Source organism: Benincasa hispida, chromosome 5, assembly GCF_027475165.1.
Source record: "Benincasa hispida cultivar pf3 chromosome 5, pf3_genome.v1.1, whole genome shotgun sequence".
NCBI lineage: Eukaryota > Viridiplantae > Streptophyta > Magnoliopsida > Cucurbitales > Cucurbitaceae > Benincasa > Benincasa hispida.
Genome location: NC_143482.1, coordinates 39,378,629 through 39,450,717, shown reverse-complemented (window position 1 = coordinate 39,450,717; position 72,089 = coordinate 39,378,629). Strand labels below are relative to the sequence as shown.

The window sequence follows — 72,089 nt, the reverse complement described above, 5'->3', positions numbered from 1 at the left end:
TTTTATTATATAATACATTGGGAAGTCTTTATAGTAGGTGGCACAAGATTTGATGTACTCATAAGTTATAATAATTCATTATATTTTATGTTTTTTTTTTCTGTCAAGTTGAAAGTATGAAGTTTCTTCAACCTTATGGCACTCATTTTTTTTTTTCTTTTGTCATTGAAATGATTTTATGGAGTAACTTGAGATTATTGTATAAATCATTTTTAATATATAGTTTTAGGTACAAACCAAAAAGCTTGTGGTGGATATATTTTCCCTTGGATGGAGTTCTCCTTTGAATGGAAAAAAAAGATCGTAATGTGTGATTTTTATTTTTTTAAAAAATAAAAAAACGTCGATGGACCTCTATCAATCTCTATTAATGATAGACTTGTATCAATTTCTATTACTGATAATATTAATGATAGACTTCTATTAGTTTTTATCACTGATAGATATTGATAGACTTCTATCAGTCTTTATCAATGATAAACTTATATCAGTTTCTATCACTAATAGATGCTGATAGACTTGTATCAGTTTCCATCTGTGATAGACATTGTTATCAATGTCTATTATAACTATAATTAAATTTTGCTATTTGTTTAATTTTTATAATAGATTTTGTATGACAGAGTTTAAACTTATAATATTGAATGTTCTACCATTAGTAATGGACATGTATAACATCGAATGTTCTGCTATTACTGATATATATATATATATATATATTGATTATTTTCAAATATAAGAAAATGAGCTAACATATTTACAAGTATAGTAAAATGTTACTATTTATTAATAATAGATATTGATACACATTGATAGACATTGATCAATCTCTATCATTGATTGATAGTGATATGTTACTATATTTGAAAATATTTTCAGTAATTTTATCATCATTATCCTACAAAATATGATCTATTAAAATATTAAGAACATCTAAAAAAATTTAATTAACTTTTGATTAACATATTGTATTCATTATCAAATATATTAATGGTTGATTTATTAGGGATGAACAAGTAATATTATTTTTAATCCAATTTCTTAAATTCTACAATCATTACAATTTGTGGCTTTGGATATGAAATTTAACAAGTTTATCTTTTAATAGTCATCTCTGATAAATAAGAGAGCCACATTTTAATTTATTTTATTACGTTAATAATATTAAATTGTTTATATTTACAATAATATAATTTACTTATAATCTAATATATATATATATATATATATATTTTGGTCAAACAATACAACTCCACAGTGCGTATATAATATTTAGTAGGTTAGACTTATTATGTTAAAATCAAGAAATAAAGAAAACTTAAAAATAAGACACACATTTTCTTTAGAAAAAAAAAAATATAGATCTCTTTATCGTGAAAAATAAGACACGCATTTTCTTTAGAAAAAAAAAATATAGATCTCTTTATCGTGTTTATAGTAGTAGAAGAAGTTTGCAAAATTATTTAACTTTCATAATTGTAAATTTTATTTTGAAGTTTTATAAATTAATTGAAAAAAACTTTCAATGTTCTAACTTTTCTATAAAATAAAAACCTTCCTTCATTATAATTAAAAGTGATCGAGATATAACCTAGTATTTATTTTTTTTAGAATAATTTGAGATATTTTTTTATTGAAATTTATAAATGTATCTAAATTGTCAATTTGAACTTCTTTAAGGATATTTTTATTTTTTTTTTTCACTTACGAAATTATGTACACATGCACAAACAATATTATTTTAAAATTATGAATGCATTTGATGGTATATTTTCAAAGAAAGTGCATTTCAAGGTATATTCAAATTAAAAAATAAATAGAATATATTAATATTGATATTCTATTAAGTTTTTTTTCCTCTCATTTTCTTAATTTAATTGTTTTCTATTATTGGATATATATATATATATATATATATATATATATATATATATATATATATATAGTAAATTTTTGTTTTTGAATTCAAATGACATTTAAAATTCTTATTATTTTTCTGATTTTTGGTTATTTTGATTTTAAGTTTTTTAGTTATTTACTCTTTTCTTTATTTTTTTTTACTATGCTATATATATATAGTTTCTTTTACCAAGAAGGAAAAATGATTTTTTTTATATTAAAATAAGTGATATTAGACCACTTAAAAACTATTTGCATACATGGTATTTTTCAATTTTATGACTTCATTTTAATATATTTTCATAACTTTATATGTATGTCTATTTTTTAAAAAATATTGTATATTGTTCTCTTTTAATTCTCTTTATTAAATTTTTCATATTCACTTTCCTCTTCAACATAAAAAAATAAACTTTAAAAACATAAAACTAAACAAAATAAAATAAAATTGAAAACTAAACTTTATAAAACAATTGTAAACAGAAAAAAAAAAATACAATCAACACTTCCTAATTCATCATTTTGATAGGACATCATTTGCTATAAATTAACAAAGCTATCATGATTTTGGGCTATTGTCCAAGCATCAACATGCATAAGGCTTTTGTATGCATTATGATAAAGAATTTATTGCTAATATGGTTGAAAAAGTACCAAAAAATTATAATACGTATTCCATTCATTTGAATAAAAAGAGAGGAAAGAATAAGAATAACAAAAAAAATTATTCAACGATATATAGATCTTGTGCTATGTTAGTAAGCACTAACACACACTAAATGTAAAACTTTTTGAGAAAATAACACAAATGAGAGAATATATTGATAAATTTTTTCTTTATGTAGAAAATAACTAAGAGAGTTTTTTATAGTATTAGAAGTAGAGATGGTTACAAAAACTCTTCGAAGTCTAAAACTTTTGACATTCCATACTAAATTATAAATTCATATATTAGAATGATAAGCAACTTTTTATATTAAAAATGTTTTAATATTATAATAAATTAATGAGAAATATTTTTTAAGACACATTTGCTTTTTTTTTTTTTTTTTTAGAGAGAAGAGTGTCTAAATTTTAAAACTAAATTCATATCACATTTAATTTCTCACTCAAAACAAAAGAGAGAGAAAGTTAAGCCCAACGTGAGAAATAGAAGGGAAGAGTAGAACTTAGGTATTTTTAAAATATGTAAGGGTAGAATTGTCTAACAAAGTTTCTTCCCACCTTCGTACTTTTATAACTTACTTTTTGTGAGGGTAACTTTAGAAATTTTATAAATAATATGATAGTAAAAAACTTGTCATTGTTTAACAAGTACAATGGGTGGTAAAAAAAGAATGTGGAAGATGGTTCAAAGATTGATGAAAATTTTGTTTCCAGGAGAAGGTAATTTATTGTTATGAACAAGGATAACTTATACATCAACTCTTTATACCTCATGCTAATTCAAGCTTTCTATTGACCCTAAATTACAAGAAAAATATATTTTGGGGGTGTTGATGCAAAAATCGAGACAGAGAAAAATACACCTGACTTTTACATGATAATAATGCTAAATTTTTTATTCGAGTATATATGCAGCAATTAGAGAGTTTTAGTATTAGAATAGACTTTTTTTTTTTTTTGAAACTATCATGATATATTTATATATGTACTTGACCTTGGTCCTTCCCAATAGGATTTCAAAGTTGCATTTGAACGTTATTCTTTAATTCACTGGAATGGGGTATCAAAGGGACATGCCCCATTTGATATTTTTGCTAGGCCAACCTTGGCTAAGGCTGGAGTCAAGAACCTTTCCTTAGCCCTATTTTGGGCCTAAGGCGATCCCTTGAGTCAGCGCATGCCCTATTAGGTATTTGTGAGGTTCAGTTGAAGTTGTCCAAGTGACCCATCATTTGTAGGCCCATTTTGATCATAAGTTGTCACTTTCGGTTCAAACCTTATTATCTTTTTTATTTTGTTGTTTTTATTTTTGCTTGATGATGTCGGTTATATCTTTTGGTCCAAAATTACCCATAACATGAATAATGAACTAAAAAGTGAAGTAAATAGATTGGTTGAATGGGGAAGAAAAAGAAACTTCAAATCTACCAACTAAAAAATCCCAGTTTGAAATATCAAGACAAATCAAAGAAAAAACAAAAGCTTTATCTACCTAAATGAAAAAGAAAGAAAAAAGAAAAAGAAAGAAAAAAAATCGTGAACATTAAGGCCCTGTTTGGTAACCATTTTGTTTTTTGTTTTTGTTTTTAAAAATTAAGCCTATGGACACTATTTCCATCTCCAAATTTCTTCTTTTGTTATCTACTTTTCACAAATGATTTAAAAAACCAAGTCAAATTTTGAGAACAAAAAAAAAAAGTAACTTTCAAAAAGTTGTTTTGTTTTTTAAACTTGACTAAGAAATCAACCATTGTACTTAAGAAAGATGCAAATCATGATAAGAAATGTGGATGATATAGGCTTAATTTAAAATAAACAAAATAGTTACAAAACGGGGCATAAATTATTCTTTTGAATTTTCCTTAGCTTTTTGTTAGTTCAGTCTTCTTTATTCTGACTATTACTCTAGCTAGCTTGCTTTTTATGTTTTTAAACATTTATATACATGCCTAAACCCCTAAGCCCTAAAATCAAACCAAAATTTTGAAATATAATTAGATTCTATTTTCTCAACATTTCTTTTGCATATCCTTTTAAATTTAAAATTTTGGAACATGGTTCCTCACACATGATGTAGTTGTCACACACAACGTCCTAGTAAAGATAGAGATAACAAGAAAGCAATAAAGAGTAAATAAAAAATAAACAAATAGGAATTGGTAACCCAGTTTGGTAATGGACCACCTACGTCTGAGGGACAGTGTGCCCCGAAAAGAAGATAATCCACTATTATATAAAAGTCAAGCAATTACAACGTTATACTTATTTGTAAATAACGAAGATTATAGTGACACATATACAACCTGACTTAGCTAACCATCTAGGTTCCCCCTAGATGTGAGACTTCTTCTCACTCGAACTTAGACTCCCCCTAGATATGAGACTCATTCTCACTCGAACTAAGACTCCCCTTAAGTATGTGTATATTAGTATTGAAACACTTAGGCTCCCCCTAAGTATGTGAGACTCCCTCTCACTTGATGATATCTTTCCTTCTATTTGTAAACTCCCTTCACGTGAGAACTTAGGCTCCCCCTAAGTCTTGAGAATTCCCTTCTCGATGATAATATCTTAGGCTCCCCCTAAGACGTTAGAAATCTTTCTTGATCAATAATGTCTTAGGCTCCCCCTAAGACCGAACAACCTTTGTTGCTATGAAATGCTCATTGTAAGAGCAAGTAAAGAACACGTCGTAAGAAACAAAGCACAAAACCTTTTTCTTGAATTCGATGCAATGCCGTAGATTTTCTGTCAAACACACTCAACGATCTCACAAAATAATATGTGTGGCAACCCTAGAATGAGGACTTCTTGAGCTTAAATAGCGTAGCAGAATAATGGAAAATATCCCCATATAAAATTGTCAGATCACTAAAAAGGAAAATATCTCATATAAAATATTCTACAAAATAAGTAAAATAAAGAAAGAAATATTTTATAGATTTGACAACTTGAAGAACAACCTCTGAGATAGACACCACCAGAGATAAAAACGGAGATAACTCCTAAAAGCCCGATGAGCAAATGCCAGGAATCTCAAATAAATATATTTAGCCAATATCACATTTCTAACCAACAATCAATTTGACTAATATACATTTTGTAAGACAGTACAAATTCACACCAACAAACCCATACAAAAAATTTAACAACATTAGTCAGAGATTCAATGAAACTATTGATCCATAGTAACAAGAAGAGTCTAAGCAGAAATAATAACAAGTCAGCTACCTCATAACAACAACATTCATCCAAACGGAACAAGATTCAATGTAATTGGGCAATCATCCTTCAAAATATGAGCAAGATTCAATGTAGTGAGGTAGAAGATCATCTCTTGTTGCCATCTTTTGAAGTTGTCTCCTTTTAACTTCTCTGGTTTTTCAGCATGGGGTTTGACAATGGGCGATCCCATTATGGCAGAAGTCGAAACATTGGTGGTGGAGTTTGAAGGGATCGAATCCCGCAGCGAAAGCGTTGTGAACACCTTGCATCTCGGTATTCGATTTTTACATAAACAAATTCAGTATACTAAAATAGTATATAAACATGTAATATAGCATGTTTTAGGGAAAAAGATTAGAACCATTCTTACCTTTGTAGATTCCCAAGCTTCACGAACAATCCTCCTAAAGTTCCAACGAAGGTGTAACATCTCGAATTTCAGAAAAATTTAAGTTAGTTATCTAAAATTATTGAGTTTTAATTTTCCTTTCATTTTTGAAAATTGGAATTAAATTGAAATAATTAAAAAACTTTTATTGGTTAAATTGAATTTAATTGATTGGATATTCGAACTAATTATCTTGAAAATATTGAATTTTACCTCCTTTGATTTTGGATTTTGGAGCCAACTTAAAACAATTAAGGAGATAATTAATTTTATGTGGTTTTAAATTGATTTAAATATTTGAAAGAGTTTAATTTGTATCATATTGATGGATTTTATATCATTTAATTTTAGTTTTGAAGTCTAAATTAAGGTAATTTGAGAAGTTAATTGATTTATTAATTTAATAGAATCTTTGGAGATTTTGGAGATATTATGATAAAATAATTTATTTATCTTTTTAAAATTTGAAAAAAAATGTAAGAATTGGGATTTTTCAAAATTAAAGGAGAATGAAAAGAGGTAGAAAATCGGGGAGAAAGAAATTCGTTTTTTTAGTGACAATTTCTACAAAATTGTCGATTGTCGAAGTTTGAACAATTGGATCATGCTCAAATTTAGTCAATCTGTTCGGGACATATAGAGTTTTATTTTGAATGGTTGGATCGTTATTTGAAACTTTGGTTTGTTCGTAATTGCTGCTGAATAAAATCTGTAAAACTGAAAATTTCCCTTCTCTCTCACTCTCGCAAACCCTCCTCATGCAAGACCCTCACTATCAGACACTAGCCTAAACAACTTATGCCATCTGATAGCAACACCTGCCGCCTGTCTATGGTTGTCACCGTTGCTGGCGCCATTGTCATTAGAATTGATATCTTGGGTAAGTTATTTGGGGTTTTATGGGTTTTCTTAGAAGATCTTGAATACCATAAAATTTTGGTTTAAGTTTTGGCTCACCCATATTGTTTGATGTTGAAATTGGATTTTACAGACACTCAAGGTACTTTTCGATAAGATTAAAATTGTTAGGCGTCCTTTTTTTTTTTTGTGGTAAGGTTTGGGGTCTTTATTGAGAATTTTTGGATGCCACTAAGTGTTGGCTTAACTTTTGTTTTAATTGTGATTTTTGGAGGTTGGATTAAAAGGTCTAAAGCTGCTATCTATTAAAGTTAAAGGTTGATTTTGGTGATATAGTTGTTGGAATATGTTGATTTTGAAGTTTCGAAGTTGTTTTGAGATCAAACCAGGTAAGTTTTTTTGGAGACATTTAGGTTAAGTTGTGATTGAAATTATGTCCTAAATGATGGAATTAATTTTGATTGTTGGTATAGGGTTTGATTCAAGAATTGAAAGATTTTAAAGTGTTGTTCACCAAATTTGAGATCAATTTCGAGACAATTTGGGTAAGTAATTGAACCTTGGGACTGTAAATATTTGGCCTTAATAGATGATGTAGATTGGTTGATTGAGAATTTTGGCCTTATTTTGGAAATCCTAATTTTTGGTTTATCACTTAGGACTTAGTTCGTGATCTTTTGGACAAATAAAAGTTAAGGTTGTTTGAGCTTGTATCAACTAAAACTTGAGTTGAGTGTCCTTCTACTGGTTCGCCTTCGAACCAGTCGTTCCTACCACTTGGATTGCTTATTTAAAATTACTTGAATTGTTTACTTAAGAATACATGGATTGGTTACTTAAGATTACATGGACTATTTCTTGAGACTGCTAAGACGAATTTGACTGATTATTCTAGATTGTTGGGACTGATACGTTATGACTAATTGAACTACATGACTTAATGGCATTGATTGACTGGATTGGATTGTTGGTCTATAATGATTGTACCATTGACTGAGGATATATATGAAATTTTACCCCTACGTTAAACGACTGTAAAATATAACACAAGAGTTATATGAAAACTAATGCATACTAAGTTATAGGGTTCCTGTTAGTTTTTCTTATCTGGGAAGTTTTACACACTATGACTAGTTCATGTTCCTTCGAGTTCATGCCTATGACTAATTTGTGGGCCTCCGAGTTACACACCACGACTGATTCATGTTCCTTTGGGTTCATGTCTACGACTAATTCATGTTCCTTTGGGTTCATGTCTATGACTGATTCATGTTCCTTCGGGTTCATGTCTATGACTGATTTGTAGACCTTCGGGTTCCACACTATGACTGATGCATGTTTCTTCGAGTTCATGTCTATGACTGATTCATGTTCCTTCGGGTTCATGTCTATGATTGATTGGTGGACCTTCGAGTTACACACTATGACTGATGCATGCTCCTTTAAGATCACTACGACTGATATGATGGGTGTATACCGATGCCTAGATCACTAGCTAACAGGTAACCTAGAGGGTCCAGTAGAGGGTCACTTACTGGGTATTGTTATACTCATCTTTTATTCCTTTATGTTTTTCAAAGAATGATAGGAACAGGTTGGCGAATGACAGACGGGATCCGTGACAAAGCCATATGGGGACAAGAGAAATCGCTTCCGCCCAATCTATGTTTTTGTCATTTGAATGTTTTGAAACTAGAAATTAATGTGAAACAACAAATTTTAATGTTCTGAATGTTTTTTGTTTTCTTAGTTTATTTTGGAAAAACTATCTTTATTGTTTTAATAAATTTTTATGGTCAAAATATCCGGGTTTTAAATGTGTATTTAGTTTGTAACGACCCTTGTTAGAGTACTCAAAAGGTTGGGTCGTTAAAGAACGACTCCTCCAATGATCTTGATCACGAACGATTTCTTGAACAATTTTGAGCACTACCACGAGAGTAACCCCGTTATTCTATAGGATTTCAATAGAGGAATATGTGGTATCCAACTATTTGGAAATGGAGAGGAGAAAAGGGTTTTTGGAGAGTATAGAGAATTCTCTTTGTGGCTTAAGAAAAATTTTGCACAATAACACTTGTGTGTTGTGTATTGTCAATGTTAGTTTCAGTGTCTCCCAAAGGGGTCATAGTGAGGTCTTTATATAGAGAATAGTCAAGCTCTTTTCCTAATCTGTTTTCTATCTCTCTTTCCACAATTAATTAATTAGTCCAATTAATTTATAAACACTTATTTAATTAATTAGCACCTAAATTTAACTAATTAATTAATTAAACTATAAATCATTAATTAGCACAATTGTGAGTTATTACTTGATCAAATTCGAATATAAATCATTCAAATTGAAGAAACCATAAATTTAACTTTCATACATGTTAAATTTATACATGAAATATCATTTTAATTTGAAGTTTCAATCCAATTTGAAAGTTTCTAAACAATAAATTTAATCTACACAATTAAATCCATTTTTACGTTTTAAATGTTTACCATACTTCCACTTTCTTTCACTACATATATCCAACATACTATTCGAGAAAGAGGCAAAATTCACATTAATTGGATTTAGCTCTTTTTATTAAAAAAAAAAAAAAAAACATCTTTAATTCACCCAAAATAACTCACAAGCATCTACTTACATATCTTGATTGATCTAATAACACCGTTTAAACCCATTTTAATGTGCAAAGGTAAAAAGTATGCAGAAAAATTACATTTATCAACTATAAAAGAGAGATTATTTCCCAACTTACATTAACACACATATGTCACATTGAAAATTAATTAGAAATATTTCAAATTAATTTGCAAATTTGAACTATCTACCTAGTTTTATAACTTTTTTCATCGGATATATAATACATATTAATAAACGGTCCATCACTAAGCATAGATCATAAGTTCGAATCTTTCCTCTTCAAATGTTGTTGAATTAAAAGTAACAATAATCTATACTATATTAAAATGGGTTAATAGAAGAGAAATTTTAACTTCCCTCTTTATCCCTAATTTTTTCTTATAAGGACACTTTTATCCTCACATTCATACCCCTCCGTACTCTTCTACGTACTTTTCATACCCTTTCTTTCTTTCTCTTTATTCATTTTATTCATTTAAATTTTTATTTCTTTTTTACTATTATATCTTTCAATAATTCCTATTTCACATTCTTTCTTATTTTTCTACCTTTACTTTCTTTTTACCTTTTATGTCTTTTCTTTTTCTTTTCTCATTAATTTTACATTTTTTCTTTCATTAGAATATTTTGAATTGTTAACTTTTTATTAAAAAAATCAAAATAAGAAAAAAAAATAGTTATCTGATCTACAAAATACCACAATATTTTAGAAGATACAAGGTTGTTTCAATTTTTTCTTAAAAAAAATCTTAAGTGTATATCATTATAGACTATTTATTTTTACTCAAGTCCATTTAAAATTAAAAACGATAACACGTTTTCCCATTTATCTCTTTATTTAATTTAAAACTTCATGTCTAATATTTACAAAAATTATTAATTATTCTACCATTTATATTTCCCTCTATGGAATTAGTTTTGAACATTTTCAATTGCATCTAATATATTTTATATTCATTATAAATTAATTAAATAAAATGTACATTTAATGATATAATCTTAATTACCTAATCTCTCTCTTAAATTTTACTTTAGATATTTATAATATTTAAATTTAACTAAAATCTTATATTATAAAGATTTGATCCACGTGTATGACACGTGTGCTCAAACTAGTACTAGTAAATGCAACATGACATAAATTTTTAAATATAATACAATTAAAATCATTGTTTAGTTATCGTTAAATATAAATAAATTCAACAAAATAAAATGTGCTACGACTGCAAAAAAGCAAACCACTAATGTAATTTAGATTTGAAGTTATTTGAGTAAATTACTATAATTAAATTTATTTTGACTATCTTAAGATGGCTAGAATTTAATTAATTTGCATGTGAAGGGTGTGGAGAGAGGATATTTGAATAATGTAATCTAATTTTCTTTAAGATTTTTATGAGAGGTCAAGTTGAACCTTGTGATGGGCCTATTATTTTATATTCTAAATTATTTTAAGCTTTATAACATTACAAAGAATATTTGCAAATATAGCAATTAGATTCAAAATATTAACGATATAATATAATGTAAGAAAAATACAAATATGGTAAAATTTAAATAGTCTATCAGTGATAGACCATATCGCTGGTAAGAGTCTATCAACGATAGAAATTTATCACTGATAGACTTTGCTATATTTACAATTTTTTGAGAATGATGTTATACACTTAGTTATTATCTCTAAAAATGCTACCAATTGCAATTAACTACATAATAATAATATTTAGACATATGTGGCAGGTTTTTCATTTCTACCTTTTGATACTATATTTTATATTTTGTAACAATTTAATATCTAAATTTTAATATACTTTTAAGTCAATATATAACCATCTAGTCCTTATTGTAAAAATTATCGTAAGCATTATTTAGTCTTTTTCATGAAAATTATTGGTGGAATTTCTCAAGCAATAATTAGATCAAATAAACTAATTATAGGGATCCAATATGTATATAAATTACTAAATCTAAATCATAGATAATTAATATCGACATTTAATTTTGATAGAATTTTTCATGATAGAGATAAAATTGTTACAAATTTGAATGTATAAGAACTAAAATTGTTATTGGCATGAAACTTCAAAGACTGTAAATGATGTTTTAATTTTTTTGTCCATATAAAGCAAAATTTTTGAAAGATTAACTACATACATTATGGCTAATTGTTTTAAATGGCAAAATTGATGGAAATATTTTCAAATATAATAAAATGTTACTGTCTATCAGTGAGAAACCACGATAGAAACTTATACACTTCTAGTATCATTGATAGACAATAATAGATGATAATGTCCATCAATGTCTATCACTGATAGACAATGACATTTTGTTATATTTCTAAATAAGTTCTCAAATTTTCATATTTGAAACAACCTTACATTATATAAAAAATTTGTATATTAGGAACATTTTCTATGTTAGACATTATTTTCATAGATTGTTAAGTATAGACCATTATTATTATTAATGAAACAAATACATTTGTTTGAATTGACAATATCTCTAGACTATAGATGGTGGCAATAACATCATTATAGTATTCAAGAGGATCTAAGATTAAAACAATTGATGATTAATCTTGCATATGTGTAATCTTGACTTTGGTTACTTTTTTGAATTATTGAATAAATATTTAGAGGATTTTATTATAATTTTAAAAAAGTGAGAAGAAAAAGACTTCTACTTTGGATGGGTATGTTATATTATTATTTGACCTGAAGCAGTTGAGATTTGTGATTAGCTACCTACTTTGATTTGAGGATATAAAATTACTTTGGCTAAATTATAAGAATATTATTAATGCTTGCCATTTGTTTTAAAATACTTATATTCTTTTCCAAGTTATAATATTATCCTTTATTTTTAATAAACATTTTAAAATTACTCTTAAAATGTTATAGGAACTATTTTGAAAGTTAGATTTAAAATGCACAGGGCTACCATTGATTTCTAGTGCAAATTTTAAATTGAAAAAAATTAAAATTTTAAACTAACATAAATTCTTGAAATTAGACGATGTTTACCGTTTACCCTACTTTGTAAGGGGTGTTTGACAATCAAGGAGAGTTAGGTTGAGTTGGTATTTTTTACCAATTCAATGTTTGATAACTAACTTTAAATGTTGATGGGGTTGAGTTTGTTATTTTACCATTCACCCCAACTCTCCTCGTTCTCTCTTCCTCCAATGTTTCTAATATTTTTACCAACTCCGTTGGCGATTACTGCTACCACACTCCAGCAACATATTCCGATGACCACTTTCGTGTAGCCAACTCCGACGACAACTCTGAGCTCTGGCAACCACCTCCGACGACACTCCAACAACCAATTCCGACAATCACCTTAGTAAAAAAAACTCTGACTTCCACATTCGCACGACCAACTTCGATGAAGAACTCCAGGCTCCACCAACCACCTCCAATGACAATTCTAGCGACTACCTTCGCACAAACAACTTCGGCGACATACTCTGCCTACCCCCTTTGTGTGCCCAACTTCGACGACTACTAATAAAAATAAAACGATGGGTTTAATTACCCACCATTTCATCACTCTCACTCTCACGTGTTTTCATTAACTCTCCTAGCTCCAACAATTATTTTGTCGTTTCTCTCTCTCATGCTCTCTTCACATTTGCTCCCATTCTCTCATCTTCTCTCTTCTTTCGCCATCTGGTTCATCTTTCTCATTTTCTCTCTTCTTTCTGTCTTACTCATATGTGTTTTATTTTCCCTTTTCTTTCTCAACTCCTCCTTTCTGTTTTTTATTTTCTTTTTATGGTTGTTCTTTTAGATCTAATTATTCTTTCTTCTATTTAATTTTTTCTCTTAGATCTAAAAAATATAACATACGACGTCCTATTATTGTTTCACTAAACAAAAGTTCAATGATGTATTTTAAACAACATATCCCTTGATGTTTTCAAATATTACATAATTCTAATGAAATAGTGGAATTTAAAATTATGGCTCAAGTTTTTTTTTAAGAGATAGTTTGTGCACTGATGCAACATAATAGTAAAAAAAATAAACATCAATATTTCTAAAAATATTTCATCGGTTTTAGAAAAAGGTAAATCTATATTCCACGAGTTGGTAAAAAAAGACTATCTAATAGTTGGTTTCATGATTTAAATGGTAAGATTATGGTTTTTTCAAGATTAACATTTAAGTGTCTTTTCTTCTATCTAAAACAATGTCAATAGTTTCATTTGATGACATTAATCCTTTCAGTTTTTTTTTTTTATTATTATTTTTATGCTAATTAATGATTAAGATGGATTTTTTTAATTGAATAATCACTTCTATTTGAGTGTTTAAAAAATTGAATTCAAACTTTTGTGTTTTGTATATGAATCTTTTGTAGAGAATTTGTTATGTTTTGAGAATGAAAAAGAATTTGAAGTTTCTTTTTGTTTTTATCTTAGAAAAGTTAGAAAAATATGTGTATAGTTGAAAATTAAAATCAACAATAGCAAAAAAAAAAAAAAATAATAAATAAATAAAATAAAATCAATTTTATTTAAAAAAAACAACACCAGATACCTCAATTCAACTCAACTCTGCATCTAAACACAGATAATAATTACCAACTCAACTCAACTCTGCACACTAAATACAGACAATATAACTCTCCAGATAATTTAACTCTCTAAATAATAATTACCAACTCAACTCAACTCAATTATCTGTTTTTATCGCACATCAAACACCCGCTAACTATTTTTAAAAAATTTCTACAACTTTATAAATTTTCAATAATATTCTTAAAACGGTTGTAAAACATTAAAAAAAAATCTTAAACTTTATTTATTTTTCTTAGTACAAATTAAAGGTGGGGATTTGAATCATGAACCTCTTGGTCCGAGCACATACAAATGCTAGTTGAGTTAAACTCTTGTTGGCTAAACTTTATTTCTTTAAACAAAAAGTAAAAAAAAAAGATTAAAAATTACTTTTAGTCCCTCAACTTTTGTACAAGTAATGATTTGGTCCCTAAAGTTTGTTTGTAACAATTTGTTCCTATATTTTAAATTTTGTATAATTTAGTCCCTGAACTTTACTGTGTAACAATTTAGTCCACGTATTTAAATTTTTTTTTAACAATTTAGTCCCTGTTATAGAAATTAGTGATAAGGTTTAATAAGATTTCATGCATAAATAAACTATTAAACTAATTAGAGACTCGATATTTTTGCAAAATATAAAACCTACATCATAAAATATTAAAATCTGACATCTAATTTTGATGAATTTTTTTACTTGAGTGACTAAATTGTTACAATTTTGAAAGTACAAGGATTAAATTATTACATATTATAGTTCAGGGACCAAATTGTTACAAAATTGAAAGTAGAAGGACTATTATAAACCAAAGTTCATGGACTAAATTGTTACTTTTGACCAAAAGTTATTTTTTTTAAAAAAAACCTTATTAATTTTTGAATGAAAATCATTAATATTTTGAAAATATTTAAACTTTTAAAAGTTTAATATTTTTGAACTAAGAAAAAGTTAAAAAAACATATCGTTACTTTTAGTAAATGGAAAAATCGTTACTATTATATTTTAAAATTACCATTATCTTAAAAAGATAATTTTAAAAACTTGAATGGTTGTTATATGGACCAAAATCATGGGAAAATTTCACAAAATGACCTAAAAACCAAAAACTTTTCTACCAATGATCTCTTCTTAAAAACTGTTCTACCACTGACCTTTTGCCCATGCGAAATTCCAAAATTACCCCCAATTTTAAACAGCTTTCAAACCATTTGGTATCCGTGCGCCTCTACGAATACTTTACAATGATAGGTCATTTCCTTCATTTCCTTCTCAAAACATTTCTCTTGAAAATTTTCTCTCGAAATTGCTTCCGTTTTTCTCTCCAAACTTTAGCCAAGCACTCCTTGTAAGTTTCTCGTCGGTCGTCTCTATGCACATCCCACCGTCGTTGTGATCTGAAAGGTATGAGACTCTTTTCCTTAAAGAATGCATGTTGATATTCGAGGTTTGACTATCTTTTAGGGTTTAATCGCGTATTCGTTTGTAATCGATCGTTGAGAAAATACTAAGCGATCAAATAGAGAATACTAAGCGAACATTTAGAGAATATTAAGCGAGCATTTAGATATTACTAAGTGATCGGATAGAGATTACTAAGCGATCGAATAGAGATTACTAAGCGACCGAATAAAGAATACTAAGTGATTTAGATATTTATTAGGTGATCGTTTAGGTTTATATCGTGCGATCGTTTAGGTTTATATTGTGTAATCGTTTAGCTATCTATTATGCAATCGTTTAGACATTTATTGTGTGATCGTTTAGGTTTATATTGTGCGATCATTTAGCTATTTGTTATGTGATCATCTAGTTAACTGTTACACGATCGTTTAGATATTTATTGTGTGATTGTTTAGTTATCTGTTATGCAATCATTTAGCTAATTGTTACACGATCATTTAGATATTTATTGTGTGATCATTTAGGTTTATATCGTGAGATCGTTTAGCTATTTGTTATATGATCGTTTAGCTAATTGTTACACGATCATTTAGATATTTATTGTGTGATCGTTTAGGTTTATATCGTGTGATCGTTTAGCTAATTGTTACGCGATCGTTTAGATATTTATTGTGTGATCGTTTAGGTTTATATCGTGTGATCTTTTAGCAATCTGTTATGCAATCGTTTAACTAACTGTTACGTGATCATTTAGATATCTATTATGCGATCGTTGAGATATCTATTATGCAATCGTTTAATTTTTGTTATGTGATTGTTTACTAACTATTGTAGTGTACACGCTTGTCAGATTAGTAAGATGGACGTCCTTGCCGAGAAATATTTCCCTACTAGAGTCTCTTGCCAAGTCCACAAAATTGCCTTTGTGATTAAGAATAAGTTGACAGAAGAACAAATGAGATTGTATAGGACCACTGCCTTTGGTCCACTGTTGGATATAGATCTTATTTTTAATGGACAAATTTTGTACCACTTTCTGTTAAGGGAGGTAGCAAATGCGAACCCAAACATTATATCATTCAACATTCTAAGGAAGAAGGTAATATTCTCCTAAGATGATTTTAACCTGATAACTAGATTATGGCCTACCAGGGAAACAGTAGAAAGAGAAACAAGCGGTGAAAGGCTACTAGACTCATTCTTGGACCGAAGAACCCATGAAAAGGATAGTTGTTGCAACGATGTGGAGACCGCATTCGAGAAGTTCAATTTTACAATGATGAAGATGTTGTCAAGGTTGCATTGGCACTATCCATCAAAACGGTGATGACTGGAAAAGATAAGAAAACCCAATTCGACATGAATATATTTGGGATTATCGATGACTTGAAGTCTTTATACATTACAACTGGTCTTCTCTCTTTTATAAACGTACATTGAATAGCATGAAGACTGTCATGTGCGGAAAGAAGGAGGCATATGATTCAAAGAAAGTAGAAAATGATCACCGTACCTCATATTACTGTATAGAGGAATTCACACTTACATTCCAGGTATGTACTTTTGTTTCTGATTCACTTTAATATACATTGAAACTGTGTGTTATGTACGTGTAACAAAATTCTCATATCGTATGTTTGGGCTTGCGAAATTTTATCCACATCAAGTAAGTTCATAACCACCAAAGTTAGCAAGGTTCCAATTCCTAGAATTCTTAGATGGACTTGTTCTCGTGCTCCATCTTACCAATCATTGAGAAATAATGTTTTCCAGCAAAAAAAAATAAGTAATCGATCGCTTCTGACTTGCTCATTTGTTTATAGTTTCATGCATTTTGACTTGATTAATTGTTTATGTACAGACTATTGTTGTTTCGAGACTTGTACCTAGTGAAGAGGAGATAAGGTACAAGGAGGACTGACTGGAAGGACTTAATGTGATTTATGTTGTTGGAGAAAAAAGGATCGAAGGGTTGAATACTCCATCGATTCTCACGAGTCCTCTAGGGGGCACGAAGAGCATGAACCCATGCAGATCAACTTGTAAATATGCAAGTATAGAGCCGGAACCACGTATGTCGGTTCAGACAAATCCCTTAAAGGGCAAGAGGTAGTAGAAGTCCTCAAGACATCATCCTTCTAAATCCTACAAGGTCCTTAGGGAGGAAATAAAAAAATTTCGCAAAGATTTAGTGATCTTGACTACCATAGTCCGTCAGATGGGAGATACAATTATTGTTCAATATCATCTGATGGGCCAGCAACTAAACAAAATAAAGATGATAGTCCATCGTTTGGATGAGATTTATATTTCTGTACAGTCGTTTAGATATTCTCATATGGTAACGGTCGCTTGCATCGTCTTAAATGATCATTTAGATAGTCTTAAATGATCGTTTAGAAAATATAGACGATCGTTTAGGATTATTAAATGATTGTTTAGATAATCTAAATGACCACTTATATTTTCTAAGGGATTGTTTACATATTCTTAAATGATCGTTTAGAAAATATAGACGATCATTTAGGATTATTAAACGATCGTTTAGATAATCTACGATCACTTATATTTTCTAAATGATCGTTTACATGTTCTTAAATGATCGTTTGGAAAATATAGACAATCGTTTAGGATTATTAAATGATCGTTTAGATAATCTAAACGATCACTTATATTTTTTAAAAGATCATTTAAGAATATGTAAATGATAGTTTAGAAAATATAGATGATCATTTAGGATTATTAAACCATCGTTTAGATAATCGAAATGATCACTTATATTTTCTAAGCGATCATTTACATATTCTTAAATGATCGTTTACATATTCGTTTGATTTATTCAGGATAGTAATAATATAAGGACTCATCATGATGAGGAGTCCATATTCTCTAGAGCGATAAGCCCGCCCGTAACTCATGTTCACTCCATAATCTTGTTGGACGTCTTCAATTATATCCTTCAGGCGGTATGTTCGACCAACTTGTTCGTATTTGGACTTGATTAAGTGTCCAATAATCCAACTTTTTTGCTTATCGATGATTACCCATTCTCATTTCAAGAGAACACGTATGTTCGCTGGAATATTTCATCATTTTGAAGGAATCACTTTCTTTCTTTCTTTTTTTTTGCACGGACCCTCTACTTGCATTCCTCAACCAAACATCGAATAGTTAGCAAGCTCTTTTTTTACTATTTTACACGGTAGTCAAAGTTTTTTCTTATTGTAAGCATCGATAATTTAACTAACAAATCATATTTCAAAAAGAAAATTTGACTGACCTTTATATCCTCGTCATTCAGATATTCATGAAGTATTGTGATGAGGTCATCATACGAAGGGCCCTCTGATGGTTTAGATATATTTACAAATGGTTGGGTTGGAACGGTGGAATACATCTGAACCGAAGGCATCACAACTGGTGGGACAAGAGCAGGTGAGGTTGAAACATGGATGTAAGGTGTTGGAGAAGTTTGTGTTCCTGGAGATTGTCCATATCCATGTTTAGTATCAAACTGTGAAGTACATCAGGGTTCATTATTGTGACCAAACCAAGCTTCCCTTTGATCTCCCCCAAGTTACATGGCTCCATATGATCATCCAGTGAAGACATGGTGTGAATATTACGCGTTAGAATGGTTGCAAACCCAAAGTTTTGAGTGGTTGAAATGGGTTGATTGATTGGATTGCAATATTGGTACATATCGTCTATGTGCACTCCATGATTTTCGCAAGGTGTAACTGATATAAATAATGACATCCGGGATGCATGACTTCCTTCTAAAAAAAGCTAAGGTCTTTTTCATCGATTATGTCAATCGGGGGAGCTGGGACCAATAAATTGTAACAAAATTTGATGTGTATATCAAACATATCCTAATCGATATTCAGTCGTTGGTGCATAATACTCACTAATTCACTAACTATTATATCATTTCTGACTTTCAGACCTTTCATATGACCTCAATATAATTTCTTCTAGACACATTCCAATCCCCACCATATTGTACAAAGATGCAAAGTATTGTCATTGATCTACAATGGGATAAGAAAATCTTAAGCAATGTCCTATAAAAGTTTTAGAAATCGCCTAATAATTGATAAGTGATCGCCCGACTATTTATAAGTATTCGCTTAGTATTGTATATGTGATCATACAAATTTCTCAACGATCATTTATACTGAAGGAAATCAAACCGGGGATTTCCATGAGCAGTAGAAGGGATCGTTCCAAATTCCATTCGAATGAACACAAACAATTACAGTCTAACTAGAAACTAACAAGTTATGCATCAACTAGAAATTACAGCATGCTATATGAGAATCAGGGATAGAGTATGTGTACCTTTGAAGAACCATTCTTCAAGAATCCCTCAAATAGTCTACAATTCATCCACAACAACTCTCAAACGCAAAGAATAGAACAACACGACAACGAAGACAACAAACGTCTGGATGCTTCTCAAACCCAATCGAGTCCAACTCAATTCACGAACTAAGTAAAGACACCACCACAATGGTTATCTTGGTATTCTCGGTGTGAGAATCCAGAAGATGTGAGCTTTGTATGATCTTGGCTTGAGGAAGAGACTGGAGGTCTACAATCGAGTAGACAATCGAGCAAGTGGGAGATAAGAAGATGTCTATTGCATAAACAATATGCTTGATCGTTTAATAAATTGAAGTCTATCGCATAGACTTTGCTACTCGATCGTGTAGCAACAATTAGTTGAATGACTATCGTATAGTCAACTCTGCACGATCATTTAGTCTCTGTCAATACGATCGCTTAGTAAAACTCTTTTACTTGATAGCTTTTTCCATGAGTACTTTCCGAATGAAGTAACTACTAAAATTAGGGAAACAATTTTTCTTTTATCTCACGGTTACCATAAAACTTCCAATAACCTCTCACTCAATTTGTTATTAGAGAAAAAGAAATTAATTATCATATAATTAATATATTATAAATAAATATGATAACCAACTTATCATGTTATATTTATAACCTATAGTTTTAATATTTAATCATATGAAACATATAAACCATAGTTCTTTTTCTATTTTATGGTACTTGATATAAATCATATTTATATTAATTCCTCCAATTAATGTATCTCATACATCATACCAATTATATCACATATAATTGAATTTCCTCTTGCTAATTTGAACATTTCAAACTAAACCTAAAATCTAATTCTCAACCTGAACCCATTGAGCTACCAAGGGGACCTTATAGACTTGTAGCTTGAAGCTCCAACGGTACATGAATAACTGACTAGACTCTTTAGTCACGAGATTCACCATCTGTTAACTGTCAGACACTCCACTAAAGACCAACAGCTGCACTCTTCTTACTATAGATATATTTCTATGTCCATATTAACCAATCAATAACGCGATAACCCTTCACAAATCTCTCATAAGTACAACTGGGCCAATTTACCAATTTTTCCCTATAGTTACATCTAACTCCTTAAGTACCACTGATTCCTCTAATGAATAATAAGTCATAGTTCTATTATGGCTGAGTCCTTTCTTCTAAAGAGAGGATGTGATCACTATGTCCAAGACCTAGATTCAGCCTTTAAGGGAGCAATCTATCTACATACCCCTACTTCGGGGAAGGAGTGAATTCCATCTTATGTAACTGAGTTCTCAGCTCCCGAATCAGACAAATCCCCAAAAGGGTAAGCTTGTTGAGTTGGCAATTTGGCCACTTTCACCCATATTAATCAAAATACCGCCCTCAAAGGTACGAGTTCCCAAAACACTCAGTATTAAAGTCATGTCACCTATGGTCATTTTAGTGAGATATAAGTCTCAATTATCAACGGCGTTATATAAAGAGACGAATCATCTCGTGGTCCAATCTTATGCAAACTCTTTGTATACGACACCCCCGCTCGCATGTCTCCATATGAATGGTCAGGATTAGACCATCTATAGCACGTTACAACACTTGTAACTATCTATAAAACGGGTCGTATCCGTAGTGTCACAAGGATAAGGCATCCCTCATTTATCCTTATACTACAAACCATTTAAGTTATTACTTAAGGTATGGTCCACTTGTATGTCTCACATACATGCTTAAGTTTACATGAAATAACTGTTGAGGATGATGCCCTAAACTCTTGTTGGGTCCTGTAGTTTGTAAACAAAGTTTTGAACAAACGCTTGTGATGTATAATATATGATATTTTCTTCACTTTTTTCTATGAACATTGGATGTTTTATTTGCTTTACCACAAACCAATAAACTAAGATCCCCCCTGGTTGTCGTTTGTAACTTAAGCGTGTATGTGGAGACATATAGGTGGATCATGCCTTAAGTGATAACCAAAATGGTCTGTAGTATATGGATATAGGAAGAAAACCTTATCCTGGTAACGCTACGGATGCGGCCTGCTGGGTAGAATATTTACAAATGTTATAACTTGCTATAGATGGTATGATCCTGATCATTCATGTGGAGACATGCGAATGGGGGTGTCCTACATAAAGGAGTTTGTATAGACCGGACCACGAAATGTTATAGTCTCGTTATATAACGCTGTTCATGACGGAGACTTCACTTCACTAAAATGACTATAGGTAACATGAACCCAATCCTAAGTGAGTTGAGAACTCCTGTCTTTGAGGGCAATCCTTTGATTTGCATAGGTGTGAGTGGCTAGATCACCGACTCAAACTTATCACTTTGGGGATTCGTGTGATTTGGGAGCTGGGAACTCAGCTACACAAGATGGAATTTACTCCCTTTCCCGAGTGGACTTGAATGTTGCTTGCATCTATTGTTATACAAAAATTTGCATTACAAGTTTATGGCGCCGTTACCGGGGACATGGACTTAAACCTTGCTTGCATCTATTGTTATACAAAAATTTGCGTTACAAGTTTTATGGAGCCGTTGTTGGGGATTGGTTAACGGTTTATTGTTTGAGCATGTTTGTGGTATTTTACAGGACAGATCTCTTTATACTGGCTGTTTAACGTGAAGAGCAGTCTGACGGCTTAGGAGTGCTGGAGTGATCCAGAGATTCTAAGTGGACCCAGAGATCAAGTGTATTATTCGCGCATGACCACATCAGGGCTGAATCAAGTGGTGAAGAAGCATGGCTAATAATAACAAGGCTCCCGCAGGGAATCAAAGGGAAAATTGGCCAGTGCAAGATCACATATTTCTTGCTGCTGACCGCAACGTTCCTATGAGAGACTATGTGTGGCATCAGATTTTTACAACTTCTCACCAGGAATTTCAAGACTTATGGTTGAGGAGAATGTGAGCTTTTAAATCAGACCAATTATGCTGCAGATGATTCAGAATATGGGTTAATTCGGAGGATTACAAGGAGAAGGCCCACATGCGCATTTGACGAATTTTGTAGACATGTGCAGCACATTCTTCCCTCCAACCGTCAACGCAAGGAGACGGAGGGATGTGTTGAATTTTGAGCAAAAGGGTTATGAAACTTTGAGCACCGCCTGGGTGCGTTTCAAACAGTTAGTGAAGAGTTGCCCGCATATCGGGATTCCCGATAGCATTCTGATGGAGACATTTTATAATGACTTAGATCAATAGACGCAAGTAGTTGCTGATGCCTCCACAGAAGGAAGATTGATGGATAGATCATATACGGAAGTCAGGAGCATATTGGATCGCATCTCGCGACATTCTTATGAGTGGATTGATACCGGGTTCGAGGAAAGTGGTATAGAGTAAGAAAGAGTAGAGTTGATGTGTCAACTGATACAATGAGCACGCTGGTAGATCAAATGACCACGATGACCTCTCCCCTTCAGACGGTGGCTAATCAACAAAGAAATCTCTCTCAAAGTTCAGTGCAAGTTAATGCGTTGACGCACGTGGCCATAATTATTTGCGTTCGATGTGGGGAGGGACATCCAGCAGAAGTGTGCCCATGGAATCAACAATCCTGGTTGGTGGGATCACCCAACTTTAAGTTGGGATGGGAATCACAATCAGGGGAGCCATAGTTTCCATTAGAACAGTTATCAAGGGGACAAGGCAACTCTCCGGTCTTTATTAATCAGGAAGGTAGCTCGGGTAATTCTCAAAGTATACCACCCTACGTTCCTATATGACACCTCTTGCAGTACCTCGTCTCTGGAGACTTCATTGAAGCACTATATCGAAAAGAACAAGGCAATTAGACAATCGCAAGCTGACTCCCTTAGAGGTTTAGAAGAGTAGATTGAATAGCTTGCAATTGAGTTGCCTAGCAGTTTAGGAGCATCGGGTTCACGAGGTAAAGAGCAATGTCATGCAGTGACATTGAGGAGTGATAAAACAACAACCCCTATGCCATCAATACCAAATTCTACAACAGTACCAGTAGATTTGACTGTTGATGGTGACCAATCAATTAGTAGTGGAAAGATTACCAGTTCAGAAGCAAGTTCACCTACAAAAGATGAAGCTCCTCAAGACTTGAATTTTAAATTAACACAACCTCTAGATAATGAAGCGCAACAAGAAGTAAGGCGGGATCCTCCACTTTTCCCGTCCAGGCTGAAGAAGAAAGATGATAGTATGCAATTTTAGAGGTTCTTGGACGTTCTCTGACAGCTACACATCAATATTCCCCTAATAGAAGCTTTGGAACAGATGCCGAGCTATGTAAAATTTCTCAAGGATATTCTAGCTAATAAAAGAAAGATCGGGGAAAATGAAACCGTTGCATTAATGTATGAATGCAGCGCGCTATTTCAAAACAATATCCCCCCAAAAATGAAAGATCCTGGGAGTTTTACATTGCCCTGCATAATAGGAGGGAAGATGGTCGGGAACTCGCTATGCGATTTAGGGGCGAGCGTAAATTTAATGGCCTTATCGATCTTTAAGAAGCTGGATATCGGCAACACAAGACCAACGACGATCACCTTACAGTTGGTTGATAGATCGATAACGCATCTTGAGGGTAAGATAGAGGATGTACTCGTGCAAGTGGACAAGTTTATCTTCTCGGCAGACTTTATTATATTGAATTACGAAGCTGATAGGGAAGTGCCTATCATCTTGGGTTGCCTATTCCTAGCAGCAGGGCAAGCATTGACCGATGTGCAGAAAGGAGAACTGACCATCAGGGTCGACGATCAGGAAGTAAAGTTCGACGTTTTCAATGCGTTGAAATACCCAAATGATATGGTGAATTGCCAGTATATTGAGGAATTGCGGGAAGAACCTTAGTACGAGCCTCTAGAGAAGCTGGAGAAAGAAGATTGTGGAATCGGCGCAATGTTGGAGGAGGATTGCGCTGCAATTTATGTTGAATCAAACTTTGAACCACTCAAGTTGTCTGAACGAACTTCACAACGCATCAAGCCATCTTTGGAAGACCCACCCGTGCTAGAGTTGAAAGCGCTGCCTGTGCACTTCAAGTATGCTTACTTAGGAGATAACAACACATTACCGGTTATCATTTATACCTCGCTAAGTAAGGAGAAGGAAGATGCACTCATTCAAATCCTGAGAATTAACGCAAAGGCTTTAGGATGGACCTTGGCAGACATTCGAGGAATCAGTTCCTCGTACTGCATGCACAAGATTCATCTGGAAGAAGGAAAGACAGGATCGATAGAAAGACAACGAAGCTTGAACCTGCTATGAGGGAGGTAGTGAATAAGGATATAGTGAAGTGGCTGGACGCAGGTGCCATCTACCCAATATCTAATTGCAGCTGGGTAAGCTCAATGCAATGTGTTCCGAAGAAATAAGGGATAATCGTCGTCACTAATGACAAAAATGAATTAATTCCCACAAGAACTACAACGAGGTGGAAAATTTGTATGGATTATTGCAAGTTAAATTTGGCCACTAAAAAAGACCATTTCCTACTCCCGTTCATTGATCAGATGTTAGACAGATTTGCGGGGAATGAATTCTTCTATTTTCTTGACGGCTATTCAGTATACAACCAAATAGCAATTGCACCGGAGGATTAAGCAAGACAACCTTCACGTGCTCATTCGGTACATTTGCATTCTGACGCATGCCATTTGGACTTTGTAATGCGCCAGGCACTTTCCAACGATGCATGATGGCAATATTCTCAGATTATTTGGAGGAGCCAGTCGAAGTATTCATGGACGATTTTTTCAGTTTTCGGCAACAATTATGACTCCTGTTTATCTAACCTAGAAAAGGTCTTGAAGAGATGTGTGGCAATAAATCTTGTTCTGAACTGGAAAAAATGCCACTTTATGGTGGAAGAAGGAATTGTTCTGGGTCATAAAATCTGGAAAGCAGGATTGGAATTTGATCAACGAAAATCGACGCAATTTCCAAGCTACCCCCACCAGTGAACGTGAAAACACTTAGGAGCTTTCTGGGACACGCTAGGTTTTATAGAAGATTTATTCGCAATTTCTCCCAGATCGCAAGGCCCCTAAGTGCACTCCTTGAAGCTGACCGAGAATATAATTTTGATGATGCGTGCACCAAAGCATTCAACACATTAAAAGATGCTCTCATCACCGCATCCATTCTGGTTCCACTGGACTGGACACAACCGTTTGTGTTGATGTGTGATGCGAGCAGATATGCTATGGGCGTAGTATTAAGTCAACGCAAAGACAAAGTATTGCATCCTATTTATTAAGCAAGTAAAACATTGAATGATGCATAGGAAAACTATACAACCATAGAGAAGGAAATGCTAGCAGTGATGTTTGCACTGGAGAAATTTCGACAGTACTTAATCGGAAAAAACGTTGTTGTGTATACGAATCACTCTGCGATCAAGTATTTGATGACAAAGAAGGATACAAAACCGAGGCTTATATGGTGGGTGTTGCTCCTGCAAGAGTTTGACCTAGAGATTAAAGACCAGAAGGGCACCGAGAACCAAGTCGCTGATCATTTGTCAAGATTGGAGAATTGCGAGGTTTAAGGGAAAGAAAAAGATATTGAAGAAAGATTCCTTGATGAGCTGCTGATGTTAGTAGACATTAATGTTCCCTGGTATGCGGACATTGTGAATTTCATCGTTTGCGGTCAAATACCAAATGATTATACTTACCAGCAGAAAAAGAACCTAAGATATGATGTCAAATTTTATTTCTGGGACGATCCATTCCTATATCGACTTGGTTCTGGTCACATATTACGTTGATGCATTCCTGAGCACAAAGTCAAGCACATTCTGGAGATGCGTCATGAGTCCCCTCATAGAGGACACTTTGGAGGGCAGCAGACTGCCGCAAAGGTCTTGCAATGTGGCTATTTCTGGCCAATACTATTTAAGGATGCCCATGCCCACGTTGTGCAATGTGACAGATGCCAGAGAACGGGGAATATGTCTAAAAGGAATGAAATGTCGTTGACATCAATCTTAGAGGTTGAATTATTTAATGTTTAGGGAATTGACTTCATGGGCCCATTTCCACCATTAGAAGGTCATCACTATATCCTAGTCGCGGTTGATTATGTATCAAAATGGGTTGATGCCATCGCATGTGCCAAGAATGATGCGGCCACAGTGGCAAAGTTTCTTAAGAAGAATATTTTTACTCGATACGGGACGCCAGGGGCCTTAATCAACGATGAGGGCTCTCACTTCATCAACTGCATAATCACCAACTTGTTGACTAAATTTAATGTCAGCCATAGAGTTGTAACTGCTTATCACCCACAGACTAATGGGCAGGCAGAGATTTCGATCCGAGAGATCAAAACTATCTTGGAGAAGGTAGTCAATACTTCCAGGAAAGATTGGTCACCCAAGCTTGATGAAGCACTGTGGGCATACAGGACTGCCTATAAAACACCAATTGGCATGTCCTCGTACGCCCTGGTCTTTGGAAAGCTTGTCATCTACCGCTCGAGTTGGAGCATAAGGCGATGTGGGCATGCAAGAAGTTGAAGTTTGATTTGGCAAGTGCAGGGAAAGTCCGGAAGCTGCAACTGAATCAGCTGGTCGAATGGCGAAGAGACGCCTATGAAAATGCCAAGATCTATAAGGAGAAAATCAAGAAGTGGCGAAACGACCGGACATTCATCGAAGGTCAACAGGTATTATTATTTAATGCTTGTTTGCGATTGTTCCCAGGAAAATTGAAGTCTCGCTGGTCTGGGCCATCCCAAATCAATACTATCTTTCCTCACGGCACAGTGGAACTAACAACTTTAGACAGGAACAACGCGTTTAAAGTCAATGGTCAACGGATTAAGCCTTACTATGGAGGGAACTTCGAGTGACGCATGGATACCATTGACTTGGGCAAGTAGGATTAAACCGCTTGCGGGGGAAGCGATTGCGGTAATTCTGAGAACTTCTTTCAATCAGCATCCCTATCTATGCTTATTTGCTTTCTTTACAGTTTTTCTTTTACTGCTTTCTAAATTACGTATTTACTATTTTTTAGAATTAACCTTTAATGATTTCTGTAATTCTTTAATTTGTATGTATTAGTAGCGCTGTTCTTTAATTTTTGTGAATGTTTGGATGAAACCTTAACCACCGCAAAGTCTTTTCAACTTGCGTTGTTGATGAATTAAAAAGAAAATTAAAAACTGGTATGTAACGCGATGATGGGTGCATAGTGTGTTAACAAGAGACACCTTGCGTCTATTACACTCAAATGCATTGTGTTGAGGGGTGTGTTGTGCGCGTGTGTGTCCTTTGCCTGTCCTTATCAAAATGTACTATGTTGAGGTAGTGTTGTGCTGGTAGCAATACCGTACGCCCGATCCTCCAGAAATGTGTTTAGTTAAGGGGTGTGTTGCGGGAATGCATGCGTGTTGCCCGCCCTCAGCAAAAATGTATTTTCATTAAGGGAAGCGCAGTGTTAAATTTTCTTTTTTAAACGTGCACCCGTCTGAATCAGATTCAAAAGACAATTTCATTCATTATTTAATTAAATTCTTTGATTCTTTGTATAGGCAACAATTTTTATATTGCATTAATTTTTAATTCCTTGTATACTTTGTAAATAGTCAATACAATTAAGTAAATATTCTCTCCATTTACCTATGCCTTTTTCTTTATCATCCTTTGTCAATATTTGTGATGTTCTTGATCTTCTATTTTTGCGTTATTCATTGCGCTGCCATGATGTATAATATGTTTATACTTAGAAACATTTCCCATACTGTGTAAATTCTGACTAATACTTAGTTAATTCTTAGCTTAGCAATACTTTACCTTTTATCTCTCAAAGTTCTGCTCAAACCTTCTTTTTGATTTTTTTTTCTAAGGGTTTGTCTAGTCTATCCAAACAACGCAATGAGAACATTGCGCATCTCTAAATTTGGGGGTGGGGAAGGTCTGAGCAAATAAGATCAAGAATATGCGGTCATTAAGAAAATGCATTCATTTTCTTCACAAAAAAAAAAATTACAAAACTCCAATGTCAACGCAAGGGAAACCTAAAAAATAATCCCAACCTGATAAAAGTTAGTTGTGAAAGGAACCTACTCGTAGTTGGATGTTCGCATGACACCCGTGGGAGAAAGCCAAAATGAAGGTGGGTTTCAAGAACAACGCAGTATGAAAATGAAAAAGAAAAAGAAAAGAAAAATAAATGCAAGAGACAACTCCTCTGATTATCATGAGTTAAAGTTAGAAATTGACACACAACTATAGTTGGATGTTTGCGTGACACCCGTGGAACAAGCCAAAACGAAGAGTGTAACCATGACTGACAGTCTCTAAATAAATGTCGCAAAGCTTGACTACCGCATATATACATATCAAGTTGTTTTGACAAAGAAGAGGTAAACATTCTATTTTTAAAACTAGAAAAGCATTTTTGAGCAGAAATTTGTTATGTAAAAGAATAAAGTAGGACTTTGTTAGGAATTAATAAAGATAGGAGGAAGTTACGTTGTCAAGTAATGTGCCTAAGTGGAGCATTCAGAGCAACCAATAGATGCAAAAATATAGGATAGGAATTGAGTATTATTGCCATAGTAGAAGATATGCTTGAGGACAAACATATATCTAAATTTGGGGGTGTGATAACTTATAGAAATACAAGTTATTTATACGGCCTTATTCAGATATTACGGCCAAAAGAGAGAAAAAATGCGTCAATCGTATGAAAATTAGCTAAGAAAAATTACCAACTTGACCCTTAACCCAAGTGTTATATTTGGTTATTTACTAAAATCTCCTTTTGGCAGAGAAGGGTGGATTGTTAGTGTGGACGATTTGGAAGATATAGTTGGCGGACATGTATGGTTAGGTTCCATTTGTGTACTTGGTGGAATTTGACATATCTTAACTAAACCCTTTGCATGGGCTCGCCGTGCACTTGTATGGTCTGGAGAAGCTTACTTGTCTTATAGTTTAGGCGCTTTATCTGTTTTTGCTTTTAGATGGTAGAAAAGGATATTTCAAGTTTGTTTTGCAGGAAACCAAGTCACCGCTTGCGATCAAGGCTCAGAGAGAAACTGAACAACGCATCTTCGGCGCATTGCGTTCGTAAAATCAATATTGAAGAGACGATTACCGCAATAACGACGCAATGCGACAGTCGATCCAAAGCTGAACTTCTACCGCATGGAGTAATAAAAATAATATCGCATGCAGAAACACGATCGAAAGATGCAAATGAGCAACGCAAACGCAGAGGATTGTGACACGTGTACAATAACCATTGTGCATATTCGACGGATTGATTGCATAACAGAAGGAATATTTATTCCACCATTTTTGGATTTTCCATGACAATAAAGTGGGGACCATAAGTTAGAGAGTCAAAGCTTTCAGCCTATAAATACCCCCAAAGAATTCACTGAAACCTATACTTGATACGAGGCTATTGAGAGAGAACTGATCTGAGTGTTGATCGGAGGAAATCCGGGAAGAGAAGAGACAAGGCCGAGAGGTGAGTCTCAGTGCAATTCTGCCAAATCCCCGCTGAGAAGCTCTGTACTTAAATCCCTTCTACCAGTTTAGCAAGCCAAAGAAGGAAGTTCATCCTTCCATTCACTCCATCGACACCGGCAAGCAATTCTCCATTCCAGATCTATGCCAAGATGTTGACACTTATTTGTATTTGTTTCTAATTCTCATTCATCAATTGTATTTTATTTTTTTAATCTCTTCATTCACAACCATGTATTAGACACTAAATAGTATTATTGAATGTCTTGATTATTTCCATTTCCACTTCTCTGTCTATTTCCATTCCTCCATTAATCATTTTCTCCATGACGTTTTCTTAATCTCTTGGTGATTAATATGAATTAAACAAGTAACTTAATCTGTGCTAAATAAATAAAAATGTTTAGCTAAAGCATGTTAGACGGCATCTTCACTATGAAAGCAAAAGTGAAGATGCCATTCTGATCTGTCGAGAGAAGGTTAGAAGAATGCGTTAACTAAAGCAAGAAGTACTTCCAGAGATGGAAGTAACCTTGCGTTCATTACGTTTTTCCCTGTTTCACCATAGAGATATGGGAACACGGCCGATCACCGAGAGGTGTACGCCAAGGGAAAAGCGGAACCGTATTTATGCCTTTAACGCAATTAAGGAACTTGTGATGTTTGTACTAGTTGTCTTTTCTCTTTCTGTTTCACACATAAGACATACCACCGCATAACACGATCTTTGTATAATCTTCACAGTCAGTCTCAACCTCAGTATCTTGTATCATGAAACCTGTATCTTGTATTATCACAGCTTAGGTTTATTTTATTGCACTTTACCTTTACTGCAATTTACTTTATTATCGCATTTTATGGCTTACCTTTACTTTATCGCATTTTTAATTACCTGTACACACAACCTTTTTATAAGTTGAAAAACCCTTGGTCGTATATATCACAAATATAACGCAATAACCTCAAACATTCCCTGTGTTCGACTTCGAATCACACCGAGAAACTTGCGGTGGAATTATACTTGGTTCCAACGTAAGGAAACTTGTGACAACGCATAGTATACTACAAGATTCTCATAAATAACGCATATCTAGAAGTACTATCGCATTTTTAAAGATTAAAATCATGCGTTACAAGTTTATGGTGCCGTTGCCGGGAAACTGGTAATGGGGACATGGACTTGAACCTTGCTTACATCTATTGTTATACGAAAATTTACGTTACAAGTTTATGGCGCTGTTGCCGAGGAACTGGTAACGGGGACATGGACTTGAACCTTGCTTGCATCTATTGTTATACAAAAAATTGCGTTATGGACTTGAACCTTGCTTGCATCTATTGTTATACAAAAATTTGCGTTAAAACGATGTGGCGCCACACACCTTCTCATGGCCCGAGAGGTGTCCATACATAGTAGGACTATGTTGTATTGTTCATTAGAGGGATCAGTGGTACTTAAGGAGTTAGATGTAACTACAGGGGCAAAGCGATAAATTGGCCCTGCTGTACTTACGAGCATCTGTGAAAGGTTATTGTACTGTTGATTGTTTATATTCGATGGACACAAAAATATATCTGTGGTGAGAAGAGTTCAACTGTTGGTCTTTAGTTGAATGCCTGGCAGTTAACAGATGGTGGATCTCGTGGCTAAAGAGTTTAATCAGCCATTCACATATCGTTAGAGCTTCAAGCTATAGGTCCATAAGGTCGTCTTGGTAGCTTAATGGGTTCAAGTTGAGAATCAGTTTTTGGGTCAATTTGAAGTGTTCAAATTGACAAGAGAGAGTTCGATTATATATGATATGATTGAACGGGTCAGTTATATATGATATGATTGACATTTGAAGTGTTCAAATTGACAAGATAGAGTGGTGGTGTCTTCCCTACTGCCGTGTTCGTGAGGAGGCTGTTCATGGGTAGGCGACCGTGATTTGGTGGACGATTGCTTAGACATTCTCAGCGAGAGCAAGAGGAGCAGTCCATGGATGAGAACGAGATTTGAGGCAAAGAAGGGTTCTTCAACTGGTATGTATTTCTTTCTATGTAGTTTAAAGTTTCAAAGCATGCTTGTAATTTGTTGTATATTGCATATCTAGTCTGTTTGATTGTGAATGCAATAATTTTGTCACAATAAGTTTGGAACGATCTTGTTTCTGCTTAGAGGTACTCTTTGATAAGAATTCCTTCAATAACCATAGATATTCGTTTATTAGATATGAGTAAATGCAAATAAAATAACTCTTATTTTATTAAAAACAATGTGTACAAACTGTTTACAAACTAAGAGACTCCAAGAGAATTAGGACACTAATCCTAACATATACAGTACTACTGATCGCTTAAACAATACTACACGATCGCATGATCATTTATAAATTACTACACGATCGTTTATAACTTACTACACGATCGTTTATAACTTTCTACACGATCATTTATAACTTACTACATGATCATCTAGTAATTCATGAATGATCGTTTATATTGTAATGAACGATTGTTATATATTATTGTATGATCGTTTATTTAATGTTAAACGACACTTATTATGAAAGTGATTTGGGATAAGAAATATTGAATATCACTTACATTCTCTTCGTTTTTGAATCTGACGATGAAAGAGATCGACGAGGATGTTGGACTGAAACTCTGAGATAATACTCCGAGAGAACAATGGGAGAATTTCATGGAAAGTTTGATAGAAAGAGAATACTGAGAGTGGCCTTCCATTGGTAGAATATTAGTTGGGAATAACTGCTATTGGTAGAATATAGTTGGGAATAAATAGTTCGGTGGAATGTTGGTTTTGTATTGAATACATATTGAATGCTTGAGAAATGGTTGAAGGAAGAAGATGGAAGGCTTTGGTTTGAAGGCACTTTAAAATTGGGGGTAATTTTGGAATTTTGCATGGGCAAAAGGTCAACTGTAAAAAAGTTTTTAGAAAGAAGTCATTGGTAGAAAATTTTTTGGTCTTTGGGTCCTTTTGTGAAATTTTCCTTTCTACAACCATTGATCACATCCCTATTCTATTTAATGTCCCACCACTTATTCAATTACCAATCTCACATCTACTTTAATCTATCCCCTAACTTCACCTTCATCTTTCATTCTTAAGGCTCCAAAATTTCTCCTGTTTCTCATCATTTTTCTTTCTTTTTAAATGTCAGAGTTAGGAGAGCTCTCATAATTTTAGTATACTCAAACATACATATAAGAAATTTTTACACCTGATCAATGAATGAACCCATTCCAAAGAAATTCATATAAATTCTTTTTTCTTTTCATATAAATATTCTCATTTTCTCCTATTTGTCCATTTCTTATACAAATTTTCTCTGCAACCCAAACATGATTTAAATCTTAAGTTAAAGTATAAAATTCCACAAAATTCTATCGAGTACCAAATCAAAATCTCTTCTCAAAACTTAGTTGAACGATGAATCGCCAAATTAAGCAGAAAGAACCGAAAAAGAATTATCATCTTCAATCATAGAGAAACTTCTTAATTGATCATAACAAATAGACTAATTTAAATTGCCAAATGGATCACTAATTTCCTAGTGATGGTTTCCATTCATATGTTCAATATAAGGATAATTTTTAACCTTTCTTTTAAGGCCGAGATTATTAATACAACTTTTGGTAGTTCAAGGATATTTTTGAAATGAGGTATTGACGATTTCTAGTAATAATATACTAATTATAAGAGTATTTTTTTAAAAAAAAAAAATCTAAAAGTATTAATGAAACTTTTAAAAATTCAAAGATATTTTTTAAATGAAATACTACTTAGTTCCATCCAAAACAAAAAAAAATGAAAGTATCATTGAACATTTTTCTGAAAGTTTAAGAATATTATATTTTTAAACAATTTAGATAATATATTCATATGAGTGACATATTTTTTAAAAAATGTTTTGTCGATTTTTTTATATATATAATATTGAAATGGTTACAAAAATTTGATACTTTGGACTTCGCCAAGGAAGAAATGGAAGAGAAGATTAATTTTTGCAATTATAGAACTTTGTAATCACATTTTAATCGTCACTATATTTCACGAGTAACAATATGTGCAATCTATCATTTTTTTGTCTTTTTGGAGTAAGTATTTAATTCGAAAAAAAAACATAGCTCATAAATGGTAAAACAAATATCAAACAAGTAACGAGAAACAAAAACAATTTTAAGATAAAAGATTGGAGAAAACATATATATTATTAATGCTATAAGTTAGAAGGGAAAAGAATATGAACTTTAAGTGACAACAACAGTGAAATTTATTTGAATGTAGAAAAATATGGTCTGCAAAAGAGAAAAACTATACACTGCCAGTGTTCACCACACACACTCCAATACTGAAGTTAGAGAGTGAAAAAGTATGGAACTTAGAGTTTGCAAATGAAATTCAAATTAGGTCCTTAGGAGTTATAACAGTATTTTATAGTAGTGCTTGAATTATATATGCCGCTTCCTTTTCCTGTAGGAGTCAGATTAACAGGTAAGTCGAACTAAGTGTATAATGGACCTACTAGATTCAGAGGTGTTGGATACATTGTAAGAAAATTTAGTCTCGTTAACGTTGAGGCATAGAGGTTAAGGCAGGTTGAAGATTTAAGGCTCAATTCTCTTCCTCTCTTGACCTAGTATTCCCAATCGTTTAAGGTTGTTTCGTTTAGGATTTATCCCTTTATTTTAAAATGACTTATAATACATATATAGATAAATACATACAAATATAGACTTTAATTAATTGGTAGACTAATTTAGGTTAGACATAGCATATTCATAAATAATATATATTCGATAAATTATATTTAAATTGGGCATCATCAAAACGCGTAGTTATCTCATTTAATAAAATGGACTAAGAATAAGATATCTACCAACTTATACTATTAACGTAAATTAATTAAGCTTTCAATTAATTATTAATTTATTCGGTTGAAAAAACTTTTTTAAAAAATTTAAAATAAAAATAAATAAATAAAAAGAGTGCAAATTGCGTGCCAAGCGGAATGATTATATTAATTCCCTCCCACGGTTTTGTTTCGTGGGGATGCCCTCACTCAATTCCACCTACAATTTTTTCAATAATTTGTTATGGAAAAAAATCATTAAAAAAAAATCTAAACGTGTGGAAGTGTAAGCTTTAAAAAAAAAAAAAAAATTGAATTTTATAGATTAGTTTTTGGGATTTTCAAAAATAGAAAAATAAAGAAATTATTTACACAAAATAACAAAATTTTAATCTTCTTCGACTTTTTGATAGAAGTCTATCAATGACAGAAACTGATTGATTGAAGTCTATCCGTATCTATCAATGTTTTTTTTTTGCTATTCCTGTAAATAGTTTGATATTTTTTCTATCTGTAAAAATTTCTCTTAATTTTTACATTATGTATGGTAATTTTTACCCTGATTCAATTTTCATTAAATCATCCACTAACATTAAAAAAAAGTTTATAATAATGTTTATAAACTCATTAATTAGTGTTAATAAAATTGCACAAAAATAATTTTGATCAATGCACAATTTATTAGTACATTTGCAGAAGTACATAAATTTCAATGAAAGCAATTTAGTTCTAGTTTTGTTTTTAGGTAGAATTTTATCAATTTCATTGTACATATGTATAATGATTGATTGAATGCATAAGAGAAAAAAAATGAATGATATTTGGAACAAGAACTTATTAGAAGATTTCGATTACAATAAATTTTAAAATTTAAGATTAAATATTTATCTAAGTTTAAGGTATAATTTGTTAAAATAGAAAGTTCATGATTAAAATATGATATATGAACTTTCTTGGAGTCTATTTTAATATATGAGCTTTCAGAATCTTGAATTTTAAGCTAATTTACTATATATACACACACACATATATATACGAGTATATATTATGTATTATGTATTGTGTTCGATACTGATATATATATATATATATACACACACAAGTGTATATTATGTATTATGTATTGTGTCCGATATTGAATAAACGAGTATCACCTCTAGATAGAAACTAATTTTTTTTAAAAAAAGTAGTTTTGTACCATCTGCTAAAACTTGAAGAACTCTCAAAGGACCAGCATATTCATGTCCAATCCGTTGTTGTACTCCTGCAGATATTTCTTTTTCTAATCATACAATTACTAGTACGTCTATTGTGACTCCCAATACAGTAGTCAAAATAGGGACAAGTATCCATAAAATTATGTAGATTGCGTTTAAGAATTCCAATCTTGAAAAAGAATCGATATCTTGGACTTGTGATGTATCAATTACCATTTTAACGACCAACTTCTCCCATAATGATATATAGGCTACTTAATACAATATATATATATATATATATATATATATATATGTATGTATGTACACACGTTTTTATTAAATTAGCTTAAAGAAATGTTGTTTAGAGTTTGTTGCCTATAAAAATATGCACATATGTATATATAATATACACACATTTTTCAGTGTATTTTTTATTAAATACATTTGTTATATAGTGTGCTCTTAAAATTCTTTTCATCATGTTGTTTAAACTTCTTAAAATATTTTAGTATCTCAACAATATTTTGACTTTATATGAGTATTTTAATTAGGTAGTTGGGTGCATTATGATATTTCTTTTTAACTTAAAAAATAAGACAAATATCAATTTATACTATTGAATTTTGAGTGTTGTATCAAATTAAATCTTAAATTAATAATTATGTCAATTTAAATTCGAACTTTAGGAGTTGTATCCATTTAAATCCCAAACTAATAATTATAACAATTTAAACTTGAACTATTATAAGTGTATTAATTTAAACTCTAAATTTTTATAATTGTATCAACTTAAACCTTCCATTATGTTTTATTTGGATACAATGAAAGTTCAGGGTTTAAATTGATATATTTATGAAAATTCAGAATTTAAATCGATACAATTATGAGTTTGGAGTTTAAATCGATACAACTCCAAAATTTTAGGATTTAAATTGGTATAATCCTCAAAGATTAGGGTTTAAGGGCATGTTTGAAATATATTTTCAAACGTTTAATTTAAAGAGGAAAAAAGAAATTACCTTAAAACTGATTAATTAATTCAAAGAGAATTTTGTCCCAACCAACTGCACTTCCTCCAATTAGAAAGAGTGGAAAAGATGAATAATAAGAGAAAATTGAGAAGAGCTTACTATTTTTTGGAAATTTGAAGAGAGGTAATGGTAATGGAGATGGATGATGAAGAAGTGTAACTAACCCAAGAAAATGAAGCATATATGTGAGAGAATCTTCGGAGTAAAACACATATGAAATCGTCCTGAGAGGTGAATCGTTATCTTCATTGTATCATAAAAATATCCAAAAAAACATTATAATTATAGTAATAACATAGTATTAATATAAATATAATTAAATAATAGACATACTAACTTATTTAAAAATCATAAAATGTTTATCTATTAATTTTAAATTATTATTTTTTGAATTTTTTCGTTTTTATAACTTTTCAAAAATATCCAACGAAATAAAATTTTTCGCAAAATTAAAACATCAATATTTCCATCGATATTGATATTCTAGACATTTTTTATGAACAATGAACTATAGTGCAATTTAGATATTGTTTCTAAAAGCAAGGTTAGTATTGTCTAAAAAGATTTTTTTTTTTATATATTTTCATTATATATATAGGGAAGAAAAGTTAGGATTTTGCATTCTCTCCTTATTTTAATTTTAATATCAAAACAAAAAATATATAGTTCATTTTTTATAGGGTGTTTTCAATAAGGGAAATTATTTATGCTAAATAGTAAAATTTAATCTTTTTTTATAGAGGCTGATAGAAGTCTATCAGTATTTTTAATGATAAAAATCGATGAAATCTATCATTAATACTTTGTGATAGACGCTCATAGAAGTCTATCAATATCTATCAGTATTTTTTTTGCTATTTCTATAAATAGTTTGACATTTTTTCTATTGATGAAAATTTCCTCATTTTTTATATCTACCAACAACAATTAATTTTAGCATAAATAGGTTTTATTATAAAGTTTCTTTTTTTTTTCGATCTTTCATTTTTACCCCTTTAAACTTCTCCATCGAAACCATCAGAATCAATAACCTTATTTAATTACAAAAGTTGTATTTACTCTATCGTTTCAAAAATAGAGATTTTCCATCTTATTCGAGAACAATTTCCTAAGAAAAAAGTGACATCTTAATAATCTAACTTAGACATTAATCACACTTCTAGATCCATTTTGATCGCAATATTATTTTATGGGTATAAATATTAAATATCTAAAATTTAAATATTTGGAATCTAAATACCTAAGTTCGATTTACTAATTTTTTTTATATAGAAAACACAATTAATTAAATTTAAACTTATTCAATATATTATTTTGTTAACTAATTGTTTAATCACTTAAACATAAAAATAAATGATTTTTTATATTAAACATTAATTTAATTAATATAAATTAATAATTAACAATAAGTTTCTATATTTAATATAGTTAATTAATATAAAATATTAGTGATAAATGTATTAGTTAAAATTTATTAAGTTTAAATAATATATTTATATTTAATAATTGAAAAATCATGCTATATTTTTATTACACATCTCCCCAGTATAAAAAATCTCACATGTTTGGTGGGTCTTAGAAAATTCAGATCATATAGACTTTAAAGTTCCATGAATAATAATGTCCTAATTTTTAAAAGGTAAAATTCTGTAAAATCAATAAGAATATTAAATACCTATATAAAGTTTCATGATAAAAATTATGAACCAAAAAGATCCTAAAGAGATCCAAATTTACAACTCTTATTTAAGAAGAAAATTAGCAAGAAAGCTGAAACTAGTTTTTTTTTAAATAATTTTTTTATAATTTTTTTTTTAATGAACCTACTAATCTTCCTCATAATGCTTTTGGGGGCATTGAAACCAATCTTTTTTTTATCAACTATACTATCCTTTCTCTTAATGCATTGTGGCATTAAAGACTCTTAATTAGTCCACAAAGTTGTTGGTGGATATTGGCATTAAATCCTCACTCCAATATTATCATCTAGGAAAAAGTATTTTTTTTTAGTTCATTGGGTTGTAATTTTCATTTTGGTTCATTATTTTCAAATGTTACACGATTAGTTTCAATTTGATCTCTAATAATAAATAAATTATTTAGGAGCCTTTTAAACCGAAAACAATTTTTAGTACCACACATTATAGAAATATGAATTTACTCTCTATTATTGGGAAAAAATCTTATACTACGGCAATACATACTATCCTCATTCATTAATTGACACGTCATTAAATGATTTATTAATTTATTATTGATTTATTTTGTAGACTCCATATAACTCTTAAATGCTATTTTTGTGATAATCAATAAACGAAAGTAGTATAAAAATTTTTCATACCACCATAGTACTAGAAATTTCTTCATTTATTGTGATCCACTAATATTAATGTAGGGTCCACTACTCTTTATGAAAACAAATTTATAGTATGAACAAAGAAAATACCATACTCTCTTAGTACTAGAAATTTTTCCAAAGAATATATACTACCATAATTAGAGAAATTTTGAAAAAAAATTACTCTCCATTTATCGTGTGTCACGTCAGCTTGCTTTTAAAAGTAGAGTGAGACTCACTGACATTAATGTGATGTCTAGTAATATTTATGAAAACAAATCTATAACGTGAATAAAATGAGTATGATGCTCGTGTAGTATTAAAAATAATTTTTTTTCCTTTTAAATTCATTTTTAAAAATTTGAGAATTTACTTTAGAACCAAACATAGTATCCCTTAAAATTCATTGACTAAAAACGTAATTTTGCTTATAGAAATGTATGAAAAAGCTTGTAAGTTACAACTATCGGTTTAAAAGAGTGGGCAGCCCAATTTCGGCGGGGCTTGGGCCGAATTTTTTAATCGGTTTTTTTTTTCTTTTATGTCGGAAAAATTACATTGGTCCGGGTCCATGGGATTCGGATTCGGACCAAAAAGCAAGTCGAAATCCCGAAAATACCCCTTTCACTCTCACCAGCCTGTCCAAATCTGTAACCTTTTCTCCAACGGCTACTTCCAGAAACGCGCCGATTTAAAATTTCTCCTCGGTTACCTCGCCATCTCTACAACTTCAATTCCGATCGTTACCCCCGTTCTGCAAACCCTTTCTCTCTCTTCTTTCTTTCTTTCTCTCTCTTGCTTAGTTTCACTGAGACGACCACCATGGACGACCAAACTCAAGCTGTGAACTCCTCCACCAGTGGCAATTCCGGCGAAGATTTCTACGAGATGATCGAAGCGCCCAAGTTCGTCGACTTCACCGTTTCCGATCACTACATTCCCGATGATCGCTACTGGTTCTGCTCCCGAGTCGGTTTGTTTCTTCTCATTTTTCTCTTTTGCTATTTCTTAGGGTTTTAAGTCCTTTATCTGATAATTGTATGCCTCGACTACATTTCCTTACTGTTCTCTGTTTTCTTTTTTCCTTCGACTTTGTGTGAGATTTTGGTTAGGTCTGGTGCTTAAGGAGGAAAAGAAGAGGAGAGGTTGTTGTGTTTGAGTATTGTTGAATATTTTGAATTGGAGTAGCTGAGAGATGAAGTTCTTTGACTCATCTTGACTTGATGTTCATTCTGATAATTATTTTATTTGCATATATATAGTGTGGTTGATTATATTCCATAATTTATGTTTTGACTTCAAAACCATAAAGTGAAACTTGTATTCCTTCAATTTCTTCCAAGAATGGAGTTTGTCTTTCTTGAATTTCATTTGTATTGAAATTGTAGGGTGTGAACAGATGCATCCAGAAGAAATGGACTCTGATGTCGTTTATAAAAATTTTGTTATGCGGGTATGTTGTTGATTAAGTTCCTTTGGCATGTGGGCTCTCTACTTTGTTGTATCATTTTCATGTAAGGAAGTGTTTAATCAAACAGGTAATGGCAGCCAGGAGTCCAAATGTACGGCTTCAGAGAGCTCGAAGGTTTGGACCCTAAAATTTTCTTTTTCCTCTTCTTCCTCTTGTTACATTTTCATTCATTTTCTTCTGCATATGAATGATAAGTTTTAGCATCATTGTGTAACTACTAGGAACCTGAAATGCCCACTTACAGCTCCTCCGAAGTCTTCCAAGTCTAGAGTGGCAAGGCTAGCTCTGATATCTTCCATTTCCAAAAGGATAGTGGATGCAAGAGTGAAATCTAGACCGCCTACTGCCAAGCCTGCTACGACTGCTAATGTAAAGCTAAAACAAGCTCATGCCAAGGCAATGACTACTCCAAGGAACAGGAAGCTTAACTCCAATACCAATTATTTTCTGAGTGTTACAAATTCAAAGACAACATCAGCTGAAGAGCCAAAGACTACCAAGGTAGCTAAGGTTTTGGTCTTTCAATCTCCAAAGAAAGATACGAAAAAGAGAACTCCAACAGAAATGAATACCCCTGTGAAGACTATATGTGCGGCAATGAAGAAACTTGAGATTACGGGTGCAAAGAAGAATGTATTAGGGGATGAGAAGAATGCATTAGGTGATGGGCAGTCATTGCCCCAGGATGTTTTGAAGAAAAAGTTCAGAGGACGTGAGGTGAAGAGCCGGGTTTTTGATTCATTACGAACTCACAGTTCCAAATGCCAGGATGTCAAATCTGTAAGAGCTTTGAAGAGGAGGAGCAAAGAAAAGAAGATAAAGCCATCTCTTCCTGATCATGTTGCCCAAAAAATTGTTGATGAGGATACCAGTGACATGGATATTGACGTGAAATCAAGGCAAGTTTCAATGCAAGGGTGCTCTCTGTCAATTTCTTCTAAGAGTAATGAAGGAAATCCAGATGAACTTTCAAGAACTGAAGATCCAGATAGTTTGTCCAAAGATTCTAATGTAACTTCAATTTCAAATTCTGAAGAGAGATTTTCGGAGAAAAGTGATCTCAAGGTTGTTCTATGTGAAGTAGAGGACGAGAAGAACCAAGAGTACTATCATGAAGAGAGAGTCAAACCAGGTGCTTCAGAACTTCTGGAGAGTGATGATAAAGAAAATGCAGCTGAAATTAATGAAGGTAATCGAGAAGAAAAGGCTTTGCAAATTGTGGAGCCTTTGAATGAGAATACTGATAAAGTGTCCAAAAACTCTAGAGATGATGAGACTAAAGTTTTGTGCGAAGTGGAGCATGAGACGAATAACAAATGCAATCAAGAAGGGAGAATGAAATCAAGGGAAATACAGATGAATGTCTCAGAACTTGAGAGTGATGATAAAGAAAATATAGTGAGTGCAAATAAGGAAAATGCAGTGACCTCTGATGATGATATAGAGCATGAAAGTGAAACCACCACAGATGAAAATGTCGCACCTAATTACAACAGGTGATGAACTGATAAAAAATCGCATATTAGTTGAATATGTAGTCCTGATTATTGATTTGTTGAAGGAAACATTTGCAGGGAAAACAATTCTCAGGACCAGTCCGAAAGATTGGCATTTGGCAAACTTGAGAGTTCTAAAAATGCAGCAAAGGTAGTTTGCTTTTGCGAATGCTATTGCATCTATTAATTCCTTGGGTATTTTTACATGATATTTTTACTTCATCCATCTCGGTTTTTGCTTGTTATAATGATAGATAAAAATCGTGCAGGTCAAAGGAGTATTAAAGAAAACTGTGAAAGAGAAATCTACCCCTGCTGCAGTTGGTTCTCATGGGCTGAAACCCAGCAGACCAAAGTCCACGAATCCCAAGCCATTCAGACTAAGAACTGATGTATGTGATCCCTCTCATCTACCACCAAGATTATTAGTATAGTATCTCTTCAAATTGCTAATCTGATATCGTTGGATGGCTTTAGGAAAGAGGTGTACTTAGGGAAGCAAACTTGGCGAAAAAGCTTAATTGTCCTTTGAAAGACATCACTGCATCTCGAAGGTTTCATGGGGACAAGTTGGAGAGAAAAAATCAATACACGAAACAAGTGAGTTTTCTTCAATAAAAAATTTTCACAACCCCCTCCCCTCGGTGGATAAAATATAATTATTTTTTCATTTTGTTAGAATTCTGAATGTGAAAATCATGTTGAGGAAGAACATGAACAAAGGATGTTAGAGAACAAAACCCAAGACGATTCACGAGTAAGTTGATATTATATTCAAGTGAGGATTAGTTTAGTTGTTCTTATCTAAGATCTGCCAATCTACAGTTGGTTAAATCCATGATGTTTACAGGGAGGAACAGTACCGGATTCCTTGAAGAACGCAAAAGAAGATTTTGAACTCAAGTTATGTACAATGGATTCACAAAATTGTGTTGCTTTAAAACACAAAAAACAGAGCCTTTGCCGTCAGCCTGAACCTGGCAATGACAGATCAACCAAGAAAACAGAGGATAATTTGAAAACGACTAAATTAGAAGAGATACAACAAAGAGTTAGGAAGCCTAGAAGAAGGTAATTCAAATTTTTAATATTTCGAACCTTGATTGCTAACATGGCATGTTCTGACACAAGGAACTATTCTTGAAGGGATGTATCATCTAAAGAAACATCTTCTCTGGTACCATCTCACCAACACAGGGCAAGGAACAAAACCTCTATGAAGATATCGAGTGAAAAAGATTCTAGAAAACCATCTGAGGCATTATCTCGAAAAAGGAGGCCTGCTGCAACTATACCAAAGGAGCCAAATCTTCATAGCAATCATCTACCAAGGAGAGCTGCTCAAGAAAATTGTCTAAGGTGATCGTGATCCTCACCAGAGTTATCAGTTCAGAGCTGGATTGTTTTCGGTTTGTTCAATTAAATCATTGAATTGTATTTCACTACAACTTACATTTAGTTTATACATAATCATCTCTAAGCAAGAGTGTGTGAGAGTTGTATGAATTTTTTAAGCATAGCATGCCATTTGTGTCACACCTTACCCATTTTTAAATATATATTATAATCAATCAATTCTTGTGCATATTATGAGTACTTAATATGAATTTCTGAGTACTTTTATTATATTCTATGACTTTATTTGAACATGATCTGTTCTATTAAATGTACAACAATTTCCTTGAGTTCTAAGGAATACTTTTACTTTGTTCTCATCTTTCTGTCAAGTTTGGATAAGTAGACCAGACAGTTCAAAAAGCAGGTAGAACTTTAGAGCTAAAGTAGGACGTCGTATTTAGCAGAAAAAGAGGTGAATTATAATGATGGTGGCTAATCTAGTTCTTCACTGCCAGACAAATACTTTTGTTGCAATGATTACATCCTACAAACTTAATGATTATGCTACTGGAATTTTATTGGCTTCCATATGATACAAATGCTTCCTACTAATGAAGCAAAAACGCAGTAAAACAGGAAAAGTAGAGGGGGTTTTTTTCCCCACGGACAAAACTTCTTGAGAAAGACTTGAAAACCCTATTATGACTTGACACTAAACTCAATATGCTATCTCTTTGATACTGCAGTAGAAATGATCCAAATATTGTTGGGTTACTTTTCATATTCTTTCTTGACAACAATGTCAATAAAGTTATAAGGTTCAGCCTCCTCAAGCATGTGAACTACCATTCTCATGGAGGGCCTTGTAGATGGAATCTTAGCCGTGCAGCGAAGTGCGATTCTTAGCACTTTGACTGCATCCTCCACCTGAGCCTCTGAGATGTTGGGATCTACCATATCTTTCAAATTACCTTTTAGGTCTCTCATTCTGCTGTGTGCCCATTGTACAATGTCTTTGTTCTCTCCAAAATCTGGCTCATTGGGCTGCTTTCCTGTTACTAGTTCCATTAGGACAACTCCGAAGCTGTAAACGTCACTCTTCTCGTTTATCTTGCATGTGTATGCATATTCTGTGACATCAAAGTAAAGAGATAATCAGTAAGGTTAGCGAAAAAGCAAATTCACATTTCATTCTTCAAGTAATTTTATCTTTATTTGTGAATTCAATTTAACTAACCAGGGGCTAGATAACCGAGTGTTCCAGCAATGATATGAGATGAATCTCCAACTCCATGGCCATCCTGCAGAATCTTAGCTAGCCCAAAATCTGCAATCCTAGGTTTCCAATCACTATCCAACAAAATGTTACTCGACTTCACATCTCGGTGAATTACGGGTCGGTCACACCCATGATGTAAATACTCGAGTCCCCTTGCTGCTCCAAGCGCTACCTCATATCTTATCTGCCATCCCATCTCAATCTTCTTGCTAGTGTGCAGCTGATCCCATAAACTTCCATTCGGTAAGTACTCGTAAACCAACAGGTTACTATCCTCGCTTGAAATGCTGCAGTATAGTTTCACCACATTGTTATGCCTCACTGAACTGAGTGTAGCTACTTCTGCATCATATTCGGATGACCTGGTCTTTCTTTTAGTTAACATGGTTGCACTCGCCCGACAATTTGCTTGGTCCCTGGAGCTTGACTGCCATATATGTTTCACGGCGAGTTCTTTGCCGTTACTTAGTACGGCTTTGTACACATTTCCAGATCCTCCTTTCCCTATCAAGTTTTGAGAATTGATTGAATTAATGATTTCCTTTTCCGTGAAGCACACTATGCGGAACGGCTTCATATCCCACGATTTGGATTTAAGTAAATGCTTAGCATCCTTGTTACGTTTCCATTTAACAAACAACAAGCACGAGAAGGACACGAGCAACACTAGAATTCCAGCAATGGTACATGACAACAACGAGCTAAGATGGTTCGACGATCTAGAGGTTGGTGAACATGAACTCAAGTATCCAAGAGACTCACTGCACAAACCAGGATTTCCCATGAAACTTTCATCAAAGGCTTGGATTGCGAGTGAATCAGGGACTTGGCCAATTAACTTGTTATTAGACAGGTCGAAACTGCTTAGCTTCAACTGCGAAAAACTAGTTGGAATTTCACCTGAAAGTTTATTGTTAGATAGATTCAAGGAGTTTAGAATTGGCAAGTAACCAAGATTCTCTGGAATATGCCCGGAAAATGAATTCATAGATAGATCTATGGTAGAAAGAGAAATGCAAGAGCCTAATGAGCTAGGTATGTTGTCGGAAAATTTGTTGTCATTCAAAGAAAGACTGCTTAAGTTCTTCAACTTGCCAAGTGATTCAGGTATTGGACCAACAAATTGGTTTGAATCGAGTTTGATTGAGACTAAGGATGATACTTCAGCTAACTCGGCCGGCAAGTTTCCCGAAAACCGGTTATTCGATAAGAATAACTGAGCAAGAGCTTTTGCTTTACCGATATCTGAAGTTATCGGACCTTCAAACTGATTCATTGAAAGATCAATGATAGTAAGATTTGGCAGACTCCAAATCCCAGCAGGAACGACACCCGAAAGAGAATTATTGTTTACACGAAAACGACTCAAAGATGTACAATTCATGTAGCTTTCTGGGATTCGACCAATGAAATTATTTTGTAGCATTAGGAGATCAGTCATTCTGCCATGCTTGCACATGTCTGGAGGTATAGGTCCAGACAAGAAATTCTCTGAAACGTCAATGAAAATGAAGGCTGCCCAAGATCCAATTCTTTGAGGGAGGTTGCCGGTGAGCTTGTTTTGGTAAAGAGAGAGTTCAACAAGGTCCTTAAAGTCCCCAAACTCCTCCGGAATCGTACCGGAAAATTGATTTTCAAAGAGCTGCAAGGACTCCAAATTGGTCAAGAACCTCAACTCCATTAGATCACCTACAAGATTATTAGATGAGGCATCGAAATTCCTCAATCCAGTGAGGTTACTGAACCCGACCGGAAGCTTCCCGGTCAACGAATTCTCATGTAACTCCAGCTGCCATAGCTTGTTCAAGTTCACAATCTCAGAAGGAATTTCACCTGTGAGTTTATTTTGTGAGAGCTCAAGATTCTCAAGCAAAGACAAGTTCCCAATCCTAGATGGGATTTCTCCATGAATGGTGGAGTTAGAGAGGTAAAGCCAATGAAGATTCTTAAGCTCAAGAATCTCTAATGGGAATGAAGTTGTTGGGTTAAATGAATTGTCTCCAAGGCTTAAGAACTCCAAATCAGTAAGATTAAGAAGAGATTTCCAAGGAAAATCCCCAGAAAACCCACTGTTATTCAAACTCAAGAATCTCAATCCTACTAAAGAAGACAAATCAGGTACTTCACCAGAAAAAAAATTCTGACCCAAATCCAAATACCTCAAATTGGAACAGTTTCTCAAACCATCACTAAGCTTCCCATACAAAGAATTGAACCCAAAAGACAACTTCTCAAGAGATTGCAAAGAGCAAATGGAATCGAAAGGAAGAATCCCAGATAAGTTCTGAGCATAGAGATTGATTTCCACCACAAAGCCATTGGAATTACAGACAATGCCATGGAAGCTGCTGCAAACATCATTCCCTTTAATCCAAGAACTGAAAACCAAAGAAGAGGAGAAGGCAGATTTGAGGTCTAAAAGTGGCTGAAGTTCATCACCATGGGAGAGGGAAAGTGAACAGAGGAGGCGGAGGAGGAGGAGGAAGAGAGCCACCGGAGGATGACGGCGGCGGCGGGGGGAGGATTTTGCGGCGGGAAGTGGTGAATTAGTCATGGAAGAGTAAGAAGGAGTTGGAAAATGGGAGAGAGAAGAAGAAAAGGAGAAGAATTGAAGAGAAGGGGCGGCGGGAAAGGGAGGATCATGTTCACATAGTAGTGGAAGAAGAAAATTGTGAGACGTAAAATGTGAAGCTTCCTTGTACGTGTAATGTAATAATGTGAAGAATTTTGTTCTAAGGTACGTTTTCCAAAATCATTCTTCTAAAATTTCATATAAAATATAGTGTAAATCCGAGTATTTAATTAAATTAGTTAGGTATGCCATGCTGGTGCTGGCTTTGACAGGCGTATAGGAACAAAATGCTTAGGAAAAAAACAATCTTTTTGTCCGGTCTAGTTTCTATTTCATGATTTTTAAATATTATATTTTTAGAAGACGTTTGACGCAGAATTGAGTTGAGTTAAGTTGGTAATTATTATATGATGAGAGTAATTAGGAGAGTTAATACGAATAACGAGGTAAGAAACGTGAGTTAACACGAATAACGAGGTAATAAACCTCTTTAATAATTAGTGAACCAAATGATAGGTGGGTTTCTTTACTCACCCAACCTAACCCAACTTGGGAGGCTAAACACCCCCTTAGTAGTTAAATTTTGAGTTTGGTAATCCTCCTTAAGGTCCGAAATGTTATAGTTTTACTCATGATATTTAAGTATTTTAATTTGGTTTCTAGGTTTCATGGTTTATACTTTTAACTTTGATTTTTTTTTATTAAATACTCATTTTTCATTTTTTGTATTAATGTCTATTAATTAATTTAAAAGAAATATAATTTAATTAAGTTTCTTCATTTTTCATCACTATGAAAATTAAATTTAAAATTCACTCCATAATTATATGATAGATATTACGATGAAAACTAAAATTGAGTATTTAGTGAAAAATCGAAGTTAAAAATATAAATCTTGAAATATATGGATCAAATTGAAATAAAACTAAAATCTCAAGGGTTAATTAACATTTTTGAAACTTAGGGACTAAATTGAAATCAAATTCAAAACTTAAGGATTAAAAGTTTAAATTTTGAAACTTAGAGACCAAATAGAAACTAGACCCAAAAATGTATTTTTTACAAATTTTTATTACCATTCTAAAAGTAGATGGTTCAATCTCTTATCCGTATAATTGAAACTTTAAGCTCACTATGCAATAAAACGAAGAGAGAAGAGACTTTTCTTTTATAATAAATAAACAAACATGTGACCATATGATAAGTTTAGTCTATCAATAAGTTGTGAGCTTTCATTTTGGTATCTCATAAATGAGGAATCTATTGAATACAAAATTGCAAATTATCGAGTATGTTAAATATAAAATCAAAAGTTAAATATCTGATTGATAGACAATTATCTATTCAATCAAATATTTATTAGTGGGCAAGTACAATTAGTTTTATACTTTTTAGTACAAAAAGAGAGTGGGAGGATTCAAATCACGTACATTTTGGTTGCTAGTCTATAGTGTATGTTAATTGAGTTGTGTTCACTTTGACAACTACAACTATTTTTTATAATTTTAGATAAATTATCGAATGCATTTTGAACATTTATTTAAATTCAAATTCAATTTATGATACCAAATGATTATATGAAAATATAAAATATAGTTATACTAAATTCTGCATTTTAAAATTTTTATTTTTAGATTGCAGACCAAAAAGTTGAATAATCTCTAATATTAAAAGTTGGGAGACTAATATTTTGAAAATTTAGTTCTAAACTTAGATTTATTTTCTAGTTAATTTCTTTTGGTGTTGAAAATATAATTACTAACTTTTTTCTACAAGTAGGACCATAATGATAATTCTTCAACCACCTTTTTTTTCATACACCGTGCATGAAACATATGAGAACAAGACATTTGCAATATTAACATTCTCTCCATCTTCTCCAAACAAATTACACAAATTTTCTCATGATCTTCCAATAAATCCTCCATCTTTTTTCTCTCCAACATTTTTCCAATAACACGATCCCTAATCGGAACCATTTTGTCGTCCTCGTCGTCCTTGTCGTTAAATTGGCCACGATCAAGTCTTGTAAAGTATGCAATAACCACTGTACATTAACATCAAGATGAAAAACACTTTCAAACACACTCGAAAAGAATTCATTGTCTTTGAATTTAACCCAGCTTCTCGATTATATCGTCAATGGCTCGCTCATGTTGATGACTACATTGCCACACATAATTCGACCAACGATTACAAGTGTTGTTGTAAAGTTACAAGTGTTGTTGTAAAGTTTTATCGCCATGAGTGAAGATTTTATAAGGTGGTAGCTGTGTGATGTGTGAACAAATTCTTTTCACTCAATATTTTGTCACATAGGGAGAAAATATATTTTGGTTAAAATACACTCTTGGTCCATAAATTTTTAACTATAAAAGGTGATAAATCAGTCCTCAACTATTAATTTCGTGTTAAATAAGTTCTTGAATTGATTATGATATTTTTTAAATTAGGACTCTCATGCCTAATGGATCTCAACCACAAAAAAAAAAAAAAAAAAAAAAAGTCAAATTATATAGAATTAGACATAACATTAAAAGTTAAAAAACTATTGAATATAAATTAAAATTTGTGGATGAACTAGAGACTTTTAAAAGTTATATGAACCTACTGGATAAAAAAAAATTGAAATTTATACACTTTTTGAAAGTCAAGGTTCAATTAAACATCTTGAAAAATTTATATATCTATTATAAATATTATGATAATACTTGCCCATTAGATGCTTATACTAAGTGTTCATTGACCATGTGTCATACCCTATTTTTCAAACTATTGTCCATGTGTCTCAACATTACACATTATTAGTGTTCATATATTCTACCTCCTACTTGCTAAAACCCCTATAAATAAGTGTCCATTTGTGGATGTTAAAGACGCACACATATTGGATAAATTCCATAAAAATTGGAGAAAGTGGAGAATTTATAGAAATTTTGTATTTTGTATTTTATTAATTTACTTTATTTTGTTAATTTATATATTATGTTTAATTTATTTTAATATTTTATGATTATTATATTATTGTAATATTATATTTTATTGGTATCCTATTGTGCTCTTCAAGTTCACAACACGTTATCAACACGAACTCTTATCATTTTCCTTACTAAAGGTAAGTCCTAAAGGTATGTCAATTTTTCCCTCTTTGTTATAATTAATAAATTTAACGTTATTTTACATATTTAATATCTATTAAATTTCTAACACAAATACAATATTTTATGATAGTGCTGCCATAAAAAATCTCACAAAATTAGAATTTTTCGCCCTTGATATTAACGGCAGTAATTATTTGTCATGGGTACTTGATGCGAAAATCTACTTGGATGCTATGAATCTTGGAAAGACTATTAAAGAAGAAAATATGACATTTAGTCAGGACAAAACAAAAGTTATGATTTTCCTTCGTCATCATCTCCACGAGGGATTGAAAATGGAGTATCTTACAATAAAAGATCTTCGTATCTTGTGAAAAAATTTGAAAGAGAGGTATGATCATAAAAAAACAATTATTCTTTCTAAAGCTCGTTATGAGTGAATGCATTTGAGGCTACAAGATTTTAAAGCAGTAAGTGATTACAATTCTGCATTATTTAAAATCAGTTTGAAACTGCTATTTTGCGGAGAGAAAATTACTGATGCTGATATGTTAGAGAAGACATATTCTACATTTCATGTCTCGAATATGCTCTTGTAGCAGCAATATCGAGAGAAAGGTTTTAAACAATATTCTGAACTAATTTCATGTCTTCTCATAGTCGAACAAAATAATGAGTTATTAATGAAAAATCATGAATCTCGACCAACTGGAAAGACACCATTTCCTGAAATGAATACTGTGAATTTTAATAATAATCGTAGTCGAGGTCATGGTCGTGATCGAGGTTGTGACTGTGACAGAGGAAGAAATAATTATATTTTTGTGGTGGTCATTCTAATCATTAAAATTTCAAAAGAACCACACAAAATGATGATAAAAAAGGAAAAGTTCTATGAGATAAGAGTTCAAAAAGTGTTGAAAATAAATGTTTCCGATGCGGAATAATTGGACATTGGTGACGCACCTGTCATATGTCAAAACACTTAGTTGATATCTATCAAGCATCCCTGAAGAATAAAGAGAAAAATGTGGAAGCAAATTTTGTATGCTAGGATAATAACATATTTTACCCATCTCATATGACAAATTTTGATTTGACGGACTTTTTTGAATCTCCTGAAGAGAAAATCGGCAGAATTAATGGAACATCAAGTGTTTCTTTTGACTTTGAAAATATCTAGACTCAATATTGTTTTTCTATTCATCTCCATGTTTTTCCTCTCCTCTTAGTAGATGTTAACTTTTATGTATTAGAAGTATTATTTTTCTTATTGTAATTATTTTCTTTTAATGAAGAAACCTGGATCATTTTCATATGTTGGGTGACTAAAAACTGAGTAAAGAATTTTTATGTCTGGCAGATAGTGTAACTACAAATACCATACTTACAAGTAGAAAATATTTTTCCAAATTGACAATGCTAGAAGCAAAAGTCAATACAATATCAGGTTCTGTAAATCTAATTGAAGGGTTTAGAAAAATAAATATTATTTTGCCTAAAGGAACAAAATTACAATTAATAATGCATTGTTATTTAGTCAATCAACGGGAAATCTACTTAGCTTTAAAGATATATGTTGCAATTGTTATCATATTGAGACGGATAGAAATAATAATATGAAGTATCTTTATATCATGTCTATTGTCTTATATGAAAAACATATACTGGAGAGTTGCCTATTTTATCTTCTGGACTATATTATACTCATATACGAGTAATTGAAATATATGCAATAATGAACTTGAAGTTCATGAATCTAGACATATTTATAATTTGGCATAACAAATTAGGTCATCCAGGGTCTATAATGATGAGAAGAATTATTGAGAATACAAATGAACATCCATTGAGGAGCCAGAAGATTCTTCAATCTAATGATTATCATGTGATGCTTGCTCTCAAGGCAAATTAATCATTAGACCATCACCAGTTAAAGTGGGGGCTGAATCACTTACATTTTTAGAACGAATTCATGGTGATATATGTGGACCTATTAACCTACCAAGTGGACCATTTAGATATTTTATGGTACTAATAGACGCATCCACCAGATGGTCACACGTGTGCTTATTATCAAGTCGAAATCTTGAATTTGCAAGATTACTTACTTAAATATTAAGTTAAGAGCACAATTTCTTGATTATACAGTAAGACCATTCGTCTTGATAATGCTGGTGCATCCCAAACTTTTGATAATTATTTTATGTCAATTGGGATAAGTGTTGAACATCTTGTAGCTCATGTTCATACACAAAATAGTTTAGTAGAATCATTCATAAAACGTTTGCAGTTAATTGCTAAACCATTTCTTATGAGAGCTAAGCTTACTACATCTGTACGAGGACATGCGATTTTGCATGTAGCGTCATTTGTATGCATTAGGCCAGTATCTTATCATCAGTACTTATCATTACAATTAGCTAATGGTCATGAGCCAAATATTTCTCATATGAAAAATTTATGGATGCGTAGTATATGCTCCAATTGCTCTACCACAACACATTAAGATGGGTTCTCAAAAGGTTAGAAAGATATATTAGATATGATTTTCCATCAATTATCAAATATCTTGAACCCAATATGAACTTGAATTAAGAAGTTGGAAAAAGAAAGTACAACACGATTTGCTGATTGTCATTTTAATGAGACAAATTTTCCAACATTAGAGGGATGAATTAAGAAGTTGGAAAAAGAAATTATATGGAATGCATTGTTATTGTCTCATTTAGATCTCCATACAGATCAATGTGAACTTGAAGTTTAGAAGATTATGCATTTGCAAAATATAGCAAATCAGTTACCAGATGCATTTATGGATGCAAAGAAAGTAATTAAATCACATATACCAGCTGCAAATGTTCCATTGAAAATTGATATCCTAACACAACAAGTTGTCATTAATGAGTCTGAAACACGTCAGAAGCTTGGTAGACTAATGGGTTCTAAAGATAAAAATCATCAAAAAAGAAAAAAAAATAATAATCAATAAAACTTGGTTGAGGATGTAAATACCCATGAAAAAGATCCTTGACATGACTAATGAGGAAGGTGAAATACCTAAAGATAATAATGAGATTTCAATAAACTATGTCATGACAGGAAAAAGATGGAACCAAACTCATGTAGTTATTGACAACATTTTTGTATATAATGTTGCTCTTGATATTATATTTGAAAATGAGGATCTTGAATGAAAATATGTTGAAGGATGTCGACATAGAAAAGATTGACTTCAATGGAAAGAAACAATGGACACAGAATTAAACTCACTTTCAAAACGTCAGGTTTTTGGACTAGTAGTCCGAACACCAGAAGGTGTCAAAACTGTGGGATATAAATGGGTATTTGTAAGGAAAACAAATGAAAATAATGAGGTCACAAGATATAAAGTAAGACTAGTTGCACAAGGTTTTTCACAAAGGCCTGGTATTGATTATGAGAAAATGTATTCTCCGGTGGTGGATGCAATTACACCAAGATATTTAATTGGTTTGACTATGTGTGAAAGTGTGGATATGAATCTTGTGGATGTAGTCACAACATATTTATATGGATCTCTTGGTAATGTTATTTAAATGAAAATCCCAAAAGGATTTAAGGTATCTGAAACATATAAATCAAATTCCCGAAAATTGTATTCAATAAAGTTACAGAGATTGCTATATGGATTGAAATAATCAGGACGAATGTGGTATAATCGACTGAGTGGATATTTGTTGAAAGAATGATATCAAAATAATCTAATATGTCCGTGTGTTTTTATAAAGAAATCACAGTCAGGATTTGTTATTAGAACTGTATATGTCGACGACTTAAATATAATTGGAACTCTTGAAGAGCTTTCAAAGACAATAAAATATCTTAAGAAAGAATTTGAGATGAAGGATCTCGGAAAAACAAAATTTTGCCTTGGTTTACAAATTTAGCAGATGAGATCTTTGTTCATTAGTCAACTTATACAGGAAAAGTTTTAAAAAGATTTTATATGGACAAAGCACATCTATTGAACATACTAATGAGAGTTCGTTCACTAGATGTGAAGAAAGATATATTTCGACCTCGAGATGATAATGAAGAACTTCTTGGTCTTGAAGTACCATATCTTGCAATTGGTGTACTTATGTATCTTACTAATAATACAAGACCAGATATTGTATTTGCAGTAAATTTATTAGCAAGATTTAGTTCTTCTCCAACAAAAAGACATTGGAATGGAATTAAGCATATACTCCGTTATCTTCGAGGAATGATAAACATGGGTTTGTTTTATTCAAATAAATCAAATTTTGATCTAGTTGATTATGCAGATTTTGGATACTTATCTGATTCACACAAAGTTAGATCTCAAACAAGTTATCTATTCACATGTGGAGGAACTGCTATATCATGGTGATCGATGAAACAGATCATAATAACCACTTCCTTAAATCATGTAGAAATTCTTGCAATTCATGAGGCTAGTCGAGAATGTGTATGGCTAAGATCAATGACTCAGCACATTCGTGGAATGTGTGGTTTGTCTTCTAGTAAAAACCTTCTAACAATATTATACAAAGACAACACAGTATGCATATTTCAAATCAAAGAAGGATATATTAAAGGAGAGAACAAAACATATTTCACCGAAGCTTTTCTATACTCATGATCTTGAAAAAAATGGCGACATCACTGTACAATAAATTTGCTCGAAGGATAACCTGGCAGACTTATTTACAAAATTATTACAAATCGAAATCTTTGAAAAATCGGTGCACAACATTGGAATGCGGCGACTCAGAGATCTTAAGTGATGTTTTCATGAGGGAGAGTAAATATATTGTACCATTTTAGGAGTCTATATTATATGAAATATGTATTTTTTTCTTTCACTAGGGTTTTTTTTCATTGGGTTTTTTGTAGTAACGTTTTAATGAGACATATTTTATATATGTAATGGGTATCTAAGGGGGAGTATTATAAATATTATGATAACAGATGCCCATTAGACGCTCATGCTTGTGTCCATTAGACATATTTTATATATATAATGGGTATCTAAGGGAGTATTATATATTATGTTTTATATTATTTGAAAAGTTGCACTGACTTTTCTTTTTTCTTTTTCTTTTTTCTTTTTCTTTTTGGTATATATCCGTCCAAATTATTAAAATGAATGTCACTGGCAAGACGGTGCTGGCCAAGCAAGACTTTATAGTTATTGAAAAAAGGAAAAAAAATATGAATTTTAGTCAAATGGGGCTTGGAATTTAACACTCACTTATTGTATTATTTCTATTTGAATTATAAAATGGAATATGTTATAGCCACCATTTTTTACCCTTTTTTCTCTCAAATTTCCATCTATTTTTATTATTTTATTTTCATATTCATTATCCAATTAATTCATTGCTGTCTTCAAACATGTACCTCTTTCTAACAAAAGAATTGTTTGATTTCAAAAATACTTTATTTGCTTCAAATGTCTCTAGAGACGCAAAAGAAGACAAGTTTCTTAGCAAATTATTCCCATACTTTCCACGTAAGTTTAAAAGAAAAGATTCTTTAGAAAAATATATTCTCAAAACTTTTTTTTCCTTTATATACTCTAGGCCAAGTGTTATATTCATTCTAAAAAAACAAAAACAAAAACAAAAACAAAAACAAAAACCAAAAGTATTATAAATAATTGGATATAGATTAATTACGAATGTAAGAATACGATTTAAACTTTTTGAACTCAACGAAAGAGATGTATGTCAATTACCACTTAGTTATATGTTCATGTTGACAGATTTGTTTGATTAAACTTAAAAAAATGAGTGATATAAACTCTTACTTAAAAAGATACATCTAATCTATATAATATAAAAGTGGGCAATATATTATATACATTATGTTACGTGCTAATCGAATTGTGTACGTGTAAAATTAGTTGTGTAACTTGTTAAGAAATATATGATTGTTAATAGCGCAAACATTTAATGTCAGCAAGTAATATAATTGAAAGTATTTCAAGTATCATAATCTCAAGAGACTATTTGCAATTTTAGTTTAGGTTTAAAAATTCGTTTCAAAGAGTAACCATGGTAACTAAGGCCCATTTGGTCACCATTTATTTTTTGTTTTTATTTTTGTTTTTTAAAATTAAGCCTATGGACACTACTTCCATCTTCAAATTTCTTCAGTTATTATCTATTTTTCAACTATGGTTTAAAGAATCAAGCAAAAAAAGTAGTTTTTAGAAAATTGTTTTTGTTTTTGGAATTTGGCTAAGAATTCAACCATTGTACATAAGAAATATGTAAATCATTATAAAAAATGTAGATGATATAGACTTAATTTTAAAAAATAAAAAACAAAATAATTATCAAACGGGATGTAAGTAATTAAATGATAGTTGATGGTTGAAAGAAAGATAAACAAAAAAAGCACATGGAACTCAAGTAGTTTCAACAACTAAGCACATATAGCAATGCATATAGATTGCATGCCATATGATTGTGTATGCGCATTATGTGATCTCACATGCTTACACGAGCTCACGAACCTATGAGATTCTATTTTATCTCCTTCAATATAACTTTACTTCAACTAAATGAACACTCGTTTTATCTTTTTTTTTTTTTTTTTTTTTGCATTATTTCCAACCGTGCTTATAAACTAAGCAAAATATCAAAGTATCTTCATTTTAAGGACCCTAAAAGCCAAAATAATCTAAAGTTTAGGCTTTGAGAGAGGCCATAACTATGCACTAATTGTTCAGGTTGAATCAATTAAAACTCTATCTAACAATTATATCAATTTTATCCTAAATTTTTATAAATGTATCAATTTACATTTTCTTCTAGATTTCGTTTGACCAATATTGTGTGATACTTATAATTTGAGTCAACTAAACTTTCTAAATTTTCATGACCCAATCAATTTAGATAATTCATCACAATTATCTTTGAAAATTATCATTTTCGTATCATTTCTCAAATGTATGTAGATTCTGTTAGACATATTTAAATAATAATATGTTTAATTAAAGTATGGGCTATGTATGTGAATTAATAATTTATCTTATTGGGTTATTTTATTAGATTGGGCCCTATTATGTGATCTAATTAATTAAGACCATATATTCCTGATTGAATATGAACGTAGAAGCCCATTCCTAGTTAATTAGGGTTTAATGGGAACCCTAATTAGGTCTATGGTCCCCAATATACCAAAACAATAAACACTGTCTTTCTTGAATCCCATCTAGAGAGATCCCACTAAGGGCATTTGAAGTTTTGGTTGAGGAAGACCATAGTCATCTATCATCATCTTGAAGCTATCATCAATTTTGCAATGGAATCTGGTATGTTATTCTTGACAATTTGACATGAATGATCCTAGGGTTTATCTATTTAATATAGATATAAAGAATTTATGCTAACAAGTGGTATCAGAGCATGAATTTCATGTTGGATTGTTAGTTTATGCATTTTTCATTGGCATTGTTCATTAAATTTTGGTTTCGGTAAAGAATTTAAAGATTTTTTTTAAAAAAAAAATGGTCGGCTTACTATAGCAGCGTTGTAAACTCGTCGATGGTAGGATGAAAATCTCGGCAGTCATTTTTTTCCTTTGACAATATGTGTTCTTGCAACCCGTATTCTTGTCTGTGGTATTTGGCATACCCATCACCAATTATGAATGATGTGCTAGTGGTGGATTAAAGTGAAATTTTTTTTTGGTTGATTATTTTGATTGTACATGGTTTCCTAAAGTTTTTTTTAAGAAAAAAAAGAACCTTAGTTCTATTATTACCAAAATTAAGGATGTTTAGTTCAACAATCTTGACAAAAGTCTACCAATGTGATGAAATCCACTGGAAAAAAGTTAAAGATCGATCGAAGGAGTTAGGTCTTTAGTTGCTGCAAGTTTTACCCATCAAGACTTTCGGTTAATGAATGATTGGAGTTGCCGTTGGGCGAAGTTATTGGTCAATTATCGATTAAAGTTTTGCCCGCGTTCTTGGTTTTAATTATCAGTTTTTTTTTTCCTTTAATTCTTAATGGATGATTTTATGAGTTCGATTTTAAATTTGATTAATAATGGAAAAGTTAATGTTGTCGCTGTTTTTTTCTTTTTTTCTTTTAACTGAAAAGTTATGTTAATACTTAATTGATGAATATGAATTTAAAAAAAAAAAATGAATTGTGATTGATAATTTTGGACACTGGTGGCTTTTTTTTAAGGGTAAAAAAAAAATGATTGAATTTAGTGAATTTATTTTTTAATAGTTTGATAATATTGAATTTGTCAACTATTTGGATTAATTACTGATTGAACTTCTTGCCCGCGTTTCTAAGTTTTATTGATTAATAACTTGGTGAAATTCTTGAAAAGGGTTCTTAGTTCTTGATTGATAAGTTTGTGAATTAAAATCTACAATTTGATTGTTTTTGTGATATTCACATGTTTATGTTACTTTAATTGTATTATGTGTATACAATTATTAAGTGAATTTTGTAAAAGACTATTTGGTGTTCTTCCTCCTTTATTTTTTGTACAATAATATTATTATATTATTGTATCTTATATTTTAGATTGAATTGGTAAAAAATAATATGTTACCAAAGTAGCTTCTATTATCTAGATCGTTTTAATTATGAAATATAAGATGTGCATATTCATGAATTTATGCGGATAATTATTGGCCCAAAGGAAGATAATTATTTGGCCAAATTGTGGGTATGCATGTGGTAATAAGTATGTGGTAGTTATAAGGATTGCTCATGTGAAAAGTAGTCGGTCCAAAGAAAGGTTATGTTTTTTTTACGGAGTTAATTGTCAGTACTTTGATTACTACGTTGAGAGTACCTTTTACAGTTGGTGTTTTTTGCCCAAAGGCTGGACATCAATGTTGTGCTAGGTATCTTGTTAAAGGGGCCTACAACATATGTGAAATTATTTTGTTATGTTTTAATTGTGAGCATATGTTTTGTTGTTTATTGTTTCAATTGGTCTTACTCAAATATCTGGAAATCTAAGTTTAATCCCTAAGTTGAATGGATCGAACTTCAAGATTTGAAAGAAAGCCTAGGGATACTTCTTGGGTGTATGGATTTGGACCTTGCATTAAGGACCGATAAATCTACTTCTACTGAGGAACAACCAAATACGGCTAATATAGGGAAGTGGGACCGGTCAAATCGCATGTGTTTGATGATCATTAGGCACTCCATTTCGGAGTCTTTTCGGGGCTCTATCACAGAAAGTGAAAATGCCAATAAGTTCCTTGCTCAAATTGAGAAATATTTTGCTAAAAATGAGAAAGGGGAAGTAAGTAGTCTTTTGACTTCTTTAACTTCTATGAGGTATAAGGGCAATGGAAACATAAGGGAGTACATTATGGAAATGTCCAATCTCGCAGGTAAATTAAAGGCACTTGATATCGAGATAAATGAAAATTTACTCGTGCATCTGGTACTTATCTCTCTTCCTGCATAATTCACTCAGTTTAAGATAAGCTATAATACTCAGAAGGATAAATGGAGTATTAATGAGCTTATCTCACAATGTGTGCAAGAAGAAGATAGGATTAAGAGAGAAAGGACAGAAAGTGCTCATTTGGCAATAGGCTCTCGTGATAAGAAGAAAAGGAGAATTGTGGATGTTGCAGAAGGGACATCTCAGCAGAATAAAAACAAGAAACAAGCTACTGAAAATCCTTGTTTTTTCTGCAAAAAGAAAGGTCACTTCAAGAAAGATTGTCCCAAGTACGCCAAGTGGCGTGTAAAGAAGGGTAAACTTCTTACTTTGGTTTGTTCTGAAGTTAATTTAGCTTCTGTACCTACAGATACTTGGTGGGTAGATTCTGGTGCTACTACTCACATAAGTATATCAATGCAGGGTTGCCTGTGGAGCCGGCCGCCAAGTGATGCTGAAAGATTCATCTATGTGGGCGATGGCAAAGCAGTTCCAGTTGAAGCTATTGGAAATTTTAGATTACTTTTAAAAACTGGTTGTTATTTGGATCTGAATGAGACTTTTGTTGTACCGTCATTTAGACGGAATTTAGTTTCTATTTCCAGTTTGGACAAATTTGGTTTTTCTTGTTCTTTTGGAAATAATAAAGTTAGTCTTTTTCAAGATTCTAAGCTTATTGGTACCGTTCTTTAATTGATAATCTATATATGCTTGATTCTTTTGCTTCATTTAACAAGATCCTGTTATCTAATTCATGTGGTACAAAGCGTAAATTAAATGAGAATTCTGCTATGTTATGGCACAAGCGTTTAGGTCACATCTCTAAACAGAGAATTCAGAGACTTGTGTCAGATGGAATTCTTGATTCCCTTGATTTAAGTAACTTCAACGTTTGTGTGGAATGTATTAAGGGAAAACAGACAAACATAAGAAAATTAGGTGCCAACAGATGCTCAGACGTCTTAGAACTAATACATACAGACATTTGTGGTCCATTCCCTATGGCCTCTTGGAATGGACAACAATATTTTATTACGTTCATAGACGACTATTCAAGATATGGGTACCTATATTTAATTCATGAGAAGTCTAAATCCTTGGACGTTTTCAAGTCTTTCAAAGCTGAAGTCGAACTTCAACTTGGAAAGAAAATTAAGGCTGTCAAATCTGATCGTGGTGGTGAATATTACGGTAGATATGATGGATCAGGTGAACAACGTCCAGGGCCCTTTGCCAAATACCTAGAGGAATGTGGAATCGTCCCGCAATACACTATGTCGGGCAAACCCAGCATGAATGGTGTAATAGTAAGAAGTATGATTAGTCATTCTTCTCTACCAGAATCCCTCTGGGGTGAGGCACTAAAGACTGCAACATATATCCTTAATAGGGTACCTAGTAAAGCAGTAGTTAAAACCCCTTATGAGCTGTGGACAGGAAAGAAGCCTAGTATTAGGCATCTTCACATATGGGGTTGTCCAGCTGAGGCTAGGCCTTATAGGCCTAATGAAAGAAAATTGGACTCAAGAACTATTAGCTGCTATTTTGTTGGGTATTCTGAGCACTCTCGGGGTTTCAAGTTTTATGATCCCACTTCTAGATCATTGTTTGAGACAGGAAATGCTAGATTCCTTGAGGATGTTGAGTTTAGGGGGGAAGATAATATAAGGAAAGTTGTCTTTGAAGAGGAATTGGTTTCTTTTCCTCATGTGATTATAAATGATGTTCAGGCTTCAATTCCTGACTTCATTGTTGAACCAATTATAGAACAAGACAACATTGAAGTCCTCGTTGTTGAACCTGAAGTTCAAACTCAACAACCTCAAGAAGTGCCATTAAGAAGATCTACTAGAGAGAGAAGAAGTGCAATTCCAGATGATTATATTGTGTTTCTTCAAGAACATCAGGATGATGTAGGCGTAATGGAAGATGATCCAATCAACTTCCAACAAGCTTTACAAAGTTCTAACTCTCAAAAGTGGATAAGTGCTATGGAAGAGGAAATAAAATCCATGAAAGACAATGACGTTTGGGAACTTGTCGAACTGCCATCAGGAGTGAAACCCATAGGTTGTAAATGAATATTTAAAACCAAAAGGGATTCACATGGCAATATCGAAAGATATAAGGCTCGTTTTGTTGCAAAGGGTTTTACTCAAAAGGAAGGCATTGATTACAAAGAGACTTTCTCTCCGGTTTCATCGAAAGACTCTTTTAGGGTAATCATGGCACTAGTAGCTCACTTTGATTTAGAGCTACACCAGAGGATGTAAAAACCACGTTTCTCAATGGGAACATTGATGAGACGATTTATATGGTGCAACCAGAAAACTTTGTGTCTGGTAATTCAAAGTCTATGGTATGCAAATTAAAGAAATCCATCTACGGTCTCAAGCAAGCCTCTCGTCAATGGTATCACAAATTCCATGAAGTGATAACCTCATTTGGTTTTAAGGTGAACATTGTGGAAGATTGTGTATATCACAAGTTCAGTGGGAGTAAATCAATCTTTCTGGTGTTATATGTCGATGACATACTCATAGTTAGTAATGATGTAGGTTTATTGCATGACACTAAGAGATTTCTCAAAAGAAATTTTGAGATGAAGGATCTTGGTGATGCTTCTTTTGTATTTGGAATTGAAATACTACGAGATCGTTCTCAAGGTATTTTGAGATTGTCACAAAAGAACTACATTGAAAAGATCTTGAGTAGATTTGGCATGAAAGACTGTGCGCCAGAAGATACCCCGATCACTAAAGGTGATAAATTTCATTTAGGTCAATGCCCCAAGACCACACTCTAGACTAAGGAGATGCAGAAGGTTCCCTATGCATTGGCCATTGGAAGTCTAATGTATGCTCAAGTATGTACGCGTCCAGATATTGCGTTCATAGTTGGAATGTTAGGCAGATATTTGAGTAACCCAGAGATGGATCATTGGAAAGCAGCCAAACGAGTTATGAGGTATTTATAGAGAACAAAAGATTATATGCTCACTTATCGGAGATTAGAAGTTTTAGAGATCATTGGGTATTCTGATTCTGATTATGCTGGATGTCAAGACACTTTGCGATACACTTCAGGCTATATCTTCATGTTGGCTAGAGGAGCTGTATCCTGGAAAAGTGTTAAACAAACACTTATGTCTTCTTCTACCATGGCTGCAGAGTTTATAGCATGTTATGAGGCATCCAATCATGGAATATGGTTGCGAAATTTTGTCTTTGGGCTGCGGATAGTGGTTGGCATAGAAAGACCACTAAAATTATTCTGTGACAATAAGTCGGCTATGATGTATTCCAACAAGAACAGAAGTAATACGAAGTCAAAACATGTAGACGTGAAGTTTCTGGTTGTTAAAGAAAGAGTTTAGAATGGTCAAATTTCGATATAACACATAGGAACAAACTCTATGGTGGCAGATCTATTGACTAAAGGTTTACCACCTAAAGTTTTTCATGAGTATGTTGCTCACATAAGTGTTAGTCACTTTTCTGATTCTATGGTTTAGTGAAAGTTTGTTATTGAGGATGTTCTTTGACCTTATTTTGTTTATTTTCTATATAGAATAAAGTTGATAGTTTATGTTTTATTATCTGAACTTGTTTATCATGTATGCAGTTTAGCATAAAGTTTTTTTTTTAGAATAATCTCATTAAGGAATTTGGACCAGTTGGAAACAGGCATGATCCAGATCACTTTGCATGTAGTTTCCATGCTATCCATCCATACTTGATCTATGTCATTGAATGTATTGGAATTGGTGATCAAGGAAGGTTTAGTTACAAAGGTAGTGACAAAAGCCGCCTTGATTCCATGAAATAACCTGTTTATGCACGCTTAAGGTTTATGTGATTTAATTATATTAGGCACATAGACATAGCCCAAGTGGGAGATTGTTAGACATATTTAAATAATAATATGTTTAATTAAAGTATGGGCTATGTATGTGGATTAATAATTTATCACATTGGGTTATTTTATTAGATTGGACCCTATTATGTGATCTAATTGATTAAGACCCTAGATTCCTAATTGAGTATGGACGTAGAAGCCATTCCTAGTTAATTAGGATTTAATGGGAACCCTAATTGAACTAGTATATAAAGAGACTAAGGGCTATGGTCCCCAATATACCAAAACAATAAGCATTTAGTCTTTCTTGAATCCCATCTAGAGAGAGATCCCACTAAGGGCATTCGAAATTTTGGTTGAGGAAGACCATAGTCATCCATCATCATCTTGAAGCTATCATCAATTTTGCAATGGAATCCGGTATGTTATTCTTGATAATTTGACATGAATGATCCTAGGGTTTATCTATCCAATATAGATATAAAGAATTTATGCTAACAGATTCTTCAAATGTTGGTTTTACAAAATAGTTTAATTGAAGTAAATGCATGGATGATTATCCAAAAGGAAATTATGACTAAGGGTCTAAACTAATTCATTTATGAAAGTTTAAGGATTAATTAATACAATTAGAAGATGCAAATTGATACACTTAAGAAAGTTCAGAGATTAAATTTATACAACTCTTATATTTTAAGGATGTAAATCAATAATTTTTCTAACTTTTTTCTTTTTAACTTCGTGTAACTTTACGAGTTCTACTAGCTGAAACATAGCTTATTTGACTATTAAACCCATAATAATAATAATAATAATTTTTGTGATGAATTAGATAACACAATACTTTTCTTCAATATTTTGAGTCGTAGGTAATCAAGCCATGATAGGATAAGAGAGAAGGGAAGAGAGAGAAAAGGAGACATAGGAGAAGATCTTTTTGTGCATATAATTTTTTTTTTTCTTCTATAGATATATGAATTGACAAGTTTGTCCTTCCTTAACATAATTTCAAGTTATCAACTAACACAAGAGTTTGATTGCAACACTTACTAAACTAGAGGGGATTAATTCATCAAATTAAAAATTAAAGGATGTGATTGTAACAAATACGAAAATTCAAGGGTAATTTGTGCCATTTTTCTTTGTTTTAATAAAGTTAAAAACTGTAAGGTTAGTTTTAGCAAGATACCAAAATTATCTTTGACAAGGAAAAAAAAAGCATGTCATAAATTGACTTGAAGAGTGTCAAAAAGAGATTGAAAGCAGGTAAAATTTAGTGATAAGGGTAAACTTTAAGAACTAAAGTTTATTATTTATCCATAAAATGATTAAAAAAAGAAAAGAAAAATTCAAAATTCAGATTATTAGTGAATAATCTAAATAAAATAAAGACAATTGCATGTCTGATCATATAACACAAAATCATAGCATTGCCATCGCATTGTAAAACTATTTGCATATATGGCAGAATTTTAACTTCTATTTATATCAATAATTAATTAATTGAGGTCCATCATTTATAGACTTGTCAATAATAGAGATATATCATAGAGGAATATATTTGATAGATTTATCACTTATTAAGATCTATCGATCAGTGATAAGTATCTATCATTGATTGTTTGTATACTCGTTTTGTTATTATGTTTGTTGTTTTTATTATTGTTATGTTTGTTTTTGGTATATCATATTTGTTAATATACATTATCAACAAAATAAAAATACTATATTAATGATTTATATATATATATATATATATATATATTGATTATTTGCATGTTGATTTATATTTGTTATTATGTCTATATGACATATATAATTGATATTTGAACTTGCTTTATGTCATGTGTTACAAGATCTATTTATCATGGATTTTTACCATATCAATAAATTAGAAAAGATAAATTGTGGTATTTAACTTTTATTTTTTATTAATAATTGTTTGTATGCTTATATGCTATAAAGTCTATTTTTGATATATTATACCAAAAGAATGTATATTAATAATATTTTTATTTTTTATTTACCAATGATTATTTACATGTAAGTTTTACAATATTTAAGTTGAGAGAATCGAACATCTATCTTTGAAGCTGATAATGTAAACACTATGCTAGTTGAGTTATACTCATTTTGGTTATTTATATGTTTTTACTATTAGACATATCATTAATAATTATAAATAAAAACAAAAGATGTATATACGTAATATTTCACCTAGTTTTCTCCCAATTGTTGTATATATGCTATTAGATATTTATTATTTATACACCTTATCAATAGGGAAAAAATGGTATATTGACGACATTAACTTTATTTTTCAATGTGATAGTTAACATGCTTATTTGCTATTATTCTATCGTCCATATACAATATTTCAATAGACTAACTAGGGGATATTAATGATATTTCACCCTCTTTTATTTCTTTTTATGATTTTTTTTATGCTTATTTGATCTATCGTCAATATATTATATCAAAATATTAAAAATAATAAATCAGTGATAACTTAATATTAACCACAAAATAATTATTAACAAATAACAGTAAATTACTAAGAACAATGTATCACTAATATACCATTTTGGAATGTGGTTCCTCACACTCTATATAGATGTTACACAAGACGTCATAGCAAAGTTAGAGACAACAACAAAGAACAAATAGTAAAACAAGTATGAACATATAGAAGTTGGTAACCCAATTCGGTGATCCATCACCTACATCTGGAGGTAGTGTGCCATGAAAGATATCCACTAATATATGAAAGTCAAGCAATTACAACGTTATACTTATTTGTAAATAGCGAAGATTAAAATCACACATGTAGAGCCCAACTTAGCTAATCACCTAGGCTCTCCCTAAATGTGAGACTCCATCTCACTTGAACTTAGGCTCCCTCTAAGCTTGTCAAACTCCCTCTCATTTGAAGATATCTTCCCTTCTACTTATGAACTCCCTTCAAGTGAGGACTTAGGCTCCCCTTAAGTCTTGAGAATTCCCTTCTCATTGAATAATTACTTAGGCTCCTTTTGAGTATGGAGTAATCTTTCTCGATCAACTTTGTCTTAGGCTCCCACTAAGACCGAACAAACCTTATTAATTATAAAAATGCACACTGTAGGTGCAAGTGAAGAACATACCGCCACAAACAAAGCACAAAGCCTTCTTCTTCAATTCAATACAATGCAATCAGTATTTGAAATACTCACACAACGAGCTCACAAAATGATATATGCGATTCCCCTAGCACAAAGACTTCTTGGGCTTAAACAACATAATGCAAAGATGGAAGATATCCCCAGATATAATCGACAATTCACCAGAAAAGAAAGCATAAAAAAAAAAAATTCTGCAGAATAATTGAAATAAGGAAAAAGAACTTCTGCATAGATGACAACAAGAAGAAAAACCTTTAAGATAATTACTCACAAAGACAAAAGTTGAGACAACTCCTAAATTGTCCAAGAAACCAATGCCAGGAGTTTTAAACAAAAATATTTAGCCAATATCATATTTGTAACACCATTATATATATATATATATTTTGATAATTAAATATGGAACAAGATGAAATGATCTCTATAAATTATGAACATGATTTCTCTATCAATGATAGTTAAAAAAAACAAAAGAATAGTATACCAAACATGTAGTGATGCTGAAAATGGTTGTAAATAGACTTTAAAATAGTCTATTATTAATAATAATAATAAAAAAGACATTATTATTATTATTACTACTACTTTACGATATGTGTAGGGAGAATCAAAATTTTAATTTCGACACTGATAGTACAAATACTATATTAATTGAACTATGCTTATTTTGACAAAAAAAAAACATAAATAACATAAAAACATAAATTATTATCGATGGTAATTCATCGATAATATATATAAATAGTTGTTCATCAACTATAAACTAACGGTCGATAAGTGATAGACACCTATCTATAACAAACATAGAAATGAAATTTGAATGATAGACAAAAATAAAATAATCATAATTATCCATGATAGACTATTAAAATTTTGAATCGAAGATAGATCGATAAGTTTTAAAATTTTTATTACAGATAGATGAAAACAACTTCAAGGTTGTTAGAAATCAATTACATACAAACTGCCTTTATATACATTTTGTAATTACATGTACAAGTAGGAGAGTGGAAACATTACAGAATGATCAAGAAAGCTATCAAACTTATCTTGTAATAATCTTTATAACTCCCCAAATAGAAAACCATCAGCTTCTTCGTGGACGTAGGCTATCCTTGGCCGAACCACGTAAATCATCGTGTTCATCTTCTTCCCTGATCTTTTTTACTCTATCGTGTACCATTTAGCTATCGACCGTGTACTTCAGCACCTCTATCGTGTAGACCATCGTCGACTTCGAACCCCATCGTCTAGATGATCTTCAGTAAAGCCTTCATCGCCTAGACAAATCTTCCCTTATCGTCTAGATGACTCCTTGCTTTACCTTCAATCAGCTAGACGATAGCAACCTCTATCGTCCAGGCAATTTTCGGCAGCCTTCTCCCTCAAGTTCTTTCCTTCTTTTCTCTCGTTTTTCTCTGCAACAAAGAAAAGAAAGGAATAGTCATTAAAGGTCTTCAAATCTCAGAAGTGCATAGCTCTAATCTCGACTGTCAAGATGTAGGGTGAAGTTTTTTCTTCACATGGATTGTGCTTTCAGCACACTGGTTTGAGTTAGTGTTTTCTCATAGGTGGTATCCGGTTTTCACCATAGGGCCTGGTATCTTTAAACCCAAAAGATCAATTTCGATTTTAAGAATGTAGTGAATTCTCAACCCAATTTACATATCAAGTCGAACAAAAATTAATAACGTACTTACAAACATCAGAATCAATTTCACTACCATTACAATTATTCAACAAAACATTATCACGTTTTAATGTTTTGATTAGAGTGGGCTAAAATCATACAAGAACTAAGGATTTTCAAAACAACATTGAATAAACCATAATTAGGAAGTCTCGGGAAAAAAAAAACTAGGTATTTTTTTTTTTGGAAAAAAAAAACAAAGTAAATTTAGTGACAAACAGATTATAAGTTCAAAATCTTTGGACAAAGAATTGTCTGACAAAGGTGGGCCATTGCCAACCTACCACTTTGACTCAAAAACTATATATATATATATATATATATACATATATATATTATATTTCGTCGTCTAAAATGACAAAAAGAAGAGAAGAGAAGAGAAGAGGAAAAAAAAAAAAAATCCCGAAGATTATGTATATTTTTCACGTGAACTAAAAAATTTCTTAGATCATCCCAAACATTTTATTAAATTTTAATTGATAAAATAAGAATTATTCCTATGCATCCGTGTATGTTTTTTTTTCTTTTCTTTTTTCTTTTCTTTTTAATTTTAGAGTATTCTATAAAATATCTTAATAGATAATCATGTGCAAATCATTATCTAGTTTCTCAATTTGATTGTTTTTTCCTTAAAAACATTAATTTTGGTGTAGTTTTGTCTTTTAAGGATGGTTTGAGGGTGTTAATTAGTTGGGATAAAATGTCTGGAGTTTGGAGTTTGGAATTGTAGAGTTCATATGTTTATGTTTTGGATACAATGTTATTTGATCTGAGTTCATATGACAATGTGTTTGAGGTATAGAGTGTTAGGTTCATATGTTTGAGGTATCTGGTGCAATATTTTGAACTCTAGATAATCTGCTTTTATGATCATTATTTTTGTTTTTAACTTTTTATTCAATAATTCTATCCATATTTGTTTGAATAAATTATAGATTGCAATTTAAATTTTTTTAAAGCTTTTCTTTCTTTCTTTCTTTCTTTCTTGGTAATGAACAACAATTAATCCACAACATTTCTTGTAGAAATGTAGTTAAGTAAAATGAGAAACCAAAGAGAAATCAAATTTTGATTTCTAATTTTTCTCCATGAATTTCATGATCATCATCTTCTTCTTTTTCTTCTTCTTCCTAGTATTGCTTTATACTTTATCATGATTTTTTAAATTGAATCTCTCTCATCATCTTAGCAACCCTGGAATGTCACCACATTTCTTTGCCAATTTCACTTCCAATTCCCTAAAATTTAGAGGATCATCAGAGAATAAAACTTTATTTTTCACTAATTCTTGCTAGAAAATGTTCAAAGGAAAAAATCTCCATTTTATGGTTTTTTTTTTCATTATATGTTACATACTTTTCACACATACATACTTTTTCAAATATTTTTAACGCTCGTTTGATATGTGAGTTCAATTAAATAAAAATATATTTTTACAAATTCTTATGTATAAATATGCACTTAATGTAGACAAAATACTATTATTTATATAATCAACAACCCTACAACATACTTTAGCAGTCATCAATCTTATAGTTGGAAATGGTTGTCGAAGTTAATTATCGAAGATGACTTTTGTTGGAGTTTGTAATCGAAGCCTAAAGTTGGTCGCATGGTGGTATTGGAGTTGGTTGTCAAAGTTTGTCTTTGGAGGTGGTTTTCGAAGACCGGAGTTGGTCATGTGAAAGAGGTTGTCGAAATTAATCATTGAAGATGATTTTCTCGAGAGTTCATAGTTGGAGTATTGGGATTGGTGTCCTAATTTCCTGGAGTCTCATTGTTTGTAATATACACATTGTTATAAATAAAATAACAGTTATTTCATTATGGCATTTGCTCATATCCAATAAACAAAGCTCCATGGTTATTGTATGTAAACTTAAGCATGTCTATGAGATATACAAGTGGATCATGTCTTAAGTGATAACCTAAATAGGTCTGTAGTATAAGAATTAAGGTGGGATACCTGATCCTTGTGACACTACGGATACGACCCACTTTGTAGAAGTTTGCAAGTGTTGTGAACTACTACAGGTGGTAGATCCTGACCATTCATGTGGAGACATGCGAGCGGGGGTGTCCTATACAAAGAGTTTGTATAAGACCGAATCACGAGATCATTCGTCTCTGTATATAACACCATTGATACTGGAGACTTACATCTCACCTAAACGACCATAGGTGACATGACCTCAATCCTGAGTGTTTGGAAACTCCTGCCTTTGAGGGTAGTCCTTTGATTTGTTGAAATACCTTGAATCTGTTTGTTGGTGCTTCGAACAACCTATTCAGATTTTGTATTCAGCATATTTATTTATTTGCAGTTATTTACGATTTTGACCCTAGGGTTTAGAGCAATGGGATATATAAACTCTCTAACCTAGAAGCGCCGTTCTTGATGTAATTCAATTATATATGATATGATCAGTATGATGTATGTGATACATCTAGTGGAGGGTCAATGTAAATGAGATTTACATTAAGTGCCATGGAATAGAAAAAGAGCTATGGTTTGTTTATATGTTTCATGAGATGAAATATTAAAACTATAGGTTATAAATATAGTATGGTCAGTTGGTTATCATTTATATTTATAATAATATTAATTATTGGATAATGATCTCTTTTTCTCTAATAACCAATTGAATGAGAGGTTATTGGTTGTTTCATGGTAACCTCGAGATAAAAGGAAAGATATTTTCCTAAATTTATTAGTTGTTGATTTGAGATTTCCATTATCGAAAAG

At 32.0% G+C, this 72,089-nt stretch overlaps 3 protein-coding genes across 4 annotated transcripts; 2 read left to right on the top strand and 1 right to left on the bottom strand.

Moving 5' to 3' along the window:
* The first annotated feature begins 27,511 nt into the window (after positions 1–27,511).
* Positions 27,512–27,868, top strand: LOC150036127 (uncharacterized). Its single transcript, XM_090313570.1, has 2 exons — positions 27,512–27,682; positions 27,731–27,868. Exons 1-2 carry the CDS (start codon positions 27,512–27,514, stop codon positions 27,866–27,868), a joined length of 309 nt encoding a protein of 102 aa, XP_090169696.1.
* A 12,762-nt stretch (positions 27,869–40,630) lies between these two features.
* On the top strand, positions 40,631–44,472 carry LOC120077873 (neurofilament heavy protein). Of its 2 annotated transcripts, none has more exons than XM_090314248.1 (10): positions 40,631–40,903; positions 41,319–41,383; positions 41,469–41,515; positions 41,623–42,897; positions 42,976–43,048; positions 43,167–43,289; positions 43,375–43,497; positions 43,577–43,654; positions 43,748–43,968; positions 44,044–44,472. In XM_090314248.1, the coding sequence occupies exons 1-10, from the start codon at positions 40,753–40,755 to the stop codon at positions 44,258–44,260; spliced, it is 2,373 nt and encodes a 790-aa protein (XP_090170374.1). In that variant the 5' UTR covers positions 40,631–40,752; the 3' UTR covers positions 44,261–44,472. The 2 variants fall into 2 exon arrangements, with proteins under 2 accessions (XP_090170374.1, XP_090170373.1); XM_090314247.1 differs by having other exon boundaries at positions 40,632–40,903; positions 44,095–44,472.
* A 219-nt stretch (positions 44,473–44,691) lies between these two features.
* Positions 44,692–48,286, bottom strand: LOC120077872 (receptor-like protein kinase 7). The gene is made up of 2 exons (XM_039031964.2): positions 45,473–48,286; positions 44,692–45,365 (listed from the first exon to the last, which is right to left on the bottom strand). The coding sequence occupies exons 1-2, from the start codon at positions 48,066–48,068 to the stop codon at positions 45,007–45,009; spliced, it is 2,955 nt and encodes a 984-aa protein (XP_038887892.2). The 5' UTR covers positions 48,069–48,286; the 3' UTR covers positions 44,692–45,006.
* Positions 48,287–72,089: the final 23,803 nt, after the last annotated feature.

Excerpts from the sequence above, each read along its gene's own strand:
- LOC150036127 (XM_090313570.1), top strand. The coding sequence starts at position 27,512 with ATGTGGGCATGCAAGAAGTTGAAGTTTGATTTGGCAAGTGCAGGGAAA. Across the intron at positions 27,683-27,730 it reads CATTCATCGAAGGTCAACAG|TCTCGCTGGTCTGGGCCATC; the intron begins GTATTATTATTT and ends GGAAAATTGAAG.
- LOC120077873 (XM_090314248.1), top strand. The coding sequence starts at position 40,753 with ATGGACGACCAAACTCAAGCTGTGAACTCCTCCACCAGTGGCAATTCC. Across the intron at positions 40,904-41,318 it reads CTGGTTCTGCTCCCGAGTCG|GGTGTGAACAGATGCATCCA; the intron begins GTTTGTTTCTTC and ends TTGAAATTGTAG. Across the intron at positions 43,049-43,166 it reads GTTCTAAAAATGCAGCAAAG|GTCAAAGGAGTATTAAAGAA; the intron begins GTAGTTTGCTTT and ends AAAATCGTGCAG.
- LOC120077872 (XM_039031964.2), bottom strand. The coding sequence starts at position 48,068 with ATGACTAATTCACCACTTCCCGCCGCAAAATCCTCCCCCCGCCGCCGC. Across the intron at positions 45,366-45,472 it reads ACTCGGTTATCTAGCCCCTG|AATATGCATACACATGCAAG; the intron begins GTTAGTTAAATT and ends TTGATGTCACAG.